At 39.7% G+C, this 72,089-nt stretch overlaps 1 protein-coding gene across 1 annotated transcript; it reads left to right on the top strand.

The window, feature by feature from the left end:
• The first annotated feature begins 69,985 nt into the window (after positions 1-69,985).
• LOC133071173 (ADP-ribosylation factor-like protein 2-binding protein) lies at positions 69,986-70,826 on the top strand. The gene has a single exon (XM_061163598.1). The coding sequence runs from the start codon at positions 70,232-70,234 to the stop codon at positions 70,721-70,723; it is 492 nt and encodes a 163-aa protein (XP_061019581.1). The 5' UTR covers positions 69,986-70,231; the 3' UTR covers positions 70,724-70,826.
• The last annotated feature ends 1,263 nt before the right edge of the window (positions 70,827-72,089 follow it).

Below are 72,089 nucleotides of genomic sequence, written 5' to 3'. Positions count from 1 at the left end.
TTGCCATGTAGTTGTTCATAATAGTCTCTTATAATCTTCTGTATTTCTGCATTGTCTGTTGTAACCTCTCCTTTTTCATTTCTAATTTTGTTGATTTGATTCTTCTCTGCTTTTTTCTTGATGAGTCTGGCTAAAGACTTGTCAATTTTGTTTATTTTCTCAAAGAACCAGCTTTTAGTTTTATTAATCTTTTCTATTGTTTTTTTCATTTCTTTTTCATTTATTTCCGCTCAGATCTCTATGATTTCTTTCCTTCTACTAATTTTGGCTTTTTTTTTTTTTTTGTTGTTGTTCTTTTTCCAGTTGTTTTAGGTGTAAAGTTAGGTTGTCAATTCAATGTTTTTCTTGTTTCTTGAGGTAGGACTGTATTGCTATAAACTTCCTATGAGAACTGCTTTTGCTGCATCACATAGATTTTGAGTTGTCTTGTTTTCATTGTCATTTGTTTCTAGAAACGTTTGATTTCCCTTTTGATATCTTCAGTAACCTGTTGGTTATTTAGAAACGTGTTGTTTCATCTCCATGTGTTTGTGTTTGTTACAGTTTTTTTCTGTTAATTGATATCTAGTCTCATAGTGTTGTGGTTGGAGAAGATGCTTGATATGATTTCAATTTTCTTAAATTTACTGAGGTTTGATTTGTGACCAAAGATGTGGTCTATCCTGGAGAATGTTCCATGTGCACTTGAGAAGAAGGTGTATTTGTCTGCATTTGGATGGAATGTCCTGAAGATATCAATGCGATCCATCTCATCTAATGTATCATTTAAGACTTGTGTTTCCTTATTAATTTTCTGTTCTGATGATCTGTCCATTGGTGTGAGTGGGGTGTTAAAGTCTCCTACTATCATTGTGTTACTGTCAATTTCTCCCTTTATGTCTGTTAGTGTTTGTCTTATGTATTGAGGTGCTTCTATGTTGGGTGCATAGATATTTACAATTGTCATGGCTTCCTCCTGGATTGATCCCTTGATCATTATGTACTGTCCTTCCTTATCTCTTGTAATCTTTATTTTAAGGTCTATTTTGTCTGAATGAAGATTGCTACTCCAGCTTTCTTTTGCTTCCCATTTGCATGGAATATATTTTTCCATCCTCTCACTTTCAGTCTATACGTGTCTTGAGGTCTGAAGTGGGTTTCTTGTAGACAGCATATAAATGGGCCTTGTTTTTGAATCCATTCAGCCAGTCTGTGTCTTTTGGTTGGAGCATTTAATCCATTTACATTTAAAGTAATTATTGATATATATGTTCCTATTGCTATTTTCTTAATTGTTTGGGGTTGATTTTGTAGATCTTTTCCCCTCTCTTGTATTTCTTGACTATGGAAGCCCCTTTAACATTTGTTGTAAAGTTGGTTTGGTAGTACTGAATTCTCTTAACTTTTGCTTGTCTGAAAAGCTTTTTATTTCTCCATCAATTTTGAATGAGATCCTTGCTGGGTACAGTAATCTTGGTTGTAGATTTTCCCCTTTCAGTACTTTATATATATCCTGCCAATCCCTTCTGGCCTGCAGAGTTTCTGCTGAAAGATCAGCTGTTAAGCATATGGAGTTTCCCTTGTATGTTACTAGTTGCTTCTCCCTTGCTGCTTTTAATATTCTTTCTTTGTGTTCAGTCTTTGTCAGATTAATCAGTATGTGTCTTGGCGTATTTCTCCTTGGGTTTATCCTATGTAGGGCTCTTTGTGCCTCTTGGACTTGATTGACTATTTCCTTTTTCATGTTGGGGAAATTTTCAACTATAATTGCTTCAAACATTTTCTCATACCCTTCCTTTTCCTCTTTTCTTCTGGTACCCCTATTATTCAAATGTTGGTGCTTTTGATATTGTCCCAGAGGTCTCTGAGACTATCCTCAGTTCATTTCATTCTTTTTTACTTTATTCTGCTCTTCAGAAGTTATTTCCACCATTTTATCTTCCAGCTCACTGATTCGTTCTTCTGCTTCAGATATTCTGCTATTGATTCCTTCCAGAGTATTTTTAATTTCAGTAATTGTGTTGTTTGTCTTCGTATATTTATTCCTTAATTCTTCTAGTTTTTTGTTAATTGATTCTTGTATTTTCTTCATTTTGCTTTCAAGGTTTTTGATCACCTTTACTATCATTATTCTGAATTCTTTTTCAGGTGGTTTGCCTATTTCCTCTTCATTTATTTGGACTTATGTGTTTCTAGCTTGTTCCTTCATTTGTGTAGTATTTCTCTGCCTTTTCATTATTTATCTATTTATTTTTTACTTATTGTGCTTGAGGTCTCCTTTTCCCAGGCTTCAAGTTTGAATTCTTTCTTCCTTTTGACTTCTGCCCTCCTCAGGTTGGTGCAGTGGTTTGTGTAAGCGTCATTTAGGGTGAGATTTGTGCTGAGTTTTTGTTTGTTTTTTCTCTGATGAGCAAGGATGAGTGAGGTGTTAATCCTGCCTGCTGATGATTGGATTTGTATTTTTGTTCTGTTTGTTGTTTAGATGGGGTGTCCTACACATGGTGCTACTGGTGATCGGGTGATGCTGGGTCTTGTATTCAAGTGGTTTCCTTTGTGTGAGTTCTCACTGTTTGACACTCCCCCAGCAACTTAGCAGCAGCAGCAGCAGGGTTAGTTCTCTGGTAGTCTAGGGTCCTGGAATCAGTGCTCCCACTCCAAAAGCTCAGGGCTTGATCTCTGGTCAGGAATGAAGATTCCACAAGTGGTTTGTTATGGCATTAAGTGAGATTAAAACAAACACCCCAAAATAAGAAACCAAAGATGAACCCCAGACAAACGGCAGTTACAAAATCAGGCAAATAATAATTAAAATAATGGAATATACACATATACATATGAGTAAAGTCATGAGAGTCCAACAAAAATGAAGTACAGTAGATTGACTTGGTAAACAAAAGAAATAAAAAATTATATTTACCAGTTAAGAACAAAACTAACATAAATGAAAAAAAACAAAAAAGAACAAAACTAACTAAAGCACAAACTGGAAAACAAAACTAAAACAAGGTGTCAGTTGGGGAATAAAGCCATGAAAACAAAATTAACAAATATGTTGAGAGGAAAGAAAAGAAAAGGATAGATATGCAAAGTTAAATAGAGGTAGATGAAGAAGATTTATATACATTAAAGATTAACTGCAAGGGGAAAAGAACAGTAGAAAAGCAAACAAAGGAATAAATGTAGAAAAAATAATAATACATTAAAAAATTAAAAAAAGAGAAAATAAATTAAAAAAAAAAAAAGGAAAACTCCACAGAACTGCAAAAGCCCAACATAGAGGCAGAGGTTAATAACAACAGTAAAAAATGTGACTGAGGAAAAATAAAGCTCAAAAGCTTAATTATATTTCACAATGCCAATAAAATTGAAAACTGCAACAGCAGGGCAAAAAAGGAAAAAAAAGAGTAAAATCCAAAAGAATCTACAGAACAAGTCAAAATATAAGAATAATAAATGTTTTTCTTGAGTCACTGCTGTCTGAGTCCTTTCCCTCGCTGGGAGTCACAGTCCACCTCACCTCCCTAGGATGCCCTCCAACACTGTACTGGTCTCTGGACCTGCTGTGGGGGCAGCTCAGATTCTAATCTTGCCCTGCTCCTATGTGTTCTAGCCTCCAATGTCCACAGCTACCAGGACTAGTGCGTTTTCTTTTGTGGGAGCTCTCAATGACCTTTTCTATATTCCATAGACACAGAGTCTGCCTAGTTGATCATGTGGAATTAATCTGCAGCTTGTACAGGTGGTGGGAAAGTTTTGGGTCTTCTTCCATAGCCATAATGCCCCTGGGTTTCAACTGTGGTTTTATTTCCACCTCTCGATATGGGTCATTCACTGGGGTTTGCTCCTGAGGCTGCCCTGGAGGACTTGGGTCTGCCCCTGTGAGGGCCAGGTGTGGAGGTGGTGCAGCTGCTTGGGTCTCAGGGATTCTGGCAGCTCCAGGTACTCAGGTGAGTTGGCTGCTAGGGTGGCAGGAAATACAGTGCTCTAGAAGGGGATGGCAACCAGCATTGGCCAATATGCTCCAGTATTCTTGCCTAGAGAACCCCCCTCCCTGATAGAGAAGCCTGGCAGGCCACAGTCTACGTGGTCGCTAAGAGTCAGACACAACTGAAGGGATCCGGCATGCATAGAGCAAGACTTATTTTGCCTGAGGCAGCTCTGCCCCAGTGAGAGCTGAGCATGAAGGTGGTGCAGCTGCTTGGCTTGCAGGGACCCTGGTGGCGCCAAGTGTGCAGGGACATAGACTGTCTCCGCCGCTGGAGTTATGGCCCTATCAGAGGCTTTTTACTTGTCGCTGGCGATCAGAAGGCCTCTTTGGCCAGTCCTTCTCTGTAGCTCCACCCATTTAGGCACTTAGAGGGCTCCCTTGCCTGGGGTCCTTCTCTGCTGTTCTGTGCGTCAGGCACAGAGAGGGGCCCCTCTGGCTGGGGTCCTACTCTGTAAGTTCAGGGCACTCTGGCTGGGGTCCTACTCTGTAGTTCAGGGTGTCAGGCGTTTGCTGGGCCAACCTCTGTCTTGTTCAGCTGCTGATGCTGGCATGTGGGGAGAGAGAGGCTATGGTGATGGCTCCACCTGCTATGTGTGACTCAGCAGTATCACCTTGTTTCTATGGCTGCCTGGCTTTCCTCCACAGGCATTTCCCACCATTATCTTCTCCCTCACATTCCCTCAATCTGTCTCTCCATAGTCAACAGCAGCCCTTGCCCTGGGATTGCTCCACAATCCCTGAACTCCAGCTCCCAGCCACTGTGCCTTCTAGAGGACCCATGTCCCTGTCTGGGGTATGTATGGCTGCAGCAAAGACTGTCTAATTCTCATTCCATTTAGGCTGCCACAGATCACCTTTTTCACTCTCAGCCTGAAATGTTTCTCCTCTGACTCAGACAACTTCCCCGATGTGGGAATTGGACCCCTGCTTTAGTTCCCCTATCCGCCAAGGGCAGGTCCAGTCCTACTAACACCCCTAGTTCCTTTGTCCTACCAAATTTTGCATGGTTCTATATATTCTTTTCCTCTGTATGCAGGTCAGGAAGCAACAGTTAGAACTGGACATGGAACAACAGACTGGTTCCAAATAGGAAAAGGAGTACGTCAAGGCTATATATTGTCATCCTGCTTATTTAACTTATATGCAGAGTACATCATGAGAAATGCTGGGCTGGAGGAAGTACAGGCTGGAATCAAGATGGCTGGGAGAAATATCAATAACCTCAGATATGCAGATGATACCACCCTTATGGCAGAAAGTGAAGAAGAACTAAAGAGCCTCCTGATGAAAGTGAAAGAGGAGAGTGAAAACGTTGGCTTAAAACTTAACATTCAGAAAACTAAGATCATGTCATCTGGTCCCATCACTTCATGGCAAATAGATGGGGAAACAGTGGAAACAGTGGCTGACTTTATTTTTCTGGGCTTGAAAATCACTGCAGATGGTGATTGCAGCCATGAAATTAAAAGATGCTTGCTCCTTGGAAGGAAGGTTATGATCAACCTAGACAGCATATTTAAAAGCAGAGACATTACTTTGCTGACAAAGGTCCTTATATTCAAAGCTATGGTTTTTCCAGTAGTCATGTTATGGATATGAGAGTTGGACTATAAAGAAAGCTGAGCACTGAAGAATTGATGCTTTTGATCTGTGGTGTTGGAGAAGACTCTTGGGAGTCCCTTGGACAGCAAGGAGATCCAACCAGTCTATCCTAAGGAGATCAGTCCTGGGTGTTCATTGGAAGGACTGATGTTGAAGCTGAAACTCCAATACTTTGGCCACCTGATGCAAAGAGCTGACTCATTTGAAAAGACCCTGATGCTGGGAAAGATTGAGGGCAGGAGGAGAAGGGGATGACAGAAGATAAGATAGTTGGATGGCATCACCGACTCAATGGACATGGGTTTGGGTGGACTCTGGGAGTTGGTGATAAACAGGGAGGCCTGGCATGCTGCAGTTCATGGGGTTGCAGAGTCGGACACGACTGAATGACAACTGAACTGAACTGAACTGAACTTGTCAGGTGCTCCTGTCTGCTCTTTGCTGGTGTTCTGCATGCGCTTCTGTGTCTGAAGGTGTATTCCTGATGTATCCATGGAGAGAGATGTACTCCACGTCCACCTACTCCTCCATCATCTTGTTCTCTTGTTCCTTTCTAATTTGGATGACTTCTGTATTTTTCTTATCTAATTGCTGTGCTATGAATTACACTACTATGTTGAATAAAAGTGGCAATAGTATGTATCCTTGTCTTGTTCTTGAGCTTACAGCAAAGCACTCAGCTTTTCACCATTGAGTGTGATGTTCGTTGTGGGTTTGTCATACATGGCCTTTATTATGTTGAGGTATGTTCTTTCATGGGCAAGGTGGCAAGAAAACACAGAACTGTGCAAAAAAGATCTTAATGACTGACAACCACATGGTGTGGTCACTTATCTTGAGCCAGGCAACCTGGAGTGTGAAGTCAAGTGGGCCTTAGGAAACATTGCTGCCAATAAAGCTAGTGGAGATGCTATTTAAAATCCTAAAAACGATGCTATTAAAGTGCCGTACTCAATATGTCAGCAAATTTGGAAAACCAAGCAGTGGCCACAGGACTGGAAAATGTCAATCTTCATACCAATTCCCAAGAAGGACAGTATTAAAGAATGTTCAGACTACCAGACAGTCACACCCATTTCCCATGCTAGAAGGTTATGCTCAAAATCCTTCAAGCTAGGCTTCAGAGTACTTGAATCAAGAACTCCCAGATGTACAGGCTGGGTTCAGAAATGGCAGAGGAATCAGAGATTAAATTACCAGCAATTGCTGAACCATAGAGAAAGCAAGGGAATTCCAGAAAACATTTACTTCTGCTTCATTGACTATGCTAAAGCCTTTGACTGTGAATCACAACAAATTTTGGAAAAATTTTAAAGAGATGGGAATATCAGACCATCTTAACTGCCTCCTGAGAAACGTGTATGCAGGTCAAGAAGCAACAGTTAGAACCAGACATGGAACTATGGGCTGGTTCAAAATTGGGACAGGAATATGTCAAGGCTGTATACTGTCACCCTGCTTATTTAACTTATATGCAGAGTACATCATGCAAAATGCTGGGCTGCATGAAGCTAAGGTGGAATCTAAATTGCTGGGAGAAATATCAATAACCTCAGATATGCAGTTGACACCACCCTAATGGTAGAAAACAAAGAGGAACTAAAGAGCCTGTTGATGAATATGAAAGAGGAGAGTGAGAAAGCTGGCTCAAAACTCAACATTCAAAAAACTAAGATCATGGCATCCAGTCCCATCATTTCATGGTGAGTAAATGGGGAAACAATGGAAACAGTGACAGACTATTTTCTTGAGCTCCAAAATCATTGTGGATGGTGATTGCAGCCATGAAATTAAAAGACACTTGCTCCTTGGAAGAAAAGCTATGATGAACCTCGACAGTATATAAAAAGCAGAGACATCACTTTGTTGACAAAGGTCCATATAGTCAAAGCTATGGTTTTTCCAGTAGTCACATACAGATATGAGAGCTGGACCATAAAGAAGGCTTGGTGCTGAAGATTTGATGCGTTTGAACTGTAGTGTTGGGAAAGACTCTTGAGAGTCCGTTGGACTGCAAAATCAAACCAGTCAATCCTAAAGGAAATCAGTCCTGAATATTCATTGGAAGGACTGATGCTGAAGCTGAAGCTCCAATAATTTGGCCACCTGATGCGAAGAGCCAGCCCATTGGAAAAGACCCTGATGGTGGGAAATATTGAGGGCAGGGGGAGAAGAGCAGGACAGAGGATGAGATGGTTGGATGGTATCATCTATTCAATGGACATCAGTTTGAGCAAACTCAGGGAAATACTGAAGGACAGGGAAGTCTGGCATGCTGCAGTCAGTTCAGGGGGTTGCAAAGAGTTGGACACAACTGAGCTACTGAACAACATCAATCACATTGATTAATTTGTAGATATTGAAAAATCCTCGCATCCCTAGGATAAACCTCACTTGATCATGGTGTATGATCCTTCTAATGTATTGCTGGATTCAGTTTACTAACATTTTGTTGAGGATTTTTGCATATGTATTTATCAGTGATATTGGCCTATAATATTTTTTTGAGTGATATCTTTCTGGTGTTGGTATCAGGGGATGATGGCCTCATAGAAAGAATTTGGAAATGTCCCTTCCTCTGCAGTTTCTTGGAATAGTTTCAGAAGGATAGCTTTTAACTCTTCTCTAAATGTTTGTTAGAAATCACCTGTGAAGCCATCTGGTCCTGCAATTTCGTTTGTTGTGAGTTTTTAAATTACTGACTCAACATCATTACTGATAATTGGTCCATTCATATTTTCTATTTCTTCCTGCTTTAGTCTTGGAAGATTGTACATTTCTAAGAATTTATGTTTCTTCTAGATTTTTCAGGCTTCCCTCATAGCTCAGTTGGTAAAAAGTCTGCCTGAAATGTAGGAGACCCCAGTTCAATTCCTGGGTCAGGAAGATCTGCTGGAGAAGGGATAGGCTACCCACTCCAGTATTTTTGGGCTTCCCTTCTGGCTCAGCTGGTAAAAAATCTGCCTGCCATGTGGGAGACCTGGGTTTGATCCCTTGGTTGGGAAGTTCCCCTGGAGAACAGAAAGGCTACCCACTCCAGTATTCTGGCCTGAAGAATTCCATGGACTGTATAGCCTGTGGGGTCACAAAGAGTCAGACACAACTTTCACTTTCACTTTCTAGACTGCTCATTTTGCTTGCACATAGTTGTTTATAGTAGTCTCCCAAGATTCTTTGTATTTGTGTTGTCCGTCATAACTTCTTCATTTCTGATTTTATTGACTTGGGTCCTCTCCCTTTTTTCTTGAGGCTGACTAAAGTTTACCAATTTTGTTCATCATTTCAAAAAATAGACTTTTAGTTTCATTGACCTTTTCTATCTTTTCAGGTCTTCCTGATCTGGGGCCCAAACCCCTAAGGAGCATCACTCCCTTGTCTATTCTACTCTACAGTGGGCCAGCAGTGCCACCTGGGCCATGGCACCTCATGATGCTGTGCCTTCTGCAGCCGTGCATTCAGCGTCTTCCCACGTGGAGTGGCGCTTCTTCCAGTGCTGTTCCTCTGCCCATCATTGCCTCACCTGTGGAGCTGCTCCTGGTCCTCAGTGTGAGGGAGATTCACAATTGGGCTTGATGCTGTTATGATAGTCTATGTGTGTGTACTTGTGTGCTCACGAATGTGCATTGTTCTAGCACGCGGTCCCAGATCTTCAAAATATTCTCTAAGAGACCTGTGAGTCCCAGGCATTTAGCTCACATTCCCATCAGGATTCAGGTTCATAGCACCCTTGACCCACTCCTTCTCCAGGGTTCACACCATAAACAGCTTTGACCCTGTAGCCATCACACCATCTGTTTGTGGAGTCTATTTTCTGGGCTGTTAGAGATTTGTGAACAAGTTCCCATGATTGTCTCCTTAGTGACCACAATGATGATCACCCTGATTGAGCAGATTCTAATGTTTTCCTTGGGATCAGCTTCCTAACAGGCTTTTTTGTTTGTTTGTTTGTTTGTTTTACTGAGTTTTAACTATTAACATTTTTTCTTGTAAACATTTTTAAACTATATTTATAATATATGTGCTTGTGTGCATGCTAAGTCAATCAGTCATGTCTGACTCTTTGCAACATTATGGACTATAGCCAGCCAGACTCCTCATCCGTGGATTCTACAGGCAAGAATACTGGAGTGGGTTGCTGTGCCCTCCTCCAGGGGATCTCTCTGACCCAGGAATTGAATCCACATCTCTTATGTCTCCTACATTGGCAGGCAGGTTCTTTACCACTAGTGCCACCTGGAAAGACCTATGTGTGTGTTTGTTTTAGTTGCTCAGCTGTGTCAATCTCTGCGACCCCAAGGACTGTAACCCACCAGGCTCCTTTATCCATGGAATTCTTCAGGCAAGAATACTGGAGTGGTTTGCCATTTCCTTCACCAGGGGATCTTCCCAACCCAGGGACTGAACTCAGATCTCCTGCATTGCAGGCAGATTCTTCACCGTCTGAGACATATCTGCTTCATTATAGGGGAACCCTGGAATATATATATATATATATACACACACACACATGTATACACATATACCTGTATCTATTCATTTTCAAATTCTTTCCCCATTTAGATTATTACAAAATACTGAGCAGAGTTCCTTGTGCTATAGAGTAAGTCCTTGTTGGTTATCTATTTTAAATACAGTAGTGTATGTATCAGTCTCAAATTCCCAATTTATCCCTCCCCACCACTTTTCCCCTTTGGTAACCAGAGTTTGTTTTTTAAATCTATGTGCCTGTTTCTGTTCTGTAAATAAATTCATTTGTATCATTTTTATATTCCACATATAAGCAATATTATATATTTGTCTTACTTTGTCTGACTTACTTCACTTACTATGGTAGTTTCCAGGTCTATCCATATTGCTGCAAATGGCATTGTTTCATTCTTTTTTAATGGCTGAGTAATAGTCCATGGTATATACATACCACATTTTTTTAATCCAAACTTTAAACTTTTTATTTTGTATTGAGGTATAGCTGATTAAAAATGTAGTGGTAGTCTCAGGAGAAGAGTGAAGGGCTCAGCCATACATATACAAGTATCCATTCTCCCGTAAGCCCCCCTCTCCTTCCCATCCAGGCTGGCACATAACATTGAGCAGAGTTCCATATGCTATACAATAGGTCCTTGTTGGTTATCCGTTTTAAATACAGCAGTGTGTACATGACCTTCCCAAGGTCCCTAACCTTTCCCCCTGGCAATCATAAGTTAGTTTTCTAAGTCTGTGAGTCTCTTTCTGTTTTGTAGGCAAGTTCATTTGTATCATTTTCTTTCTAGATTCCACTCATAAGGGATACCATGCCATATTTCTCCTTCTCTGACTTACTTACTATGACACTCTCTAGGTCCATCCATATAGCTGCAAATGGAATTATTTAATTCTTTTTAATGGCTGAGTAGTGGTTAGATAGCATCACCGACTCAATGGACTTGAATCTGAGCAAACGCTGGGAAACAGCGACAGGGAAGCTTGGTGTTCTGCAGCCCAGGAGAGGACAAAGAGTTGGGCACAACTTAGCAACTGAGCAGCAACAACAACAACATTCTATTGTATATACGTGACAAATTTTTATCCATTCCTCTGTTGATGGACATTTAGGTTGTTTCCAAGTCTTGGCTGTTGTAAGCAGTGCTGCAGTAATCATTGTGGTGTATGTAAACTTTTGGATTATGCTTTTCTCCAGATATATGCCTAAGAGGCAGATTGCAGAGTCATATGGTAGTTTTATTTTTAGTTTTTTAAGGAACCTCCATACCATTCCCTATGGGGTCATACCAGTTTATATTCCCACCAACACCGTAGGAGGGTTCCCTTCTCTCCACACCCTCTCCAGCATTTGTTGTTTGTGTACCACATCTTCTTTATCCCCTCATCTACCATAGACATTTAGGTTGCTTCCATGTCTGGGCTATTGTAAACAGGGTTGCAATAAACATTGCAATGCATATATCCTTTTGAACCATGGTTTTCTCTAGCTCCTGGGATTTCTCCAGGAGCTATCATATGGTAGCTCTATTTTTAGCATTTAAAGGAAACTCCATACTGTTCTCCATAGTTGCTGTGCCAATTTACATTCCCACCAACAGTGTAAGAGGGTTGGTTCCCTTCTTTCCACACAACCTATAGTATTTGTTATTTGTAGACTTTTAAACGATGGCCATTCTGACCAGTGTCAGGTGGTACCTTATTGTAATTTTGATCTGCATTTCTCTAATAATTAGTGACAATGAACGTCTTCTCACGTGCTTGTTGGCCATCTATATGTATTCTTTGGAGAAATAGTTTTTTAGGTCCTTGGCCCATTGCTTGATCAGGTTGTTTGCTTTTTCAATATTGAGCTGCATGAGCTTATTTTGGAGATTAATCCCTTGTTGTTCACATCATTTCCAAGTATTTTCGCTCATTCTGTGGGTTGTTTTTTCATTTTGTGTATGGTTTCCTTTGCTGTGCAAATGCTTTTGAGTTTAACTAGGTCCCATTTGTTTATTTTTGTTTTTATTTACATTACTCTAGGAGATAGATCAAAAAAGATATTGCTGTGATTTATGTCAAAGTGTATTTTGCCTACGTTTTCCTCTAAGAGTTTTATACTATTGAGTCTTCCTCTGAGGTCTTTAATCCCTTTTGAGTTTATTTTTGTGTATGATGTTAAAGAATGTTCTAATTTGATTCTTTTGAATAGAGCTGTCTAGTGTTCCCAACAATGTTTATGGAAGAGACTGTCTTTTCTCCATTGGATAGTTTTTTTTCTTCTTTGTTGTAGATTAATTGACCTTAGGTGCATGGGTTTAGCTCTGGGTTTTCCATTCTGCTCCATTGATCCATATTTCTGTCTTTGTGCCAGTACCATACTGTTTTGATGACTGTAGCTTCAGAGTATAACCTGAACTCAGGGAGCCTGACTCCCCAGTTCCATTTTAATTTCTTAAGATTGCTTTGGGTATTCAGGGTCTTTTGTGTTTCCATACAAATTAAATTTTTTTGTTCTAGTTCTGTGAAAAATGCCATTGGTAATTTGATAGGGATTGCATTGAATCTGTAGGTTGCCTTGAGTAGTATAGTAATTTTGACAATATTAATTCTTCCAGTCCAAAGATATGGTATATCTTTCCACCTATTAGTGTCATCTTTGATATCTTTCATCAGTGACTTATATTTTTCAGAATATAGGTCTTTTGCCTCAGGTCATTTTCTTTAATATGATAAAATATATTTTATTTTATTTTTTAAAATTTTCATTTTATATTGGAGTTTAGTTGATTAACAAGGCTGTGTTGGTTTCAGGTGTATAGCAAAGTGATTCATTATGCATATACAGGTATCTATTCTTTTTCAAATTCTTTTCCCATTTACGTTGTTACATAATATTGAGCAGGCTTCCTTGATAGCTTAGTTGGTAAAGAATCCACCTGCAATGCAGGAGACCCCAGTTCGATCCCTGGGTCAGGAAGATCCACTGGAGAAGGGGTAGGCTACCCACTCCAGTATTCTTGGGCTTCCCTTGTGGCTCAGCTGGTAAAGAATCTGCCTGCAATGTGGGAGACCTGGGTTCAATCCCCCTGAGTTGGGAAGATCCCCTGGAGAAGGAAAGGCTACCCTCTCCTATATTCTGACCTGGAGAATTCCATGGACTGTATGGTCCATGGGGTTGCAAAGAGTCAGACAAGACTGAGCAACTTTCACTTTCACTTTCATAATACTGAGCAGAGTTCCCTGTGCTATACAATTGTATTATATACAGCATTGTCTATGTTCACTACACTGTGCATTAGATTTCCAGGGCTTATTTATAGTACTAATTCATTACAAATTTGTACCCTTAAACAGCAGCTATCTTATCCCCCACTCACTGTCCCCTGGTAGCTATCATTTTACTCTCTGTTTTTATGAGTTTGATTTTTCTTAGATTATACATGTAAGTGATATCATACAGTATTTATTTTTCTTTGTCTGATTTATCTCACTTAGCATCACACCCTCAATTTTCATCTGTATTGTCACAAATAGCAGGATTTCCTTCTCTCTCATGGCTGAATAATATTCCATTATATATATATATATATTCTGCCTCTTTTTTTACCCATTTGTCCATTGATGGGCACTATATTTCCAATACTACAAATTTTGCTGTAACCACTATTTTAGCTGCATCCCACAAATTTGAATATGATGTGCTTTTATTTTACTTAGTTATATGTATTTTTGAATTTCCTTTGAGACTTTCTCCTTGTCCCATGGATTATTTGGAAATGTATTGTTTCACTTTTAAGCCTTTAGAGATTTTTCTCTTGTCTTTCTCTTATTGATTTCTCGTTTGATTCCATTCTGTTTAAAGAACACATATGTATAATATTAGTCTTAAAAAATTTTGTTGAGGATTGTTTTATGGTGCAGTATATGGTCTATTTTTGTGACTGTCTTATAGGTGCTTGAAAAGATGTCTGTTTTGCTTTTGTTGAGTGGAGTGGTTTATAAGTGTCATTTAGATTATTTTGGTTGGTTTTACTGTCAAGTTCTTCTGTATTTATGCTGTTTTTCTGTCTAGCAGCATATCAGTTACTGAGTAAAGCTTGTTAAAGTTCTCAGAAGTCCAGCTTTTCCCATTTTTCTTTTAACATCTAGTAGTTTTTTGCTTCCAGCTCAAGATGGTAGAGTAGAAGGATGTGCACTCATCTCCTATGGTACACAAAAATTGCAACTAGCTGTTGAAAAACCATCGACAGGAGGATGCTGAAACCCACCAAAAAGGGATACACCATGTCCAAATACAAAGAAGTAGCTGCAACGAGATGGTAGGGGCACAATCATGATAAAGTCAAGTCCCATACCCAACAGGTGGGTGACCCACAAACTGGAGAAATATAATACCAAAGAGATTTTCCACTGTTGTGACAGTTCTGAACCCCATGTCAGGCTTCCTACCCTGGGGATCCAACAAAGGGACCGGGAATCCCCAGAGAATTTGACCTTGAAGGCCAGCGGGATTTGATTATAGGTCTTCCACAGGACTGGGGGAAACAGGGACTCCAGTCTTGGAGGGCACAAAATCTTGCTTGCACCAAGACCCAGAGGAAAGGAGCAGTGACCTCACAGGAGACTGAACCAGAACTACCTGTTAGTGTTGGAGGGTCTCCTGTGGAGATGTGGGCTAGCAGTGGCTCGCCACAGGGACTGGAGCAGTGGCAGCAGTGGTCCTGGAAGGTCCCCATCAGTGTAAGGCCTCTGGGAGGTCACCATTAACCCTACCATAGAGCCCGGTAGACCCCAAAGCTGGGTTGCCTCAGGCCAAACCACTAACAGGGAGAGAGCACAACCCCACTCATCAGCAAATAATTGGATTAAAGCTTTACTGAGCAAGGCCCTGCCCACCAGAGCAAGATCCAGTTTTTCCCACCACCAGTCCCTCCCATCAGGAAGTTTACACCAGCCTCTTAGCCTCCTCTATCAGAGGGCAGACAGAAGAAGCAGAAGAACCACAATCCCACAGTGGCTAGAACAAAAACCACGTTACAGAAAGTTAAGCAGGATGAAAAAGCAGAAACTTATGTCCTAGATGAAGGGACAAGACAACTCCCCAGAAAAACAACTAAATGAAGTGGAGATAGACAACTTTCCCCCAAAATAATTCAGAATAATGATAGTGAAGATGATCCAGGATCTCAGGAAAACAATGGAGAAGATGCAAGAAATGTTTACCAAAGAACTAAAGAACAAACAAACAGAGGTGAATAATATACTATAAGGAATCAATAGCAGAATTACTGAGGCAGAAGATCAGATAAATGGCCAGGAGGGCAGAATGGTGGAAATCACTGCCACAGAACAGAATATAGAAAAAAGAATGAAAAAAATGATGACAGCTTAAGAGACAACATTAAATGCACCAACATTCACATTATAGGGGTCCCAGAAGGAGAAGAGAGAGAGAGAAAGGACCTGAGAAGATATTTGAAGAGATAATAGCTGAAAGCTTCCTGAACACGGGAAAAGAAATAGTCAACCAAGTCCAGGAAGCACAGAGAGTCCCAGTCAGGAAAAAACCAAGGATGAACAAACCAAGACACATGGTAATCAAACTGAGAAAAATTAAAGACAAAGATAAAATATTAAAAGCAACAAGGGAAAAATGACAAATAACACACAAGGGAACTCCCATCAGATTATTAGCTGATTTCTCAACGTAAACTCTACAAGCCAGAAGAGAATGAATGGCACTATATGTTTAAAGTGACGAAAGGGAAGAACCTATCATCAAGAATACCCTACCCAGCAAGACTCTCCTTTAGACTTAATGGAGAAACCAAAAGCTTTCCATACAATCAAAAGTTGAAGAGAATACATCACTACCAAACCAGCTTTATAACAAATGCTGAAGGAACTTCTCTAGGCAAGAAATACAAGTGAAGAAAAGGACCTACAGAAAAAGTTCTTCTCAGGAGGTCTTCCAGGATGTCCAACTAAAACTTGAACCCATCTCCTTGATTCTCATTTGTTATTTCTCATCCCTGACTTTTGTTTTTTTTTCTTCTCCTTTGCATTATTATCTATCATACTGCTGCTGCTGCTGCAAAGTCGCTTCAGTGGTGTCCGACTCTGTGCGACCCCATAGATGGCAGCCCACCAGGATTCCCCGTCCCTGGGATTCTCCAGGCAAGAACACTGAAGTGGGTTGCCATTTCCTTCTCCAATGCATGAAAATGAAAAGTGAAAGTGAAGTCGCAGAGTCGAGCGACCCCATGGACTGTAGCCCACCAGGCTCCTCCGTCCATGGGATTTTCCAGGCAAGAGTACTGGAGTGGGGTGCCATTGCCTTCTCCGATCTACCATACTAACCTTGCTCTTATTTCACCTGGTTAATTTGGCTTATTATCCCTTCCTACTGGAACGCAACTCTCCTAGTGTTTTCATCTGTTTTGTTCATCAAACAAAACAAACTCCTATCATCAACAATGCCTGGATACCTAGATAAACATCAATTGAAAAACAAAATCACTGTTAACATTTAAAAGTTACAGAGTTTTATTTTAATTTAAAATTTAACAGAAAAAAAAGATATTATAGTAGAACGAAGGAATTGCTGAACATCAGATTATGGGTTCCTAAAAGATCCTTCTGAAGTTAAAAAATATATATATGAAATCATTGAGGTTGGAGGCAGTATATTTTTGTCTTTTTTTTTAATTGTTCATTTCTTAATGGGCATAAGTTTAAATTTGCAGACAGCAAAACCTAGTTACTTCTTTCTAAACATCAGAATAAATGTTGCCAATATTTAAAGAAAGAAAGTAAAGATCTAGTCTTTTTTTGCTTCATATAATTTGGTTGTTGTCTCGTGCATGCACAGTTAGGGTCATTATGACTTCATGGCAGATCAATTTTTTAGTTGCTATGTAATGTCTCTCTCTTTAGTATTTTTATTTTCTTTGCTAATGTTCAAATAGCCAGTCCTATTTTTCAGAAAAATATTTTCATGGTCCATCTGGTTCTACCCTTTAAGTTACAATTTACCTAAGTTATTGTATTTGAATTGAGTTTCTTCTGGTCAGAATTTTGTTGGAATCACAATTTTATCCAGTCTACCAATTTCTGTCTTTTAATCAGTGTATTCAGACTATTTTCATTTAAGGTAGTTACTGATAACCTTATGACTAAAGTCTGACACTTTATTATGCTTTATTTGTTGGTTTCTTTTATTTTTCAGTCCTCTGTTTCTCTCAATATCTTTTTATGGAGTTCTTGACAATTTTTAGTGTTCTCTTTTGATTCATATATATAGTGTTTTTTCAGTATATTGGGAAGCGTGGGAGACTTAATTTACTTTATGTTCTATACCTTCCCCATTTACAAATATATCTTTTGTGTTTTTTCTTTCTATATTGAGCACATCAGATTACATTATAATTTTGATTCCATCATCAAATATGATTTAAAAACTCATGAGAAGTAAGATAGTCTCTTACATTCATTCCTATTTTTACCCATGTTAATGTTGTTCTTTCCTTTCTGACATTCCAAACATTTTTCTTTCACCATTTCCTTTCTGTTTACAGAACTTTCTTTAGCCATCATTTAAGAGAATGTCTTATAACAATAAATTTTCTTAAATTTGTTTTATCCTTCATTACTTGAAGGATAGTTTCATTGGATTTGGTATTCATGGTTGACAGTTCTTTCAGCACTTGAAAAATGTTGTGCCTACATAGTTCCTGATGAGAAATCTGCTATAATTCAAATTTATGTTTCTTATAAGTAATGTGTCTTTTCTCCTGGTCATTTTCAAGATTTTTTTTTTCTATACCTATAGTTTCCAGAATTTTAGGTATGTTGTGTCTTAGAGTGGATTTCCTTAGGGTTACCTTATTTAATATTTTCTCACCTTGAATATACAGGCTGTTATTTTTGACTAGAAGTTCCATATATGATGAACACAAAGAGGAAAAGAGCAAGACAAATTATTATTATAATGACAACAATTAAAGATAAAGAAAAATATTAAAAACAGCAGAGGAAAAGCAAAAAATAACATGGAAAAACCTACAACCAAGAATATTCTACTTAGAAGGGCTCTCATTCAGATTTGAAAGAGAGATCAAAAGCTTTACGGACAGGTAAAAACTAATAGAATTCAGTGTCCCAAAACCAGCTTTACACCAAATGTCAAAGGAACTTCTCTAGGTAAAAAAGAAAAGGTCACAACTATAAATAATAAAATTACAAAATAAAAAGCTCACCTATAAAGGTGAACATATAATAAAGTTAAGAAATCATCCACACACAAAGCTATTAGGGTGGTTAAAAGACACAAGTAATAAAAATCATCTGTAACAACAATAAGCAGTCATGGGATACAGAAAGCAATTAGACACAAAATATGATATTAAAGATAACAATTATATATATACACATATATGGATTCTTTACCACTAGTGCCACCTGGGAAGCCATATATATATATATGTATATATGTATGTGTATATATATATATATATACACACTCATATGTGTGTGTGTGTGTGTGTGTGTGTGTGTGTGTGTGTGTGTGTGTATACACATATATGCATACACAGCTGCATAAAAATTGCATGGTAACCAAAGATGAAAAATCTATAATTAATATACACCAAAAAAAGAGATCCAAATATAACCAAATATAACCCTAAAGATAGTCATCAAATAGTCATCAAGTTACAAGAAAACAGAAGGAGAAAAAAACCCCTACAAAAACAAACCAAAAACAGTGAACAAAATGATGATAAGAACATGCATATTGATGTTTACCTTAAGTGTAAATGGAATACTACAACCAAAAGTTACAGAGTGATTGAATGTATACAAACCTAAGACTTGCATTGAGGCTACCTAAAGGAACTCACTTCAGATCAGAAACACACACAGACTGAAAGGGAGGGCATGGGAAAAGATATTCCATGCAAAGGAAAAATCAAAAGAAAGCCAGAGTAGCTATACTTACAACAGAATAAATAGACTTTAAAGTAAAGACTCTTACAAGAGACAAATGCATGTGGAATGTTCTCCAGAATAGATCACATATTAGGCCTCAAAACAAGTCTTGGTAAATTTAAGAAAACTGAAATAATATCAAGCATTTTTCCAACCACAACACTATGAGACTAGAAATCAACTATAAGAAAAAACTGCAAAAACACAAATACATGGAGGTTTAAATAATATGTTACTAAAAAATTGGTGGATTGACTGAAGAAATCAAAGAAGAAATAAAAAAATACCTAGAGACAAATGAAAACATGGTGATTAAAAAACCATCAGAGGCAGCAAAAGCAGTTCTAAGAGGGAAGTTTATGGCAATATAAGCTTACCTCAGGAAGCAAGAAAAATCTCAAATAAATGATCTAAACTTACATCTAAAGGAACTAGAGAAAGAAGAACCAAAAAAAAAAAAAAAAAATCAAAATTAGTATAAGGAAAGAAATCATGAAGATGAGAGAATAAATAAATGAAGTAGAGACTTAAAAAACAGACTGAAAGCCTATTCTTTGAAAAGATAAACAATACTGATAAACCCTAGTCAGCCTCATCAAGAAAAAAAGGGACAGGGCCCAAATCAATAAAATCAGAAATGAAATTATGACAGACACCGCAGAAATACAACTGATCTTAAGAGATTACTTAAGAGATTACTATGAACAACTATATGTCAATAAAATGGACAATCTAGAAGAAACACACAAGTTCTTAGAAATGTACACTCTCCCAAGACTAAACCAGGAAGAAATAGAAAATATGAATGGACCAATAACCAGTAATGATGTGGAATCAGTAATTTGAAAGCTCCCAACAAACAAAATTTAAGGACTAGATGGCTTCACAAGTGCATTCTAGCAAACATTTAGAGAAGAGTTAACACCGATCCTTCTGAAACTATTTCAAAATATTGAAGAGGAAGGAACATTTCCAAATTCGTTCTATGAGGCCATCATCACCTTGATATCAATACCAGACAAAGATATCACACAAAACAGAAAATTACAGGTCAATATCACTGGTGAACCTACATGCAAAAATCCTCAACAAAATTCAGCACACTGAATCAAGCAATACATTAGAAGAATCATATACTATGATCAAGTGAGATTTATCCCAGGGATGCAAAGATTTTTCAATATCTGCAAATCAATGAATGTGATACATCACAATAACAAATTGAAGAATAAATATCATATGATCATCTCAGTAGTTGCAGAACAAGCTTTTGACAAAACTGAACATTCATTTACTATAAAAACTCTCTGGAACATGGGCATAGAGGGAATATACCTCAACACAATAAAGGCCATATATGACAAAACCACAGATAACATTATACTCAATGGTAAAAAGCGGAAAAATTTTCTCTAAAATCTGGAACAAGACAAGGATGCCCACTCTGATCACTTTTACTCAACATAGTTTTGGAAGTCCTAGTCACAGCAATGAGAAGAAAAAGAAATTTAAAAAACTAAATTGAAAAGGAAGAAGTAAAACCAGCATTGTTTGCAGATGACATGATAGTATAAATAGAAAATCTAAAGACACCACCAGAAAACTACTAGAGCTCATCAATAAATGGAATAATGTTTCAGGATGCAAAATTAATAAACACAAATTTGTTGTATTTCTATATACTAACAAAATACTGTGAGAAAGAGGAATTAAGGAAACAATCTCATTGACCATTGCACCAAAAAATAATAAAATATCTAGGAATATCCTACCTAGTGTTGAAAAATACTTATACTTGGAAATGTAGGAGCACTGATGAAAGAAATTGAAGATGACACAAATAGATGGAAAGATACATTGTGTTAATGAATTGGAAAAAGTATTAGTAAGATGACCATACTATCAAAGGCAATCTACAGATTCAATGCAATCCTTAACAAAAGGTCAGCAGTATTTTTCACAGAACTAGAACAAATAATTTTAAAATTCGTATGAAAACATTGAAGACCTTCAAAACCAAAACAATCTTGAGAAAGAAAAATAAAACTGGAAGTATCATGCCCCCTGACTTTGGACTATAAACTGCAGTAATCAAAACAGTGTGGTACTGGCCCAAAAGCAGAAATAGAGATCAATAGAACAGGATAGAAAGTTCAGAGATAAACCCATTCACCTATAGTCACCTAGTCTATGATAATGATGCAAGAGTATACAATAGAGAAAAGACAGTCTCTTCAAAAAATGGTGCTGAAAAAATTGAAAGCTACCTGTAAATGAATGAAATTAGAAGTTTTTTTAAACATTGTATACAAAAATAAACTCAGAATGGATTAAAGACATAAATGTAAAACCAGATACTGTTAAACTCTTACTGGAAAACTTAGGCAGAACACTCTTCTTTTTTTTTTTTTTTTTAGTATTTATTTATTTATTTATTTTTCTTTTCTATTTTTATTTATTTATTTTTCCATTTATTTTTATTAGTTGGAGGCTAATTACTTTACAATATTGTAGTGGTTTTTGTCATACATTGACATGAATCAGCCATGGATTTACATGTATTCCCCATCCCGATCCCCCCTCCCACCTCCCTCTCCACCCGATCCCTCTGGGTCTTCCCAGTGCACCAGCCCCAAGCACTTGTCTCATGCATCCCACCTGGGCTGGTGACCTGTTTCACCCTTGATAATATACATGTTTTGATGCTGTTCTCTCAAAACATCCCACCCTCACCTTCTCCCACAGAGTCCAAAAGTCTGTTCTGTACATCTGTGTCTCTTTTTCTGTTTTGCATATAGGGTTATCATTACCATCTTTCTAAATTCCATATATATGCATTAGTATACTGTATTGGTGTTTGTCTTTCTGGCTTACTTCACTCTGTATAATGGGCTCCAATGAGTTTCATCCATCTCATTGGAACTGATTCAAATGAATTCTTTTTAATGGCTGAGTAATATTCCATTGTGTATATGTACCACAGCTTCCTTATCCATTCGTCTGCTGATGGACATCTAGATTGCTTCCATGTCCTGGCTATTATAAATAGTGCTGTGATGAACATTGGGGTACACGTGTCTCTTTCAGATCTGGTTTCCTGGGTGTGTATGCCCAGAAGTGGGATTGCTGGGTCATATGGCAGTTCTATTTCCAGTTTTTTAAGAAAACTCCACACTGCAGAACACTCTTCTTAACATAAATTGTATTACTATTTTTACATCCATTTCCTTGAGCAAAGGAAATAAAGCAAAAATAAACAAATAGAACATAATTAAGCTTAAAAGCGTTCACATAACAATGGAAACCATCGACAAAATGAAAAGACAACTCACAGAAGGGGAGAAAGTATTTGCTAATGATATGACTAATAAAGGGTTAATATCCAAATATACAAAGAGCTCATAAAACTCAACATCAAAAGACAAACAATCTGATTTTAAAAATGGGCAGTAAAACCGATCAGACGTTTTTCCAAAGAGAAAATACAGATGGTCAACAGATTCATGAAAAGATGCTCAGCATTATCAGGGAAATGCAAATCAAAACCACACCTCTCAGAATTGCTATCACTAAAAGAACAAAAATAACAAATTTTGGTGAGGATAAAGGGAGAGTAAAGGGAACCCTTCTACAGTCTTGGTGGGAATATAAATTGGTACAGCCATTGTGGAAAATAATATGGTATGGCTGTTTCTCAAAAACTAAAAATTGAATTGTCATATGATCCAGCATATGATCCAGGTTCAAAATTGGGAAAAGAGTACATCACGGCTGTATATCATCACCCTATTTATTTAACTTATATGCAGGGTTCATCATGCAAAATGCCGGACTGAATGAAGCATAGTTCAGTTCAGTTCAGTTCAGTCGCCCAGTCGTGTCCTACTCTTTGCAACCCCATGGACTGCAGCACGCCAAGCTTCCTTGTCCATCACCAACTCCTTGAGCTTGCTCAAATTCATGTCTTTTGAGTTGGTGATGCCATCCAACCATCTCATCCTTTGTCATTCCATTTTCCTCCTACCTTCAATCTTTCCCAGCATCAGGATCTTTTCCAAGGAGTCAATTATTCGCATCAGATGGCCAAAATGTTGGAGTTTCAGCACCAATTCAGCATTGAGGTGAAGTGCAAGCATTGGGATGAAGCACAAGCTGGAATCAAAATTGCCGGGAGAAATATCAACAACCTCAGATATGCAGATGACACCACCGTTATGGCAGAAAGTGAAGAGGAACTGAAGAGCCTCTTGATGAAAGTGAAAGTGGAGAGTGAAAAAGCTGGCTTAAAACTTAACATTCAAAAGACTAAGATCATGGCATTCAGTCCCATCACTTCATGGCAAATAGATGGGGAAACAATGGCAATACCGAGAGACTTTATTCTCTTGGGCTCCAAAATCACTGTGGATAGTGACTGCAGCCATGAAATTAAAAGATGCTTGCTCCTTGGAAGAAAAGTTATGATGAACTCAGCATGTTAAAAAGCAAAGACATAAATACTTTCCTGACAAAGGTCTGTATAGTCAAAGCTATGGTTTCTGCAGTAGTCACATATGGATGTGAGAGTTGGACCATAGAGAAAGTTGAGCACTGAAGAATTGATGTGTTTGAACTGTGGTGTTGGAGGAGACTCTCGAGAGTCCCTTAGACTGCAATATCAAAGCAGTCAATTGTAAAGGAAATCAGTCCTGAATATTCATTGGAGGGACTGACGCTGAAGCTGAAGCTCTAATACTTTGGCTACCTGATGCAAAGAATTGACTCCTTGGAAAAGACTCTGATGCTGGGAAAGACTGAAGTCAGGAGGAGAATAAGATGACACAGGATGAGATGGTTGAATGGTATCACTGACTCGATAGACATAAGTTTGAGTAAGCTCTGGGAGTTGGTGATGGACAGGGAAGCCTGGGGTGCTGTAGTCCATGGGGTGGCAGAGAGTCAGACACAACTGAGCGACTGAACTGAATTGATGATGTAGCAATTCCATGCCTGGGTATATATCTGAAAAAAAAAACAAAAACACTAATTTGAAAACACCCATGTACCCAGTTTTCATAGCAGGATATTTACAATTGCTATGTTATGGAAGCAACCAAAATGTCCATCAACAGATGAATGGATAAAGAAGATGTGGTATATCTCTCTCTCTCTCTCTCACACACACACACACACATAGTGAATACTGCTACTGCTACTGCTAAGTCACTTCAGTCATGTCCGACTCTGTGCGACCCTCCTCAGTCATAAAAAATAATTAAAAATTGTCATTTGCAGCAACATGGGTGGACTTGGAGGGTATCATGCCCGGTAAAGCAAGTCAGATAAGTAATGACAAATACTGTATAATATCTCATATATATGGAATCTAAAAATACAACACACCAGTGACTATAATAAAAAGAATCAGACTCACAGATATAGAGGACAAACTAAGGGTTACCACTGTTGGGGGGTGGACAATATAGGGGTAAGAAAGTAAGAGATACAAACTCTTAGTAAGCTACAAGAGTATATTGTTACAAGCTTTTGCACAGAAAAGGAAACCAAAAAACAGAATGAAAGGCAACCTACAGAATGGGAGAAAATATTTGCAAAGGAGGGATTGACAAGGGTTTAATTTCCAAAATATACAAACAGCTCATAAACCTCAACAGCAAAAAAAAAGAACAACCCAATCAAAAGATGGTCATAAAACCGCAGTAGCCATTTCTCCAAAGAATAAATACAGATGGCCACTAGGCACACAAAAAGATGCTCAATATCACTAATTATTAGAGAAATGCAAATCAAAACTACAATGAGGTACCAATTTATGCTGGTCAGAAGGGCCCTCATTAACATCTACAAATAAAAAATGCTGGAGCAGGTGTGGAGAAAAGGGAATCTTCCCACACTGTTTTTGGGAATGTAAGTTGGTGTAGCCAATGTGGAAAACAGTATGGAGGTTCCTCAGAAAACTAAAAATAGAATTTACTATATGATCCAGCAATCCCATCCCTGGACATATATCCAGACAAAACCATAATTCAGAAATATGCATGCATCTCTGTGTTCATAGCAGCACTATACACAATAGCCAAGATATGGAAACAATTTAAACATCTGTTGAAGATGTAAAGAGCAGACTGTTGGACTCTGTGGGAGAAGGTGAGGGTGGGATGATTTGAAAGAATAGCATTGAAACGTGTATATTATCATATGTGAAATAGATCGCCAGTCCAGGTCCGATGCATGAAGCAGGGTGCTCAGGGCTGGTGCACTGGGATGACCCTGAGGGATGGGATGGGGAGGGAGGTGGGAGGGAGGGTCAGGATGGGGAACACATGTATACCCATGGCTAATTCATGTGAATGCATGGCAAAAACCACCACAATATTGTAAAGTAATTAGCCTCCAATTGAAATAAAAAAAAACAAATGTCTGTGGACAGATGAATGAATCAAGAAGCTGTGGTACATATATACAGTGAAATGCTATTTGCAGCAACATGAATCGATCCAGAGGTTATCATATAAATGAAATAAGTCATAAAGAGAAAAGGCAGATACTATATATGTCACTTATGTGTGGAATCTAAACTATGACACAAATGAACTATCTATGAGACAGAAACAGAATTAGGGACATAGAGAATAGACTGGTGGTTACCGAGGTGGGTGGATACGAGAGGGCTTGATTGGAAATTTGGGATTAGCAGATGCTAACTGGTATATATAGAATGGATAAACAACAAAATCCTACTGCACGAGGGAACTATATTCAATATCCTGTGATAAACTGTAATGGAAAAGAATACGAAAAAGAATGTATATATAGCTGAATCAATTTGCTGTATATAAGTAATTAATAAACACTGTAATTCAACTATATTTCAATAAAAATAAATTTAGAAAAGAGTATATTGTATGACATGGTGAATATAGCATGTATTTGATTACTGTAAATAGAATATAACCTCTAAAAATTGTGAAACACTATATTATACATGTTACTTCTATAATATTGTATATCAACTATCCTTGAATTCTTTATCAGCTATCCTTATCAACTATGACAAACCTAGCAGCATATTAAAAAGCAGAGACATTACTTTGCCAACAAAGATCCACACAGTCAAAGCTATGGTTTTTGTAGTAGTCATGTATGGATATGAGAGTTGGACCATAAAGAAGACTGAGTGCTGAAGAACTGATGCTTTTGAATGGTGATATTGGAGAAGACTCTTGAGAGTACCTTGGTCTGTGAGAAGATCAAACCAGTCAATCCTAAAGGAAATCAACCCTGAATATTCACTGGAAGGACTGATGCTGAAGCTGAAACTCCAATCCTTTGGCTGCCTGATGCGAAGAGCTGACTCATTGCAAAAGACCTTGATGCTTGAAAAGATTGAAGGCAGAAGGATAAAGGGGCAACAGAGGACCAGATAGTTGGATGGCATCCTTGACTCAATGGACATTAGTTTGAGCAAGCTCTGGGAGATGGTGAAGGACAGGGAAGCCACAGTCCATGGTGTTGCAAAGAGTCGGATATGACTGAGCTACTAAGCAAAAACAAATCCTTCAATTAAAAAAAGTTAAACAGGGTAGAGAAGGAGGTGGGAGGGGTGATTGGGATGGGGAACACATGTAAATCCATGGCTGATTCATGTCAATGTATGACAAAAACCACTACAATATTGTAAAGTAATTAGCCTCCAACTAATAAAAATAAATGGAAAAAAAAAGTTAAACAAAAAGCCAGAAAAATTTTAAAGTATCAAATAAGGTGGTTTTTTATTTTAAAAAATCTCTTTTTAATATAAATTTATTTATTTATTTATTTTTGGCTGTGTTGGGTCTTCTTTGTTGTGTGGGCTTTTCTCTAGTTGTGATGAGCAGGGGCTTACTCTCTAGTTGCGGTGCATGGGCTTCTCATTGCAATGGATTCTTCTGTGGAGCATAGGCTATAGGGCACACAGGCTTCAGTAGCTAGTTTCAGCACATGGGCTCAATACTTGAGGCTCCCAGGCCTTAGAGCACAGGCTCAATAGTTGTGGCACATAGGCTTGGTTGTTCTGTAGCATGTGGGTTCTTCCTGGATCAGGGATCGAACCCATGTCTCCTGCATTGGCAGGCAGATATTTTACCACTGAGTCACTAAGGAAACCCAACAATATCTCTTTTCTATGGTTCAAAATTCAGAAGGGACAGAAGGATACACAGGAAAATCCTGCCCCTTGCACTGCAGGTCAACCACCCTATCCTGCCCATTTCCTGCCTACCCCTTTAGAATGTCTTTATGCAGAAACAAGCATTTTGTCTATGTGTTATTTCATTTTTGTCTATCAGTGCAAACCTTTGTGCTTTTGTTTTTCCTTTACTGATACATCTTGGAAAATGTCTTCATGAGTGTGAAGAACGACTCTTATTACTTTCCCTCATCCTCTTCCCAATTCTTAGCACAGGATTTTTGGAAGGCAGGGTCAAGGACAGAGGCCCTAACAGCCCTATCACTCACCTGAGACCCTTGCAAGAACATGACTTTCTTGCTGACAGCCCCTTGGGACATTCTGGGGAAGACTCAAGTCTCTTAAGATGTTGCCCCCACTCTTCCTCATCAGATGAAGCTGAGTATAATAGAGGGAGATGAGGGAGGGAGAAAAGGTGGGGAGGTAAGAGCAGTCCAGTCCAACCCCTGACAGGTATTACAGCTTCTGTCCTGCTTGTAGCAGCCCCACTGCGGGGCTGAGAGTCTACCAAAGAGTGCCTAGGAAAGATCTCCTGTGACCTCCCACAGACACCAGACTGAAGAAAGGAGGGAATACTCCTGTGCCTGGTAGGTAAGGAGATAAGTGTTAGGCTGAACAAGACCTGGCCCATGTGCTAAAGCTGACAAGTGACTTGCTCCCCTGTAAGAATCGCTGAATACACTTTTCTGTTTTCATTTCTCTAAGGAGAACAATCCAGTTCCTCTGCTGAGCCTGGACTTTGGGATTAGATGGTCCTTAACTGGGTCCCAACCGCACTCCTAGCAGAGGTGCATCCCTGGGCACATTCCTTGACTTCACTGGATGCAGGTTCACATCTGGGATACAATTCTGCAGGTCAGGGCATTGATGGCTCCTGGACAGTGCCTGGTACTATGTTAGAAGGAGCCCCCTGCTCACCCTGACTGGGGCTGAGTGCACCTTACACCATTAACAGGATACAGTCCTCCAGCTCCTGCCTCTGTCCCATGATCCTTTCTAGAGGGCACAGAAGGCCCCAGCTTGCCCTTCTCAGAATTCTGGTCGCTCTTTCCGTGGCTGTCTGATAATTTGGCATAGGAGTGTGTTCTCAGGTGACTTCACATGGATTGGTCTCCTCTTCCTCTCTCTGGCTCTTGACTCTTAGTATAGAGCTGGGGTGCTGCCAGACGCAGTTGGAACCACCAGTTCCAGAGAAAAGGAGGCTGTGAGACAGTTCCTTTGAGAAATCTCTAGAATCCACCCCCACGTGCCAGCAGGGGCAGGAAGTGGGATATGATGACAGGACTGCCTGACACTTTGTCTAGACCTGGATGTGCCTGGTCACTGAGAGGGTCAGGGGAGTGGGTGGCTGTTTATGTTGCCCTTTCTCTGTTTTGCCATCTCCTCTTTTCCTTTGAAGGCCCACAGCTCTCTCTCCTGGTCCAGGTGGTTTAGGTGGGGCCAAACCTGGGGTCCAGTTCTGGCCAGTCAGACCATGGCATTCTCCTGTGTCATGATAAGCTCAGGGGTAGGCACATGAATGGATCAGGACGTGAATGGATACAAAAGCACCATACAACGTTGTGCTGTTTATAAGAACATTACTTTAAATTCAATAGTATAGGTAAGATGAAAATAAAAGATTGGAAAAGTCATATCAAGCAAATATTAATTTTTTAAAACATAGAAGTGGTTACACAAATATCAAATAAAGTAGGTCTCAAAGAAAAGAAAATTACTAGAGATAAGGGAGACATCACATAATGAGAAAAGATCAGTCTACCAGGAAGCTTAACAGTCCTAATCCTCCAAAACAGACCCTCAATATGCATGAGGCAAAAACTGGTAAAACTAAACGGAGAAGCAGACAAATCCACAATTATATTTAGAGACTTCAATACCCTTATCTCAGTAACTGATAGAGCCACGAAATAGAAAACTAGCAATGCTTAGAAGAATTGAACAAAACAGTCTACTAACAGAATCTAGTTAACACTTGTAAAACACTCCATCTAGCAACAGCAGAACACACATTCTTTTCAAGTGTCCATGTAGCATTCACCAAGATAGACCATATCCTGGGCCATAAAAAGACCCTCAACAAATTTTTAAAAATAGAAATCTTACAGAGTGTATTCTCTCACTATAATGGTATGAAGCTAGAAATCAATAAAAGAAAGATAAGAGGAAAACCTCTAGACACTTGGAAATTAAATAACACACTTCTAAGTAATCTGTGGGTCAAAGAGGAAGTCTCAAAGGAAAAAATCTAAATATGTGTGATTCAACTCAATGGTGCTGAGAAAATACTTTACAGCACTTAAATGCTTACATTAGAAGGGAAGAAAGGTCTCAAATATACAATCTTAAGTTTCTACCTCAAGATATTAAAAAAAGGGGAAAAATAAGCTAGAAAGAAATAATAAAATGCAGGAAGGAAATAAAAGCCTTCCCAGGTGGCACTAGTGGTAAAGAACCTGCCTGCCAATACAGGAGACATAGAGATGTGGGTTTGATCCCTTGGTCAGGAAGATTCCCTGGAGGAGGGCGTGGCAATCCACTCCAGTATTCTTGCTTGGAGATTCTCCATGGACAGAGGAGCCTGGTGGGCTACACTCCATAGGGTCACAAAGAGTCAGATAAAACTGAAGTGACTTAACACTCACCCACAGGAAGGAAATGATAAAAATAAGAGCAGAAGTTAATGAAATTGGAATTATTTTTAAAATTAGAAAATGTCAATAAAACAGGAAACTGGTTTAAAAATAAATTAAACTGAAAGCATGTAGCAAGAATGGCAAAAATAAAGAGAAGATTCAAACCATCAATATCAGGAATGAAGTAAGGGACATCACTACAGATCTTACAGCCACTAAAAGGCTAATGAAGGAATACTATGAAGAGCTTTGTGCTCATGAGCTCAGCAATTTAGAAGAAATGAATCAATTTCTCAAATACTACAAACTTTGAAAACTCAACCAGATTAAATAGATAATAATAGTCTTGTGTCTATCAAAGACTGGCTCAGTTGTGTCTGACTCTTTGTGACCCCATGGACTATATAGTTCATGGGATTCTCCAGGCCGGAATACTGGAGCGGGTAGCCTTTCCCTGCCAGGGGATCTTCCCAACCCAGGGACTTAACCCAGGTCTCCCACATCATAGGCGATTCTTTACCAGCTGAAAGTTTACCAGCTTTCTCTTTACCCACAGGGAAGCCCATCTAATAAAGATATTCAATTTGAATTAAAAAGCTCCCAGGCTAGAAATTTCCAGGCCCAAATGGCTTCACTGGAGAATTCTACCAAACATTTAAGTAACACCAATTTTACATAATTTTTTCTGGAAAATAGAGGAGGAGAGAACACTCCTTAACTCACTTTATGAGGCCTTCCAGAAGTGAATGTCTAAGCGTGCTCTAGTACACATACAAGGTATTTGCATGCATGCATGTTAAGTTGCTTCAGCTGTGTCTGACTCTTTGTGGCCCTATGGACTGTAGCCCACCAGGGTCCTCTTTCCATGGGATTCTCCAGGCAAGAATACTGGAGTGGATTGCCATGCCTTCCTCCAGGGGACCTTCCCAACACAGGGATTGAACCCGGGTCTTTTACCTCTTTTGCATTGGCAGGTGAGTTTTTTACCACTAGCACCACCTGCATACCATGGAATAATACTCAGCAATAAAAGTGAGTGAACTATCTTTTCGTTTCCAGTTTTATTGAGATATAATCGACAGGCAGCACTATGTAAGTTTAGTGTGTACAACATAATGCTTTGACTTGCATATGTTTGTCCCTTCACTCTTTGCTTGACTCTGGCATTTCCATTATGGCTCATTCTGACATTAAATCAAAATGTAGAACTTTATAACCACTCCATATGTGTAATACTGAGTCTTTCCCTCTGTTTGAATCCTGGCTGATACAGATGTCCACAGTGTAAGTGATTCCAGATCCTTATGGATGAGTTCTGTTTATTGGCTCTGGGTTTCTGGAGTGGGTTCTCTTATCTTCCTAGATTTAAAGGCACTAATAACCCTGCTTTTAGTGGTAAAGAAGAGAGTGGAAGTGTGTGTCAACAAGTGACAAAAAGTTACTCAGATGATTGCTGTTGGATATTTTTAATCAAACACAGATGGCAAGAGTCTGGGTTGTCACATGTTTGCTCTCTTAGAACATTTCAGTCAAAATAAGGAGTATAATGGTATTAAGTAATAGCTCTTAAGTGTGCTAAAGAAAGCGGGGAAGAAGATGAGCTCAAGCTTCAGATTCCCAGCTCAAACTCTACATTGATGACCCAAAGTCTTCTACATCTTTTCTGGAACCCTTAACTCATATGCCCACAGGGATGGGATTTCTGTAAGTGAAACACAGAATGTCATCTTGTTAATGACTGAATTATAAAGCAAATTGAAGCCCCAATTCTGCATGGTGCTTGCTTTTAAATTGAGAGCATTGATTGGGAAGAAATGGGATCCTGAAAGTTGGGAGGAGGATACATGGAAGGATACCAGTGAAAGTGGGGACATTGAACCTCTAAATTCTGCTGAATCATTTTGACCCAGAGAAGTTTATCCTGCCTGAGAAGTTTATCCAAAGAAACCTGTAATATCTTTTTCTCCTGCCATATAGCCTTGCAAGACGTTGCTGATTTTCTTTAGGTCCTACTCTTACTCCGTCCCATCACCCCTCTTGGCTTCTAGACATGATATGACTAGACAGAAGTCCTAACAGACCCCAAGAATGAGGTACAAATTATGAACCATGAGGAACTGCAACCTCCAAAAAACTGACTTTTTTTTACATTAGAAAAAAAAATGATTTTTCTAATGTATACAGACAGAAATTTAGGGAATGTGTGGGGATGAATATTAAGAGTAATGAGAGATAATAGCTGAAGAAACATAAAGTTGGATCCGAAGGAGTTTATTGATATGGGAGCACTAAGAGATTCTGGATTTAGTGTTGCAACTTGAGGGGAAAGAAAGGACTCTAACAGTTTTCTTTTATTTCTTGGCTATAATGTTGACCAAGTGGTGGCCCATCATAGACAAAGTTGAGATGCCAGAGCTGTCCTGTTTTACCGCAGAGAAAGGAAATCAAAGGCTTAGGGAAACTGGAATGTTAGAGTGAGTTTGTCATTTGAGATCTGCTCACCACCATGTCCAGTAGTCATATACAGATATGAGAGTTGGACCATAAAGAAGCCTGAGGGCCAAAGAATTGATGCTTTCAAATCGTGGTGCTGGAGAAGACTGTGGGGGTCCCTTTGACTGCAAGAAGATCAAACCAGTTAATCTTAAAGGAAATAGCCCTGAATATTCATTGGAAGGACAGATGCTAAAGGTGAAGCTCCTCTACTTTGGCCACCTGATGTGAAGAGCTGGCCCACTGGAAAAGACCCTGATGCTGGGAAAGGTTGAAGGTAAAAGGAGAAGGGGACAGCAGGTGATGAAAATTTTAAATAACATCACCAACTCAATGACATGCATTTGAGCCAACTCCAGGAAATAGTGGAAGACAGAGGACCCTGGTGTGCTGCAGTGCATGGGGTTGCAAAGAATTGGACATGACTTGGTGACTGAACAAAAACAACACCACCTTTTGCTCACCAAGAGGAAGGACACACCTTTATCGCAACTGTGAGAAGTCCATTTGTAGCAGACGTCCCCGCATCCTTGAAGAGCTCTGTGACTGCTCTTCTTTGTAGGTCAGAAATTACAGTGGAAACTGCTGTCACTAAATTGAGAAACCTAAAGGCAATGGGAATAATTGGATTCTGGGGTAACAGAGGCCAAGTGACAACCCCTAATCACTAAGCACAAAGTGGGCATGGACAGCAGTGTCAAAGGAGTAATCAGAATAGTCTGACTTGCAGAGACCTATGCGCTGACCAATAACCGTGGTGTTCCTAGAAGTGAAATAGATGGACAGTCTACTAAATATTTGAGCTGTATGAGCAAAAAAGTTCCAGGTCAAGTGAATAAAAGTCTAACCTGAATCATAAAAGCACAGTCACACCCCTCAATCAAATTCCAGACTTAGCCAATTTACAGACCCAGAGCCCCTTGAATGAAAGGGAAGACACATGCTCTTCAGGAAGGATTCCATTACACTGTGAAAACCTTTTACCAGGCTTCTCAAAGGTAACAAAATAAAATAAGCTATACACACAAAAAGCAGTTAAGGGATGTACAGAACAAAAAGATGTGAACTATGATGTCAAAAACAGTAACTATGAGGTTGTTGCTCGTCACTCAATTGTGTCTGACTCTTTGTGACCCCATGGACTGCAGCACGCCAGGCTTCCCTGTCCTTCACCCTCTCCTGGAACTTCCTCAAACTCATGTCCTTTGAGTCAGTGATGCCATAAAACCATCTCATCCTCTGAAGTCCCCTTCTCCTCCTGCCTTCAATCTTTCCTGGCATCGGGGTCTTTTCCAATGAGTCGGCTCTTTGCATCAGGTGTCCAAACTATTGGAACCTTTGGAACTTGGTATGCAGCAAATGCCAGATCCCTGTCCATAAGATTTACCAGAAGCCAATTGCTTTCAGATGGCAGGCCAGCAATATATCTTTACTGTCTTGCCTCAGAGTTGTATTTCCCTTCCACAAGACATCCACCTGTCCATTACATTTATAACACCATGTTGATTGAACTTGGTGAGCAAGAAAGAGCCATCACTCTAGACTTATTGGTAACATATTTGCAAATCAGAGGGTGAGAAATAAGTCAAACTAAAATTTAAGGGCCTGCTACATCAGTGAAATTTCTAGGGCTCAAGTGGTGTGAAGCATGTCAAGATATTCCTTCTAAGAAGGAGGATAAGTTGTCATATCTAGCCTCCTTACAACTAAAAGAGAGGCACAGTGCCTAGTGGGCCTTTTTGGATTTGGGGGACTTTGGATGTATTACTTTGGCCCTTTTATTGTGTGACCCTCCAAAGCTGCTAGCTTTGAATAGGATCCAAAACAAGAGAAGCATCTGCAACAGGTCCGGGCTGCAATGTAAGCTGCTCTGGGTCATATAACCCAGCAGATCCAATGGTGCTTGACATGTTCATGGCAGATAGAGATGCTGTTTGGAGATTTTGGCAGGCTGCTATAGGTAAATCACAGTGCAGGCCTTTAGGATTTTGAAGCATGACCCTATTATCATCCACAGATAGCTATTCTTCTTTTGAGAAACAGTTGTTCACCTGCTACTGATCCTTAGTAGAGACTAAGCACTTAATCATGGGTCAGCAAGTTACCATGTGACTTACACTGCTCATCATGAACTGGGCATTACCTGACCCACCATGCCATAAAGTTGGTTGTGCGCATGATGCCATAAAGATGGTATGTGCATGATCAGACCCAAGCAATCCTGAAGGCACAAGTAAATTACAAGAAAAAATGGCTCAAATATCCATGGTCCCCACTCCTGCTACATTGCCTTCTGTTTCCCAGCCTTGACCTATGGCCTCATGGGGAGTTCCCTATGATTAGCTGATAGAGGAAGGGGTGACTTGGGTCTGATGTACAGATGCTTTTGGTTGGTATTTGGCACCATCTGAAAATTGACAGTTGCAGCTCCATAGCTTCTTTCCGGGACATCACTGAAGGATAATAGAAAAGGAAAGTCCTCCTAGCAGGCAGAACTCAAAGTTCACTTTACTTGGAAGGAGAAATAGCCAAATAAGCGATTAGATACTGATTCATAGGCTTTGACCATTGGTTGAATAGATGATCAGAGACGCGGAAGGAACATGATTGGAAAATTAGTGATAAAGAAGTCTGGGGAAGACATAGGTGTGTAGATCTCTCTGAATGGGCAAAAAATGTGAAGATATTTGTGTCCCATGTGAATCTAATCAAAGGGTGACCTCAGCAGAGAAGGATTTTAATAATCAAGTTGATGGAATTACATCCTCTTTCCTCAGCTACCCTGTCATGACCTAATGGGGTCATGAACACTGGGGCCATAGTGACAGTGACAGAGATGATACCTGGGCTCAGCAACATAGACCTCCAATCACCTTGGCTAACCTGAGTTCCCAAAATAGCACTATTCCATGGAGTGATCAGGATATGAATTTGCCTTCCCTGCAGGCAATGCTTCTGCTGGAACCACCATCCATCCATGGATTTACAGAGCGCTTTATTCACCATCATGGTAGTTCACACAGTATTGCTTCTTATCTAGAAACTCACTTCACAGCAGAATAAGTGCTACAGCAGGCCCATGATCATGGATTTCACCGAATTCACCATGCTTCCCACCATCCTGTAATAACTGGTTTGACAGGTTCTGTGGAATAGTCTTTTGAAGACTTAGTTACAGTGCTAGCTAGGTGGTAATACCTTGCTGGACTGGGGCAAGGTTCTCTAGCAGGCTGTGTATGCTCTGAATCAGTGTCCAATATATGGTACTATTTCTTCCAGGTCAGGATTCACAGGTGCAGGAATAAAGGGATGGAAGTGAGAGCGGCAACGCTCACCATTACCACTAGCAAAATTTTTGCTTCCTGTTCCCGTAACTTTACACTCTGCTGACCTAGAGGCCTTTAGTTAGAGAAGGAGGAATGCTTCCACTAGGAGGCACAACAATGATTCCCCTGAAATAGTGGTTAAGACTTTCACCTGACCACTTTGGGTTCCCTGTGCCTCTGAATAAACAAGCTAAAGAAGGGGGTCACTGTACTGGCTAAGGTGATTGATCCTGACTGATCAAGAGAAACTGGGCTACTATTACACAACTGAGGAAAGGAAGAGGATGTTTGGAATAGAGGAGATTCCCTAGGGCATCTCCCATGCCCTGTGATTAAGGTCAATGCAAAGCTACAAAAACCAATGGCCCAGACCCTTCATGAATAAAGTTTTGGGTCATCCCGTCAAGTTAAGAACCATGGCCTGTTGAGATGCTTGTTGAAATAAATGTGGAATAGGCACTGGAAGAAAGAAAGTGAAAAATACCAGCTATGCTATATGACTAGTTACAGAAATGAAGAATACAGAAATGAGAAATGGTGATTTCTTCCTTTTATTGACTATATGAATATATTTGTTATATAAAATAACCAAATATTTAAAAAATTTTCCCTCTCTTAAGCATTTATCATCTAGTATAAGATGTATTAATAGTGTTAACACTACATCTAGTACTTAAATTTCAGAATATAAAGGACAAGAGTGAACATCATCCAAGGATCTTGCATTTTCTTTTTGGGGAAATGATTAGTGCATTTTTGGTTGTTGTCCAGTTGCTAAGCTGTGTTTGGCTCTTTGGAACCCCATGGATGTAGCATGCCAGGCTTTCTTGTCCTTCACTATCTCCGGGAGTTTGCTCAAACTTATGTTCACTGAGTCAGTGATGCATCCAACCATCTTATCCTTTGTCAAGTACATCTCCTCTTGCCCTCAATCTTTCCCAGCATCAGGATAATTCTACTATATTAGGTGGAAGTGTGACTTTGTTACTTTTTTATTTGTAGATTAATCTAGTTTAAGGAGATGTGTATGGGTGTCACGTTGATGGGGGATGGATCATGGTGATTTCTTTAATGTATCAACTTGGCTAGACTATGTGCGTGTGTGCTCCATAGTAAGTCACTTCAGTCATGTCTGACTCCATGTGACACTATGGACTGTAGCCTGACAGGCTCCTCTGCCCATAGGATTCTCTAGGCAAGAGTGCTGAAGTGGATTGCCATGCCCTTCTCCATGGGATCTTCCAGACCCAGGGATCAAACCTGCACCTCTTGCATCTCCTGCATTGGCAAGTGATTTCTCTACCACTAGTGCCACCTGAGAAGTCTTTGCTAAAATATGGTTCCAAGTTATTCAATCAAACACTAACCCAGATGTGGTGGCGAAGGTATTTTTCAGATATAATTAAAGCTCTTAATCAGTTGACTTTAAGTAATGGCGAATATCCTGTATATTCAATCAAACACTAACTCAGATGTTGGTGAAGGTATTTTTCAGATATAACTAAAGCTCTTAATCAATTGACTTTAAGTAATGGCGAATATCCTGGATAATCTGGGTGGGCCTGACCTAATCACTTTGTGAGGGGGAGGTCTTAAAAGCAGAGCTGAGTCTTCCCTAAAAGAGAGAATATACAACACTTGAGGACCACAGCTTCAGCACATGCCTGGGGATTACAGCCTACTCAGAGCCTTCCTTCTTGGTGGCCTATCCTATGATTTTTGGACTTGCTTAGCTAGCGCCCATCATCACATGAGCCACCTCCCTGTAATAAGTCATTTGTTTTATTGTTTTCAGTTGCTAAGTCATGTCTGACTCTTTGCGACTCCATGGACTGCAACATGCTAGGCTCCCCTGTGCTCTACTACCTCTCAGAGTTTGCTCAAACTCGCGTCCATTGAGTTGGTGAAGCTATCTAACCATCTCATCCTCTGTTGCCCTCTTCTCCTTTTGCTTTCAATCGTTCCCAGCATCAGGGTCTTTTCTAATGGCTTGGCTCTCTGCATCAGGTGGCCAAAATATTGGAGCTTCAGCTTCAGCATCAGTCCATCCAATGAATATTCAGGACTTATTTCCTTTAGGATTGACTGGTTTGATCTCCTTGCAGACTGAGGGACTCTCAAGAGTCTTCTCCAGCACCACATTTGGAAGGCATCAGTTCTTCAGCGCTCAACCTTCTTTATGGTCCAACTCTCACAACCCTACATGGCTACTGGAAAAACCATAGCTTTGACAATACAAAGCTTTGTTGACAAAGTGATGTCTCTACTTTTTAATATGCTGTCTAGGTTTGTCATAATTTTCCCTCCAAGGAGCAAGTGTATTTTAATTTCATGGCTGCAGTCACTGTCCACAGTGATTCTGGAGCCCACTTTCTCCCTTTCTATGTGTCATGAAGTGATGGGGATGGATCTTGATTTTTTAAATGTTGAGTTTCAAGTCAACTTTTTCACTCTCCTCTTTCACCTTCATCAAGAGGCCCTTTAGTTCTTCTTCACTTTCTGTCATTAGAGTGGTATCATCTGCATATCTTTATGAAGGTTCTTTACAGCATTGGACTTTACTTTTAGCACTGGACACATCCAAAACTGAGTGTCATTTCTGCTTTGGCCCAGCTGCTTCGTTCGTTCTGGAGCTCTTAATAATTGCTCTTGCTTTTCCCAATTAGCATACTGGACACCTTCTGACATGGGGGGCCCATCTTCTGGTGTCATATCTTTTTGCCTTTTCATCCTGTTCATGGAGTTCTCGAGGCAAGAATACTGGAGCGGGCTGCCCTTTACTCCTCTGGTGGATCACGGTTTGTCAGAATTCTTCACTATGACCCGTCTGTCTTAGGTGGCTCTGCACAGCATGGCTTATAGCTTCATTGAGTTATGCAAGCCCCTTTGCCATGAAAAGTCTGTGACCCATGAAGGGGTAGCAAGTCATATATATGTATATATCTCATCTACTGGCTCTGTTCCTGAGGTTGATCCCTGATACACCTTACCTGCCCAGGATGCTTAAGGGTCCTTTCTCTGCAGTAGTCTTGGTCTCAGGCTTCTCTATTAAAATCCCCTTTTACCTCTCATTGCTCCCTGGAGTTTCTCCTAGCTCTGCTGGTTACATTAATTAAATTGATTTTAATTAGTTCATTCAACAGATATTTACTGAGCATCTCTGTATGTCAGACACTCTTTTATGCTCTGTGAACACAGCAAAGCAGAAGACCAAGTCTTGCCTATTCAGGAGATAGACAATGAACAGATAAAACTACTGTGGAAAGCAGCAGGTTGTATGATAGAGGATGAATACCATTGGGTGGCCATTGTGCAAGAATTAGCTTGGCCTGTTTGATGAGCAGAAAGAGTATCTGGAGTGTAGTAAGCAGGACAAGTATAGTGAAGGTAGGCATGGAGACAGACAGGAGGCTTCTCTAGGTAGGTGAGGGGCTCTCTCCAGGTGGGTAAGGGGCCTGGGGCATAGCGTGGCCAGGAGGTAGAGAGGAGGGTAGTGCTAGACCCCATGAAGATTAGAGACTGCAGGGGGCTTCCTGAAAAGCTAGGTACATTCCACAGGGGTGTTACAGACAGGTTACCCTCATGCTTGGGAGCTGACAGATACCCCCTTGTGCTACAGAGGCATATGGTGAGTTTCTGACCCTCTATTTCCTCCTCTGTACACTCCCCCTGCCATATCAGGACATAATGGTAAGAACTATGTGAGATCATTGACATGAAGGACTTAGTAACTTGCCATGCACACATAGCTGGTGTTCAGTAAATGTGAGCTGTCTGTTCCCAGAATCAGGAGAGGAGACTGAGCTTTGGGGGCAAGGAGGTGGAAGGGGCAGCTAGAGCGTCAAGAGTCTCTGGAATGGCCAACCATCAGCCTCCATCCCCCATGAATGAGAGGTTGTCAGAACCACAGATCCATGGCTTCCGTTTGGTGGCCCCCTCACAGCTCAGCAGGTGCTCAAAGAGTGTGAGGACATTCTGATAGCAAAACCTTGGCTATAGCATAAAAGACACAGTCTCCTCCATGAATTGGGATTAAGTTTGGATACCATCAACAGAAAAATCCAAATTATAGTAGTAGTTTAAGGGAGATGGAAGCTTATTCTTCTCTCATTTGAAAAGCACAGAGGTAGGCATAAGGAATTCCAACACTTCTACTTTCCTGCACAGCTATCCTCAATACACAGCTTCCATCTCAAGGTCAAAGTTAGCTGCTTGAGCCTCAGTCATCACTGCTGCCACTCCAAGAAGCTGCAAGTAAGACAAAGAGCACAGAAGGATTCGTCCTCCTCACCATACATCACTTCCAGGGAGGTCCCATGTGACACTCTTGCTATCCCACTGACTAGAATTCAGATGTACTTGGGGCCATGTGTAGCCACACAGGAGTTTGAGAAATACCGTCTGTGCATGCCCCCAGCTAGTGATTCACCACCAGTAGCCTGAGAAGGGGAATGGGTCGCTGCTTGCAGCATGGGTGTGCTCTGAGTTCTTTTAGCTTCTGTGTCTGTTTCCCTGTCATCATTTTTGAGCCATCAGTGAATCTGTTCTTGTTATTCTGGCCTGGTCTCCACTGTGCTTTGTGGAGTAAAGGTGGGGTCCTGAGATCCTATGGGCCAGCCAGGTGAGGAGAAACAGGCTTCTGCCGTCAGTGGGTACTAGCAGTGATGATCAGCAAGCAATTCCCAGGTAAAAGGCCCATGGCCATCTGCTCCTGCCCTCCCCCCCCCACCCACCACGGGAGGCAAGTGCCTCTCCATTGCCTCACCTGAGGCAGGTAACTTTCTCCAGAACCCTTTCCCTCCCACCCCACCACTGGCACCTGTTTTAAGGCAATGTTGATGTAGTCAGATGTACTGGCTGACCTGATGAGTTCTATCACCCTTGAGCCTCAGAGGAGGATTGCTAACAATGGAGGGGTGGTAGAAGTAGCAGAGGTACAGCACATCCCACGGTCATTCGTGTACTTATTGAGCGCCCACTGTTTGCTGGGCATGTGCTTGTCACCAGGGTTAGGAGCAGGCAGGAGTGATCAAGATTGAATGCTCTCATCTTGGACCTTACAGTGTGGTAGGGTGGAAAGACAGTGGAAACGACCCCAAGTGGGTGGGTGTTACAGAGGGCTCTGGATGCTCCAGGGCACATGGCCCAGCCTCCTGGAGAAAGCCACAGAAGCTGAGATCTGAAGGATGAGTGGAGTAACTCAGGCAACAGGGTAGGCAGTCCATGTCCCCACCTTCTGTTACAGCCTCGTGCTCCCTCCCATATGGACCATAGGACTGCATGTGACCAGTCTGTATTAGTTTCCTGGGGCTGTTGTAACAAAGTGCCCACATCTAGGGAGCTTAAAACAATAGGAATTTGTTCTTTCCTAGTCTGTAGGCCAGAAGTCCAACATCAAGTTATTGGCGCAATTGGTTCCTTCTTGAGATTCTGCAGTAGAATCCATTCCATGACTTTCTCCTGGCTTCTAACGGCTGCCAGCAATCCTTGGCTTGTAGAGCATCACTCTAATCTCTGTCTGCATTGCCCCATGCCCCTCTTCCCTATGTTTGCTATGTTTCCCTATGTCTCTGGGTCTATACATGGACTTCTTTTATTTTTTAACTTTATTTTTAATTGGGAGAAATTGCTATATAATGTTGTATTGACTTTTGCCATACAGCAATGCAAATCAGCCATAATTATACATATATCACCTCTCTCTTGAGCCCCCCTCTCCTTCCCTATCTTACCCCTCTAGGTAATCACAGAAAGCCATACTGGGCTCCCACCACATGGCCTTTTATGAGGACACCAGTCACTGGATTTAGGGCCCACCCCAATTCAGAACGGCCTCATCTTAACTAATTACATCTGCGAAGAACCCATTTCCAAGTAGGTTCACATTCTGAAGTTCTGGGTACATGTGGATTTTGAGGATCCCTGTAAATAACAGAATGCTGCACAAATGATAGTATATCACTTTCAAAATCAGGTCATAAAAGACTGGGCCTTCCCAGTCTTCTACATTGACTCTCTCTGGATCATTTACCCTGGGGCAGCTAGTTGTCATGTTGTAGAGGACACTCAAGCATCCCTGTGGATGTGTCCATGTGATGAGAAACTGCAGATTCACCTATAGCCATATAAGTGAGTTTGGAAGCAGATCTTACAGCCCCAATCCAGCCTTCATAGGAGACTACAGTCCCTGCTGACAGCTTGAGAATAACCTCATGAGAGACCTGAACCAGATCCACCCAGCTAAGCGGCTTTTGGCTTCCTGGCTCAGAGACCAGGATGATAAACGTTTATTGTTCTAAGTTCCTAAGCTTTGGGGTAGTTTGTTATGTGGCCACAGCTAACTAATGCAGATGAGGAGAGGGAGGGGGACGTGCTACAGACACAGGGAAGAGCATAAGCAAAGGCCCTGTAATGGCACGGAGTCTGAGAAAGGCCAGTGGGAACATGTCATGAGATGAGGCTAGAGCAGTTGGCTGAAGCTTCCTGACTGAGCCTGGCACCCAGTAAGTCCTCCGTAAACAAAGCTGTTGGGATGACATTTCTCAGAGGAACAGCAGATGGTGTCTCTCCCTAGCTTCCTTCACACTGCGGGGAAATGTCTGCCCTGACCACAGATTGGGGGCCATCTTATTGGCCCTCCCCAAACTGTCTTTTGTTTATGTCATGTTTTGTTTTTTTCCTGGGTTCCTCGTTTACAGTCACCAGATGTTCATTGCTTTTAAATGCACTGGCCAGCGTTCATGGAGTTCTGGGGGAGACACACTGCCCAGCAATGCAGAGTTATTATAAATGAGTCCATTAAGGGAGGTGGATTTGCTAAAAGGTTGTCTTCGTTCCACCTGGTCCAAAGCAGCGCTCACATGATCGATGATTGCAGAGACTTTGTACACGTCTTAAACCTCAGCGCATTCTTAATGCCTCAAAAGTTTCCAATTAAAGTCAAATGGCTCTTGGCAAGGTCCAAGGCATTTTTACTAACTAAAATAAATACCTGGGCAGGCTCCACGGTTTATGACTTCTTCACACGGTTGAGGATAAACAGCTAGGAGGCCGGGTTAGAGGCATGTTAGGGATGAGAGGCCCGGCCAGCCCACAGAAATCACCTAGAGCATGATGCCTGCCTGTGGGCAGGGCAGGGAGCTGTGTCTCCATAGGCATTGGGCTAGCTGGGTATGTGTTGCCCTGTCCCTGTGAGGAAATCACGGCTCAGAGGCAGGCAGTGGTGACGAAGGGCATGTTGAGCGAGGTGGTTGGGCTGAGGTAGGAGTTGCAGTCAGCCTTCACTCGGGCTTCCTCCTTGCTGCCTCATGAACTCTTCAAGCCTGTCTGCACCAGCCTCATAAGGTCATCATGCTGAACAGGTAGGCAAAGTCTCCACGAGGTGCCAGTGCAGTGAGTCTGAGGGCATGTCAGCAAAGGAGGGTGATGATGCTGAAGGACAAGAGTAGGGCTTGGGGAAGGAGGGCAGGGCTATCATCGTGTCTGTCTTGCTCTTTGGGAGGGCAAGGGGGAGGCAACAGGCTTACCTTGGGCCACACCTTTGAAAGGTAAGGTGAAGGAGCAGATGATGAACCTCAGAGCATCATGCCACTCTGCAAGGTACCAAAGGGTTCCCTGGGGGCAAAGAGGTCTCCATGCAGAACCCTGTGGGGGAAAAGAGACTGTTCCCATTGGGCAGGGGAAGTCCAGGAGGAATGAGGAGAAAGGAGGACCCCATGAGGTTAGCAACTGCTCACACCCTTCCAATTGCCCTTGTCAGGGCCTTGGGGTCAGCCACCAGCCCTAGGGTTGGACACCACACTCTTGGGCCACCATGCTTGAGGGCCAGCCATCACCCCTGGGGACCCTTAGGTGTCGAGCTACAGTGTGGTCTGGACCAATGAAGCTTCACTCTGAGCGTCAAGCACAGGCAGTGCCACAGAGAGAAGGGGCTTTTCCTGCCCTTAGCTCATCTGCCTTGGCGTGCCACAAATCCCTTCCCAGCCTGGGGGGCCCCTCCCTCCCCAGGACAGCCTTCCTGGTGCCCCTGGATGCTGGGTTAGCCCTTGCCTCAGAGACCTCAGCTTCTTGGTAAAGTGTGGTTCCTTGATGGATGGCCTTCCTTTTGTCGGTTGTATTTGTTCTGAAGGGTAGATCACTTTATTGCTCCTTTTCCTGGTTATTTTGTGACATTTGTAAGCAATATCCTGACAATTCTGCTGTGTGAGAAATAAAACTGAGGGTCTGAAAAGCGAGGGCGTGGAGCAATACAGATCCCTGGCCCCTCACTGGGCACGTGAACCTGCCTGGCTGCTTGGCAAACCAGTGTGGCATCAGCTGGCAAAGCTGACGTGCCCATCCTGTGCTGGGGCAATTCCCCTCCTGGGCAAGGGCCCACACACAAGTGCCAGAAGACAGGCACTGAAGTCTTCCCAGGAAACCTCTCACAGCGGCAAAGCTGTGGGGCGGCCATGTGTTCCCTGGAAGGACAGTGGACAAACTATGCAGTCACACAGTGAAAAACAAAGTCGCATTGAAACAAATTAATTACAGGTATGTACCTAGCTGTTAGCCAAGAGGCAAGTCACAAACGAACATGTGTCACAAGACTCTATTTAGGGAGGCACACATAGGTGTCACGATTACATCTAAATGACAAAAGGCAAGTTAATGCAGAATTTGGGGAGTGGTCACATCTGGGTAGGAGGACAGAGGTGGGATGAAAAAACCGTGATGGTTACCTAGGTGCTCGTTTCTTGATATTCTTTGTACCTCATACATATATTATAAGTAATCACTTCTAAAAAAATCCATTATGCCTAATGACTATGGGGTTTGAGAAAAAGAGAATAATCAAAGACTTCTGTATCTTACAATAGTAGTATTGCCCTGGCATGTGATGAAACTAGATGTTTAAATGCCTTGGTATTTACATTCTATGACTAATTTCTCACTCTCTCTCCTCTCTAATAGGTATGCTTATCAACCTAAAAAGATAAGAATAAAAACAATAAAATTTAAAAATAAATAATCACTTTTATGAATTCAGTTATTAAGTTATAAGTTAATAAATTCAGTTATTAAGAAGATTCTGAAGGTGTATCTGGAAAGTGCCCCTGTTCTCCACGCTTCAGGGATTCCACTCCCCCACTGCTCCGGCCTGGAGCCACCTATGCCCGTGCACCTTCCTGCTGACCTCCCAGTCTCTCTCCTTCTCACAGATCCCTGCGCTTTGCTCTTCCTCCACCAGGCCAAGTCCTCTTCATCGCTGCAATAGGGAAGACTCTATGAACTTGCCCTGTCCTCCAGGTCCAGCCTCAGACTAGACAAGGGGTTCATGATAAAATGTTCTGGTTCAGTATTCCTAGCATGTCAGCCCTGTCCAATTAGTTCATTGTAGGTGTCCCAGCCTCTGCTTCCACTAGATCATGTATCTAGCACCCTTCCAATGCACCAGGAAGCACTGTTATGATGACACCTTGCTCTAGCTTCAGACCCTCACCTGGCGTCCCCTGTCATTTTGTCAGAGACCTAGCCTTCATCTCAGGGCATAACCCATGACGCCTTCTTTCCTGTAAAGCATCTCTGCATTTGGGGACACTCTGCAGGCTTTCCACAGCACTGGGGGAAGATGTGACTTCCCAGAAACACAGACAGTCAGTCCCCCAGTGATGGGCCTTTATCTTCTGAACTGGGCCCTGCCTGGTCTTTTTTCATCACTATGACCCTCACCACAGGTTACCTTGAAGTCTTGATCCCTAGGCCCACAGAATGTGACCTTTTTGGAAATAGGGTTATTAAAAATGCAATTAATTAAGATGAGGGCATGCTGGACTAGGGTGGGCCCTCATCCAACATGATTGGCATCCTTATTAAAAGAGGAGACACAGCTATAGACATAGATGGTAGAGGCCACATGATGACAGAGGCAGAGATTGGAATGCTGCAGCTGCAAATCAAGGAGAACCAAGGATGGCCAGCCACTGCTCAAAACTAGGAGAGGCAAGGAAGGATCCTCCCTCTGGAACTCCCAAAGGGAGCATAGCCCCGTTGACATCTTGATCTTGGACTTCTGGCCTCTAGAACTGAGACAGAACAAATGCCTATTATCTAAGTCACTCCATCAGCTGTGGTTGGTCACTGTAGCCTTAGGGAGAAAACACATGAGGTAGCATCACAGAATAGAGGTAAAAACCACCTGGAACTCCACCACTCAGAGGAAACTGCTGCTAAGCTTCTGATGACCACCCCTTCTATCAGGTTTTGTGCACATAGTTGGACACTGACTTACAGCTTTTTAGGATACTCTGAGACCTGCTTTGTCACCTGAGGATATTACATGTAGATCTTCAGCATCAGTTTAACACAGATAGCACATACTTTATCCAAGTCTTGTTAGTACATACTAAGGTTGTTTTCTCTTCTTCCTATCTTCATCTGTTCTCCTCCCTTCTCCCCTCTCTCCCCTTTCTCTCCCTTATTTCTCTCCCTCTTCCTTTCCCTCTCTCCATTTCTTGCTCCTTTTCTTCCTCTCCCTCTCTCTCCTTTCCCCTCTCCCCTGTCTCTCACTCTCAAACCTCCCTGACTCTGTAAAGAAATGAGAAAACACAGACCTTTCTGATCACAAATGTTTTTAAATGCCTGCGTATTAATGACTGTTGAGTATGTGCGTTGGCGAGAGGAGGGCGATCTTTCTTGTCTTAAATGAGAAAAAGTCATAGGAAAAATGGGCTTTGTGTTGTCAAACATTAGCCTGAGCAGACACCCTCTGAGAGCCGGACCCCAGGGGCTTCCTGAGACCAATTGCATTTTTCCTGAAGGAGTGTGTTTAACGTCAGCACCCTGAGGAGTTTGGCCGAGAAGAGCCCCGAAGGCCAAATATTTACACAGCCAACCTCAAAGCCCCATGGAAATGACCTCATGAACATTGTTTTTAATTCATAAGACATGATGATGAATAAGAGCCACTGCCTGGTCTAACACTTATTTCTAGAATGTGGAAGCTGGGAGACTAGATCCCTGAGAAGCAGTGACACAGGGATGAGTTTCAGTCCTGGTTCCAACTCCCTTGCTGTGTGGCCTTACATAAGTGACTGCAACTCTCTGAGCATCAGTTTCTTCTATGAAATGAACATGGGAAAGATGCCAAATTCCAGCTGCATAGCTGAGGATGGAATGAAATGGTGAGTATAGATCTCTCTACATGCAGATCTTTTAGTTGGCAGTGGGAACGGGGTTTGGGAGCCTTGCTAAACTGGGCTCCCTTTGTCTACTACTGAGGTCTTGGCAGACTCATCATGCCATGGCAAGGGTTAAAATAGATGGCAGGTGAACTTCCAGGCAAATAGCCAAGCCAACGGGATTATCAGGGATGCTGTCATTCACTCATAACTTTGGAACTCCCTGGCTCATGAATAGCTAATAGGAATTTGTCCTCTGGTCTACCACTCGGACTCTGTCCATATCCCCTTGGACCACAGCAGCCAACATTCAATTGTCATTACCTGCATTCCTACCCAAGGCCATCTGGCTCCAGAGCTTTGCTCTCTGCCTCTGTGAGACAGGCCAGAATGTCTGAGCATCAGGGCCAGCCCTCAGATGCTGATGGGAGCTGGTAAGTCAATACTTCATCTCTGTTAGTCCTTGGGTTGTCTACTACTGATGAGTGTGTTCTACATTGGATCCCAGAGTTCTCCAAGTGGGAGTAAGCTCCATTTTCCAGCAGTGGTAATTTTGACAACACACCTGTTAATCTGCTTTCCCTTCCTGGCATCATGTCCCTCTTGCTTTTGGTGCTCTGGGGTCATTGCCCAATAAGTTACATACATCTGTAATATTTGCCCATTGCTCTGCTTCTGAGGTAGCCCAAGGGATATGTCCTCTTCATCAAAACAATCAACCAAACTATGATTCTCAATGGTCTTCATTAACTGTCTTCCCTTTCTCAGCAAATTTCACTCCATCCATCCAGTTGCTCAAACTCAAACTCTTGGCAATATCTTTGATGTCTTTCTTTCTTGACTCTCCACATCTGATCCATCATCTGCTAACTCTAACTACAAAACAATTTACAGACTTAATGCATCATAATCTTGTTTTTGAAAATAATTATAAAGTAAAAATCTTAAGAAAAAAGAAAAGAAACATTGCAACAGAAGAATATAAGAAAAACAGCAGACATCTTTTCAAAAAGTATGCAGTTCAGAAAGTAATGGAGTATTTTTTTAACTGTATGATTCCATTTATTAAAAAACTGTTTTCATTGAGGTACTCTTTACTTACAATATTATATTAGTCTCAACTATACAACATAATGATTCAATATTTTTATAGATTTTATTTCATTTAAAGTTGTCACAACATATTGACTATATTCTTTGTTGTGAAATATATCCTTGTAGTTTATTTATTTATAATTCAGACATAAATGTCTGACTCTTTGCAATCCCATGGAATAGCCCACCAGGCTCCTCTGTCCATAGAATTCTCCAGACAAGAATTCTGGAGTGGGTAGCCATTCCCTTCTCCAGGGATCTTCCTGACTCAGGGATCGAACCCAGGTCTCTGGCATTGTAGGTGGCTTCTTTACTGTTTGAGAAACCCGGGAAGCCCAATTCAGATATAGTTCATGCATTATATTATATAAATTACAAGTATAAAATATAATAATTCACAATTTTTAAAGGTTATATTCCATTTATAATTATAAAATATTTACTATATGTCCCATGTTGTACAATATACTCTAGCAACTTACTTTATCCCTGATAGTTCGTACCCCTTGATCCTCTACCCCTATACTGCCTCTCCCTCCTTCCCTTTTTTGCATTGGTAACTACTAGTTTGTTCTCCATATCTGTATGTCTGTTTCCTTTTTATTATATTCACTAGTTTGTTGTACTTTTTAAGATTCCACAAACAAGTTATATTATACAGTATTTGTCTTTCTCTGTCTGACTTATTTCACTTAGGATAATGCCCTCCAAGTCCATTCATGTTGCTGCAATTGGCAAAAGTTTCATTCTTCCCTATGATTGAGTATTTCTTTAGATGTATGTATGTTTCTTTATCCTTTCATCTATTGATGAACACTTATGTTCCTTCTATATCTTGGCAACTGTAATTAACACTGCTATGAATATTGGGTGTATGTATCTTTTTAAATTAGTGTGTTTTGTTTTTTTCAGATCTGTAACTTTGAATGGAATTTTGGGGTCATATGGTAGTTTAATTTTTAGTTTTTTGAGAGACTGTAATACTGTTTTCCATAGTGTCTGTACCAATTTATATTCCTACCAACAGTGTATGAGTGTTTCCTTTTCTCCAAATCCTTGCCAATGTGTGTTATTTGTGGTGATCATTTAATGATAACCATTCTGACAGGTGTAAGGGGATATCTCATTGTGGTTTTGATTTGCATTCTTTTGATGATTAATGATGCTGGGGATCTTTTAATGTGCCTATTGGCCATGTGTATATCTTCTTTGAAGAAATGTCTATTTAGATATTCTGCCCATTTTTTAGTTGGTTGTTTGTTTTTTGACCTTAAGTTGGATGAACTGTTTATATATTTTTGGACCTTTAGCTCCTTATTGGTCATATCATTTGCAAATATTTTCTCACAATCAGTAGGTTGTCTTTTTGCTTCATTGATGGTTTCTTTTCTTGTAAAAAAGATTTTAAGTTTAATTAGACCCCATTTGCTTATTTTTGCTTTTGTTTCCTTTGCTTTTGGAGACAGATGAAAAAATTGTTAAAATTTATGTCAGAGAGTGTTTTCTTCTAGGAGTTTTATGGTATCTGGTCAGACACTTAGGTCTAATCCATTCTGAGTTTATTTTTGTAGATGGAGTTAGAGAACATTCTAATTTTATTCTTTTTCATGTAACTGTCCAGTTTCCCAGCACTATAATAATAATAAAAAAACTGCTTTTCAACCATTGTGCTCTTGCCTCCTTTGTCGTAGATTGTGTGTGCATGCTAAGTTGCTCCAATCATGTCCAGCTCTTTGCAACCTTCATGGACTGTAGCCCACCAGGCTCCTCTGCCCATGAGATTCTCCAGGCAAGAATGTTGCAGTGTGTTGCCATTTCCTCCTCCAAGGAATCTTCCCAGTCCAGGATTGAAGCCATGTCTTCTATGGCTCCTGTTTTTTTTTTTTTTTTTTAATTTATTTTTATTATTATTATTTTTTTTTCCAGTGGGTTTTGTCATACATTGATATGAATCAGCCATGGATTTACATGTATTCCCAATCCCGATCCCCCCTCCCACCTCCCTCTCCACCCGATTCCTCTGGGTCTTCCCAGTGCACCAGGCCGGAGCACTTGTCTCGTGCATCCCACCTGGGCTGGTGATCTGTTTCACCATAGATAGTATACATGCTGTTCTTTTGAAATATCCCACCCTCACATTCTCCCACAAAGTTCAAAAGTCTGTTCTGTATTTCTGTGTCTATTTTTCTGTTCTGCATATAGGGTTATCGTTATCACCTTTCTAAATTCCATATACATGTGTCAGTATGCTGTAATGTTCTTTATCTTTCTGGCTTACTTCACTCTGTATAAGGGGCTCCAGCTTCATCCATCTCATTAGGACTGGTTCAAATGAATTCTTTTTAATGGCCGAGTAATATTCCATGGTGTATATGTACCACAGCTTCCTTATCCATTCATCTGCTGATGGGCATCTAGGTTGCTTCCATGTCCTGGCTATTATAAACAGTGCTGCGATGAACATTGGGGTGCACGTGTCTCTTTCAGATTTGGTTTCCTCAGTGTGTATGCCCAGAAGTGGGATTGCTGGGTCATATGTCAGTTCTATTTCCAGTTTTTTAAGAAATCTCCACACTGTTTTCCATAGCGGCTGTACTAGTTTGCATTCCCACCAACAGTGTAAGAGGGTTCCCTTTTCTCCACACCCTCTCCAGCATTTTTTGCTTGTAGACTTTTGGATAGCAGCCATCCTGACTGGCGTGTAATGGTACCTCATTGTGGTTTTGATTTGCATTTCTCTAATAATGAGTGATGTTGAGCATCTTTTCATGTGTTTGTTAGCCATCTGTATGTCTTCTTTGGAGAAATGTCTGTTTATTTCTTTGCCCCATTTTTTGATTGGGTCATTTATTTTTCTGGAATTGAGCTGCAGGAGTTGCTTGTATATTTTTGAGATTAATCCTTTGTCTGTTTCTTCATTTGCTATTATTTTCTCCCATTCTGAGGGCTGTCTTTTCACCTTACTTATAGTTTCCTTTGTAGTGCAAAAGCTTTTAAGTTTCATTAGGTCCCATTTGTTTAGTTTTGCTTTTATTTCCAATATTCTGGGAGGTGGGTCATAGAGGATCTTGCTTTGATTTATGTCAGAGAGTGTTTTGCCTATGTTCTCCTCTAGGAGTTTTATAGTTTCTGGTCTTACATTTAGATCTTTAATCCATTTTGAGTTTATTTTTGTGTATGGTGTTAGAAAGTGTTCTAGTTTCATTCTTTTACAAGTGGTTGACCAGTTTTCCCAGCACCACTTGTTAAAGAGGTTGTCTTTTTTCCATTGTATATCCTTGCCTCCTTTTTCAAAGATAAGGTGTCCATAGGTTCGTGGATTTATCTCTGGGCTTTCTATTCTGTTCCATTGATCTATATTTCTGTCTTTGTGCCAGTACCATACTGTCTTGATGACTGTGGCTTTGTAGTAGAGTCTGAAGTCAGGCAGGTTGATTCCTCCAGTTCCATTCTTCTTTCTCAAGATTACTTTGGCTATTCGAGGTTTTTTGTATTTCCATACAAATTGTGAAATTCTTTGGTCTAGTTCTGTGAAAAATACCGTTGGTAGCTTGATAGGGATTGCATTGAATCTATAGACTGCTTTGGGTAGAATAGCCATTTTGACAATATTAATTCTTCCAATCCATGACCACGGTATGTTTCTCCATCTGTTTGTGTCCTCTTTGATTTCTTTCATCAGTGTTTTATAGTTTTCTATGTATAGGTCCTTTGTTTCTTTAGGTAGATATACTCCTAAGTATTTTATTCTTTTTGTGGCAATGGTAAATGGTATTGTTTCCTTAATTTCTCTGTCTGTTTTTTCATTGTTAGTATATAGGAATGCAAGGGATTTCTGTGTGTTAATTTTATATCCTGCAACTTTACTATATTCATTGATTAGCTCTAGTAATTTTCTGGTAGAGTCTTTAGGGTTTTCTGTGTAGAGGATCATGTCATCTGCAAACAGTGAGAGTTTTACTTCTTCTTTTCCTATCTGGATTCCTTTTACTTCTTTTTCTGCTCTGATTGCTGTGGCCAGAACTTCCAACACTATGTTGAATAGTAGTGGTGAGAGTGGGCACCCTTGTCTTGTTCCTGATTTCAGGGGAAATGCCTTCAATTTTTCACCATAGAGGGTGATGCTTGCTGTGGGTTTGTCATATATAGCTTTTATTATGTTGAGGTATGTTCCTTCTATTCCTGCTTTTTGGAGAGTTTTAATCATAAATGAGTGTTGAATTTTGTCAAAGGCTTTCTCTGCATCTATTGAGATAATCATATGGTTTTTATCTTTCAATTTGTTAATGTGGTGTATTACATTGATTGATTTGCGGATATTAAAGAATCCTTGCATTCCTGGGATAAAGCCCACTTGGTCATGGTGTATGATTTTTTTTAATATGTTGTTGGATTCTGTTTGCTAGAATTTTGTTAAGGATTTTTGCATCTATGTTCATCAGTGATATTGGCCTGTAGTTTTCTTTTTTTGTGGCATCTTTGTCTGGTTTTGGAATTAGGGTGATGGTGGCCTCATAGAATGAGTTTGGAAGCTTACCTTCTTCTGCAATTTTCTGGAAGAGTTTGAGTAAGATAGGTGTTAGCTCTTCTCTAAATTTTTGGTAGAATTCAGCTGTGAAGCCATCTGGTCCTGGGCTTTTGTTTGCTGGAAGATTTTTGATGACAGTTTCGATTTCCTTGCTTGTGATGGGTCTGTTAAGATCTTCTATTTCTTCCTGATTCAGTTTTGGAAAGTTATACTTTTCTAAGAATTTGTCCATTTCATCCAAGTTGTCCATTTTATTGGCATAGAGCTGCTGGTAGTAGTCTCTTATGATCCTTTGTATTTCAGTGTTGTCTGTTGTGATCTCTCCATTTTCATTTCTAATTTTGTTAATTTGGTTTTTCTCTCTTTGTTTCTTAATGAGTCTTGCTAATGGTTTGTCAATTTTGTTTATTTTTCCAAAAAACCAGCTTTTAGCTTTGTTGATTTTTGCTATGGTCTCTTTAGTTTCTTTTGCATTTATTTCTGCCCTGATTTTTAAGATTTCTTTCCTTCTGCTAACTCTGGGGTTCTTCATTTCTTCCTTCTCTAATTGCTTTAGGTGTAGAGTTAGGTTATTTAATTGGTTTTTTTCCTGTTTCTTGATGTAAACCTGTAATGCTATGAACCTTCCCCTTAGCACTGCTTTTACAGTGTCCCATAGGTTTTGGGTTGTTGTGTTTTCATTTTCATTCATTTCTATACATATTTTGATTTCTTTTTTGATTTCTTCTATGATTTGTTGGTTATTCAGAAGCGTGTTATTTAGCCTCCATATGTTTGAAGTTTTAACAATTTTTTCCCTGTAATTGAGATCTAATCTTACTGCACTGTGGTCAGAAAAGATGACTGGAATGATTTCAATTTTTTTGAATTTTCCAAGACCAGATTTATGGCCCAGGATGTGATCTATTCTGGAGAATGTTCCGTGTGCACTTGAGAAAAAGGTGAAGTTGATTGTTTTGGGGTGAAATGTCCTATAGATATCAATTAGGTCTAGCTGGTCCATTGTGTCATTTAAGGTTTGTGTTTCCTTGTTAATTTTCTGTTTAGTTGATCTATCCATAGTTGTGAGTGGGGTATTAAAGTCTCCCACTATTATTGTGTTACTATTAATTTCCTCTTTCATACTCGTTAGCGTTTGCCGTACATAATGCGGTGCTCCTATGTTGGGTGCATATATATTTATAATTGTTATATCTTCTTTTTTGATTGATCCTTTGATCATTATGTAGTGTCCTTCTTTGTCTCTTTTCACTTCCTTTATTTGAAAGTCTATTTTATCTGATATGAGTATTGCCACTCCTGCTTTCTTTTGGTCTCCGTTTGCATGAAATATTTTTTTCCAGCCCTTCACTTTTAGTCTGTATGTGTCTCTTGTTTTGAGGTGGGTCTCTTGTAGACAGCATATATAGGGGTCTTGTGGCTCCTGTTTTGTAGGTGGATTCTTTACCACTGAGCCTGGTCATAGATTAATTGATCATATTTATGTGGGTTTATTTATGGGTTCTCTATTCTGTTCCATTGATCTGTATGTCTTTTTTTGCTCCAGCACCATACTGTTTTGATTATTGTAGCTTTGTAGTATGGTCTGAAGTCAGTGAGCATGATATCTCCAACTCTACTCTTCTTTCTCAAGATTTCTTTAGCTACTCAGGGTCTTTTGTGTTTCCATACAGATTTTAGAAGTATTTTTTCTAGTTCTGTGAAAAATGCCATTGGTATTTTGGTAAGGATTGTATTGAATCTGTACATTGCCTTGTGTAGTATAGTTATTTTTGACAATATTAATTCTTCCAATCCATGAACATGGAATTTCCTTCCATCTGTTTGTGTAATCTTCAATTTCTTTCATCAGTGTCTTAGTTTTCCAGGTAAAGATCTTTTACCTCCTTAGATAAATTTACTCCTTAATATTTTATTCTTTTTGGTGCAATTGCAAATGGGATCATTTCCTTAACCATTCTTTCTGATAGTTTGTTGATAATGTATAGAAATGCAACAGATTTATTTAATTTTGTATTATTCTACAAATTTTCCAAATTCATTAATGTGATTTAGTAGTTTTTTGGTGGCATCTTTAATATTTTCTGGGTATAGTATCATGTCACCTGGAAATAATGTCAGTTTTACTTCTTCCTTTCTAATTTGGATTCCTTCTCTTTTTCTTCTCTGATTTCTGTGGCCAAGGCTTCCCAAATTATGTTGAATAAAAGTGGTGCAAGTGGACATCCTTGCATCTGGTCTTAGAGAAAATGTTTTCAGATTTTCATCATTGAGTATATGTTAACTGTGGGTTATTATATATGTCACAAATGAGGATGAGGTATGTTCCCTCTATGACCACTTTCTGGAAAGATTTTTTTTTATCATAAATGAATGTTGATTTTCATCAAAAGCCTTTTCTACATCTACTGAGATGATTATATGATTTTTATTTTTTGACTTGTTAATGCAGTGTCTCACAACGATTGATTGTGAATTGTGAGCCATCCTTGCATCCATGGGAGAAATCACACTTGTTAATGGTATATGATCCTGCTAATGTATTGTTGAATTTGATTTGCTAATATTTTGTTCAGGATTTTTTCATCTATGTTTATTGACTTGTAATTTATTTTTTGTTATTATCTTTGTCTAATTTTGGTATGAGAGTGATGCTGGCTCATAGAATGGTTTCAGAAATATTCCTTTTTCTGAAATTTTTTGAAACAGTTGAAATAGTTTAAGAAAGGTAGTTGTTAACTCTCTTTTAAATATTTCATAGAACCCATCTGTGAAACCCCCTTCTGAATCTGGACTTTTGTCTGTTGGAAGTTTTAAAATTACTTATTCAATTTCAGAACTGGTAATTGATCTGGTCACATTTTTATTTCTTCCTCTTTCAGTCTTGAATTTCTAGGAATTTGTCAATTTCTGCAATGTTAGTCTATTTTATTGGCAAATAGTTCATAGTAATATCTAATAATAATTTGTATTTCTATTTCTGTGGCATTGGTTGTAACTTCTCCTTTTCACATCTGATCTTATTGATTTGGGTGCTCTCTCTTCTTGATGTGTCTAGGTAGAGATTTATGTATTTTGTTTATCTTTTCAAAGAACCAGCTCTTAAGTTTACTAAATTTTTCTGTTTTCCCCATCTCTATTTCATTTATTTCTGCTCTGATCTTTTTTATTTCTTTCCTTCTGATAATTTTGGGTTTATTTATTTGGGTTTTGCTTGTCTGTAAAATTTTTGATTACTCCATCAAATCTGAATGAATGCCTTGCTGGGTAGATTATTCTTGTTGTAGATTTTCCCCTTTCATTGCTTTGAATACATTATGTCACTCCTTTCTGGACTGCAGAGTATCTGTTGAAAAGTCAGCTGATAACCTTATGGGAAGTTCCCTTGTATGTAACTTGTTGCTTTTCCTTTGCTCCTTTAGTGGTTTTTTTTTTTTTTTTTTTTTTTTTTTGGTCTTTAATTTTTGTAATTACAACGTGCCTTGGTATTTTCCTCTTTGGATTGATCCTGTTTGGGACTCCATGCTTCCTCAATGTGAACGTCTTTTCCTTTCACAAGTCAGGGAAATTTTCAGCTATTATATCTTCAAATACATTCTCTGTCCCTTTCTCTTTCTCTTCTCTTTCTTGGTCTCTTATAATACGTATGTTAGTGCATTTGATGTTGTCCCAGAGTTTTCTTAAACTGTTCCCATTTCTTTTTATTTTCTTTGGTTATCGTTGTTCATCTTCAGAGATTTCCACTACTCTGTCTTCCAGCTCACTGATGCATTCCTCTGCACCATTTAATCTACTTCTGATTCCTTCTAGTGTATTTTTATTTCAGTTATTCTTCATCTCGCTTTGATTCTTCTTTAAGAATGAGAATTTAGAATTTTCAAACATTTTGCTTAAAACTTATAACTTCTCATCCTCTTCCTCTGTTTCCTCATGTTGCCTGATGCTGCTTTTTATTTCTATGTGTCTTGTAGATTGTTTACATTTACTGACCTTGAAGAAGTGACTTATGCATTCCCAAAGTGCACCCCTCTTTGGTCATCAGAGCTATATACTTTAGGAATGCTCCCTATGTGGGCCAAGTGTGTCCTTCTGCTATGGTGAGCTGAATATTGTAAGTGATTTGGTGAGTATGGCTTGTCCCTGGGTCCAGTTGCTTCCAGACCCTTCATTGTGCAGAGGCTACCAGCCACTGGTTGGTGGGTCTGAGTCATGAGGTGGCAGGGTGCAGTACCCTGGAGGAGGGGAGATCCTGGGGCTAGTGCTGGCTCAGTGGGCAGAGCTGTGTTTAGGAGTGAGTGGCTGCAGGGCCAGGGTTCCCAAATCTAGCATTAGCCTGATAGTGGGTATAACTAGTTCCTGACATGCCTGATTAAATGTTCTGTGGTGTCCCAAAACTGGTATTTGCCCAGTGGTGCATGGTGCTATATCCTGGGTTGGCTGGCTGAGATGGCCAAGGTGCCTTAGAGCTCTGTTGGCCTGCTAATGGATCAGATCATAGCCTGGGGCTGGTAACATCTTGTTGGTGGCCATGTTGGTGCTCAAAATTTCCCAAGGCTTGTGCCAGTGACTAATGGACGGAGCTGGGTCCTGGTATCTCTGGTTGTAGGGCCCTTGGTGTCCTCCAGCTGGTGTTGGCCTCTTGGTGAGTGGGGCTGGATCCCAGGGTGGCTGACTGAGGGGCCTGAGGTGTCTCAGTGTTGGCATTGGCCTACTGGTGGGGGCGGGGGGCAAGAAGCAGGTGGTCTGAGGGCTGGTGCTGTCCTGCTGGTGTGTGGCCTGGATCCTGCCATAGCAGGCTGCTGGGCTGCAGTGCCTGAAGCTTGTGTCTACCTACTGATGGGTGGGGTAAGGCTCAGGGGTTCCTGGAGGGGATGAGGACAGGTTCTGGTCCTAGTGTTGGATCACTAGGGGGTAGAGATGGGTCCCAGTATTTCTGGCTGCAGGGTCTTGGGGGTCCTGGAGCTGGTGTTGGCCTGCTGGTGGCAGAGCTAGTACTTAAGACAGCTGGCTGAGGAGGTGAGGATGTCTGAAAGTTTGTATCAGCCTGCTGGTGGGTGCAACTGGATCCTGAGGTAGCTGACTAAGGGTCCCAGATGTCTCAGATGTCTCTTGGTATTGGCCTACTTGTGGGTTGGGCAATGGCTCAAGAGGTATAAAGGTTGGTGCCAGCCTGCCTGCAGGAGTTCTGGATCCTGCCATGAAAAGTTGTATGTCTGTAGTGGTCCTGAGGTTGACATTGGCCCACTGGTAGGCAGAACTGGGTCCTAGAATCTCTGATTCCAGTTGCCTCTTCACCATCCAGGGTCAGCAAGTAGGTCTGACCCAGGCTTCCTACAGATTATTGCTTCTGCTCTCAGCCCTGAAGTGTGTGGAATTTTGTGTGCAACCCTTAAGAGTGGAGCCTCTTTTTCCCACAGCACTCTGGGCCATCTGAAAGTAAGCCCTACTGGCTTTCAAAGACAGATATTTTCAGGGTTTGTCTTTCTGGTGTAAGGCCTCAGGATAAGAAGCCCAATGTGGAGCTCAGACTTGTTTCTTGGGTAGAACCACTGCAGTTGTAATTGGTCTCCCATTTGTGGATCTCCCAGCTACAGGTATGGGTCTTGGCTACACCATGACTCTTCTCTTCTTACACATTTCATGGTTTCCTTTTTATACCTTTAGTTGTAAAATACCTTTTCTGCTAGTCTTCCGGTCTTTCTCATCAATAGTTGTTCTGTAAATAGGTGTAATTTTGGTGTGTCCTTGAGAAGATGTGACCTTAGGGTTTTTCTGCTATGCCTTTTGAAGTACTAAAAGAAAAATACCCAGGATATATATATTTGAAAATGAAGGGAAGTGCAACACCAAATGCTGGTTAGGATATGAGGCAACAGGAATTCTCATTCACTGTTTTCACTGCTAGTTGGAATGCAAATTGGTAAATGACTTTGGACGTCAATTTCACAAAATTGAATAGACTTTTACTAAATATCCAACAGTCATTCCCCTACATGCTTATTCAAATGAGTTGAAAACTTGTGTTTACAATAAATACTACACAGCAATAGTCATAGCAGCTTTACTCATAACTATTAAATGCTGGAAGAAACCTAGATGTCCTTCAATAGGTGAATGGATAAACAAATGGTAGCACATTCATACAGGGGAATATTATACAACACTAACCACTAGTTATGTCTGGATGTGAGAGTTGGACCATATAGAAGGCTGAGCACTGAGGAACTGATATCTTCAAATTGTGATGCTGGAGAAGACTCTTGAGAGTCCATTGGGCTGCAAGGAGATCAAACCAGTCAACCCTAAAGGAAATCAACCCTGAATATTCATTGGAAGGACTGATGCTGAAAGCTGAAGCTCCAATACTTCAGCCACCTGATGTGAAGAGCCAACTCATTGGAAAAGACCCTAACACTGGGAAAGATTAAAGGCAAAAGAAGCAAAGGATGAGATGGTTAGATAGTATCACTGTATCAGTAAATATGAATCTGAGCAAACTCTGGGAGATAGTGAAGGACAGGGAAGCCTGGTGTATTGCAGTGCATGGGGTTGCAAAGAGTAGGACAAGACTTAGTGAACGAACAACAACAAAACAAATAAAACATCATCTATCAAGCCACAAAAATTATGGAGGAGACAAGTAAATATTGCTAAGTAAAGAGGTCAATCTGAAAATATTTATACTATGTGGTTCAACTATATATTTTAGAAAAGGCAAATTATGGAGACAGTAAAAAGAAAAATGTCAAATGGCTACCTTGAAAACTGGAGAGTCAGGCAGATACACAGAATCACAGTGTACCATGACCTGTTATTCAGTTGGTCAGTCGTGTCTGACTTTAATGACCCCATGGACTATAGCACGCCAGGCTTCCCTGTCCTTCACCATCTCCCAGAGCTTGCTCAAATTCATGTCCATTGAGTTGGTGATGCCATCCAACCATCTCATCCTCTGTCGGCCCCTTCTCCTCCTTCCTTTAATCTTTCCCAGCATCAGTTTCTTTTCCAATGAGGTGGCTTTTCACATCAGATGGTCAAAGTATTGGAGTTTCAGCTTCAGCATCAGTCCCTTCCAATGAATTTTCAGGGTTGATTTCCTTTAGGATTGACTGTTTGATCTCCTTTCAGTCCAAGGGACTCTCTAGAGTCTTCTGAAACACCACCATTTGAAAGTATCAAATCTTCAGTGTTCAGCCTTTTTTAAGGTCCAACTCTCACATCCATACATGACTACTGGATAAACAATAGCTTTATGCCTTCTGGAGCTATTTCTCTGCTCTTCTCCATAGCATATTGGGCACCTACTGACCTGCGGAGTTCAGTTTCAGTGTCATATCATTGTGCCTTTTTGTTCTGTTCATGGGGTTCTCAAGGCAAGAATGCTGAAGTGGTTTGCAATTCCCTTCTCTAGTGGACCATGTTTTGTCAGAACTCTCCACCATGACCCATCCATCTTGGGTGGCCCTACATGGAATGGCTCATAATTTCACTGAGTTAGACAATGCCTGGCTTTCAGTAAAAAAAAAAAAAAAAAAAAAATACTAAGCATACTTAAAGACAAAAGACACATATGAAGAGAAAGCAAGCATCACAACCAGAGCTAGGTAGATATAGCAGAGATTTTGGATTGATCAGATCAAGAATTTGAAATAAATATGATTTCTTGGTCAAGGAATCTAAAGGAAAATGTTGGTAATTTGAAAGAACAGATTGGGAATCTAAGAAGAGAGATTCTTCTTAGAATTTGTAAGTAAATGCTAAGAATTAAAAGGAAATACTAGAAATAAAAAAAAAATCTAACAAAAAAATTGCTTTCGATGGACTCATCAGCAGATTAGACATGACTAAGGAAACAATTGTGGAGTGTGAAGATAATTAAAAATATTGTCTCAAACTAAATAGCAAAAAGAAAAAGGAGTGAAAAAAGAACCGTATTCAAGAACGATGGAACAATTACAAAAGTATAGCAAACACATAAGAGGAACATCAGACAAAGCAGAAAGAGAAAGAAACAGAAGAAATATTTGAAGTAATAATTAGCTGAGAGACAATATACCACAGATCCAGGAATCTCAGAAAATACCAAGCATTATAATACCATAGAATCTATAGTTAGACATCTCTGTGTGTGAGTGTGTGTATGTTAGTTGCTCAGGCACTTCTGACTCTTTGTGAACCCATGGACTGTAGCACCAGGTCCCTCTGTCCATGGGATTCTCCAGACAACAGTACTGGAGTTGGTTGCCAGCTCCTTTTCCAGGGGATCTTTCTGACCCTGGGATCAAACCTGGGTCTCCCACATTACAGGCAGATTCTTTACCGTCTGAGCCACCAGATAAGCCCCATAGTTAGGCATATGATATTCAAATTGTGGAAATCAAAGACAATGAATATAGAAGATCATGGAGGGAGGGAAGGACACAGATTATCTACAGTTAAACAAAGATAAGAATTACACTGGGTTTCTCTTTAGAAATCATGCAAGCAAGAAGAGAGTGGGTGAAATATACAAAGTATTGAAACTAAAAACCACAAAACTAAAATTCGGTATACAGTTAAAGTATTATTCAAAAGTGAAAAAAAAAATTTCTCAAACAGAAACCAATAGAATTTCTTGCCTGTAGATCTGATTTACAAGAAATGTTTAAAAAAGTTCTTCAGTGAAAAGAAAACTGATATAGATCAGAAATTTTAATCTACATAAAGAAAAAAAGTGCATAAGAAGGAATAAATGAAGGTAAAGTGAAATCTTTTATTTTTCTTATTCTTAATAGATTTTAAAAATACTTTGTTCAAAATAATAACAGCAACAGTTAGGTGATTATACCTTATGAATATGTGTAATGAATGACAGCAATGTTATAAGGAATAGGAGGCAGGAATTGGAAATATTCTGTTATGAGGTGCCAGCACAACCCATGAAGCAGTGTAGTGTTATTTGAAAGTGGATTTAATTTAGTTGTAAATGCCTACTGAAAGCCCTACGGCAACCACTAATTTTTTTCAAAAGAAGTGTAATTAATATTAAGATAGAAAAAATGGAATTATATAAAATGTTCAATTACAACCAAAGAAGATGAAAGAGTAGAATACCAAAAAAACCCACCCCAATGAAAAGCAAAGAACAATAACCATGAATAGAAAATACTTCCAAAGTATGGTAGATATTAATCTAACTATATAAATAATAATTTAAAATGTGATTGGTCTGATGCACCAGTTAAAATGTAGAAACTGTAAGAGTAAAAATAAAATAAGGCCCAACAGTATATGATCCATAGACCTACTTGAAGTATAAAGTTCCAGGTACAAAAAACAAAGGGAAGAGGAAAGATATGGTATGCTAGGCTAATTATATATTAATTTAAGATAAAGTAAATTTTAGAACAAAGAAAACTATGAGAGTTAAAGAGGATACTACATATGACGGAGTCAGTTCTACAAGAAAGCATAACAATTCTTAATGTGTTTGTACTTTACAACAGAGCATCAAAATTGGCCTGATGTGGGGCAAAAGCTATTAGAACTTCAAGGAGAAATAGACAAGTCCTCATATTTGGACAATTGGGCAAAAGCTAATAGAACTTCAAGGAGAAATAGACAGGTCCTCATATTTGGACAATTGGACACTTTTCTACCAATAACACATAGGCTCAGTAAGCAAAAGAAAGTAAGAATGTAGTTGAACTAAATATCCCCATCAGTCAACAGAATATGATTGAAATCTATCAACCACTTCATCCAACAACAGAATAAAACACATTCTTCACAAACTCACATGGAACATTAATAAAGAGAGAACATATTCTGTTCCTGAGCTTTGCTGTATTGGGAGGATTTTAGTTACTGTTTCAATCTCCTCAATCATTATAGGTTTGTTCAAGTTTTCTATTTTTTCATGATTCAGTCTTGATAGGTTCTATATTTCTAGGAATTTATCCATTATGCTAGGTTACCCAATTTGTTGATGTGTAATTGTTCATAGTAATCCCATATGGACCTTTGTATTTTTGTTGGATCAAATATACTGTCTCCTCTTTCTAATTTTGAGTCTTCTCTGTTTTTTTCTTGGTCTAGCTAAAGTTGCACCAATTTTCAGTTCAGTTCAGTCGCTCAATCATGTCCAACCCTTTGTGACCCCATGGACTGAAGCACACCAGGCCTCCCTGTCCATCACCAACTCCTGGAGTTTACTCAAACTCATGTCCACTGAGTCAGTGATGCCATCCAACCATCTCATCCTCTGTCATCCCCTTTTCCTCCTGCCTTCAATCTTTCCCAGCATCAGGGTCTTTTCCAGTGAGTCAGTTTTTCGCATTTGTTGGCCAAAGTATTGGAGTTTCAGCTTCAGCATCGGTCCTTCCACTGAATATTCAGTACTGATTTCCTTTAGGATGAACTAGTTAGATCTCCTTTCTGTGTAAGGGACTCTCAAGAGTCTTCTCCAACACCACAGCTCAAAAGCAGCAATTCTTCAGCACTCGACTTTCTTTATAATCCAACTCTCACATTTATACATGACTACTGGAAAAACCATAGCTTTGACTAGATGGACCTTTGTTGGCAAAGTAATGTCTCTGCTTTTTAATATGCTGTCTAGGTTGGTTATAACTTTTCTTCCAAGGAGCAGGCGTCTTTTAATCTCATGGCTGCAGTCACCATCTGCAGTGATTTTGGAGCCCAGAAAAATAAAGTTTGCCACTGTTTCCATTGTTTCCCATCTATTTGCCCGGAAGTGATGGGACCAGATGCCATGATCTTAGTTTTCTGAATGTTGAGTTTTAAGCCAATGTTTTCACTCTCCTCTTTCACTTTCATCAAGAGGCTCTTTAGTTCTTTTTCACTTTCTGCCATAAGGGTGGTGTCATCTGCATATCTGAGGTTACTGATATTTCTCCTGGCAATCTTGATTCCAGCTTCTGCTTCATCCAGCCCAGAGTTTCTCATGATGTACTCTGCATATAAGTTAAATAAGCAGGGTGACAATATACAGCCTTGATGTACTCATTTCCTGATATGGAACCAGTCTGTTGTTCCATGTCCAGTTTTAACTGTTGCTTCCTGACCTGCATTTCTCAGGAGGCAGGTCAGGTAGTCTGGTATTCTCATCTCTTGAAGAATTTTCCAACAGTTTATTGTGATCCACACAGTCAAAAGCTTTGGCATAGTCAATAAAGCAGAAATAAATGTTTTCCTGGAACTATCTTGCTTTTTCGATAATCCAGGAGATGTTGGCAATTTGATTTCTGGTTCCTCTGCCTTTTCTAAATCCAGCTTGAACATCTGGAAGTTCACAGTTCACGTACTGTTGAAGCCCGGCTTGGAGAATTTTGAGTATTACTTTGCTAGCATGTGAGATGAATGCAATTGTATGGTAGTTTGAGCATTCTTTGGCATTGCCTTTCTTTGGGATTGGAATGAAAACTGACCTTTTCCAGTCCTGTGGCCACTGCTGAGTTTTCCAAATTTGCTGGCATATTGAGTGCAGTACCAATTTTATATATCTTTTTTTTAAAAGTTCAGGTTTTTGATCATTTCTTTTGTTTTTCTGAATCTCTATTTTATCTATTTGTGTTCTAATCTTCATTATTACCTTCCTTCTGCTAACTTTGAGGCTAGTTTGTTCTTCTTTTCCTTGTTACTTGATACGTAGAGTTAGGTTATTTGTGTTCTTTCTTTCTTTTTAATGTTTTTCACTACAATTTTTTTCTTAAGCACGCTTTTCTGGTTGCATCCCATAAGTCTTGATATGCTGTGATTCTGTTTTTGTTTGTTTCAAAATATTTTTTTATTTCTTTTCTTTTCTTTTTTTTTTTTTGACCCAGTGGCTTTTTAAGAGTGTGTTGTTTAATTCCCACACATTTTTGAATTTCCAATTTTTCTCCTGTTATTGATGGTTTCCTATAGTTGTGGTCAGAAAAGATAATTGGTATGATGTCTCTCTTCTTACATTTGCTAAGTCTTTTTTTGTGACTTAACATATGATCTACCCTGGAGAATATTCTGTGTGCACTTGGGAAAACTATGTATTCTGCTACTGCTGGGTGGAATGTTCTATATATGTGTTGAGTTCACTCAGTGTAAGATAATAGTTCAAGTTCAATGTATCTGTATTGATTTTCTGTCTGGATGATCTATCTATTGTTAAAAGAGGGGTATTGAAGTCTCCTACTATTATTTTATTTTATTTGTTTCTTCTTTTAGATCTGTTAATATTTGCTTAATATATTTGTGTTCCAAAGTTGGGTGCATATATATTTATAATTATTTTATCTCCTTAAAGAATCAACTCCTTGAACATTATATAATGACCTTCTTTGTCTCTTATTACAGTTTTTGACTTAAAGTGTATTTTGGCTGATAAAAGTATAGCTACCTCTGTTTTCCTTTGTTTTCCATTTTCCTGGAATTTTTTCTCCATCTTTTCACTTTGACCCTGTGAGTATTCCTAAGGGTGAAATGAGCCTCTTGTATGCCCTATATAGTTGTGTCTTATTTTTCAATCCATTCCACCACTCTGCTTTTGATTAGCAAATTAATCAGTTTACATGTAAAGTGATAATCAGCAGGTGAAACTGAAAGTCACTCAGTCGTGTCTGACTCTTTGTGACTCCACAGACTGTAGCCTGCCAGGCTCCTCTGTCCATGGGATTCTCCAGGCGAGAATACTGGAGTGAGTTCCCTTCTCCAGGGGGTCTTCCTGACCCAGGAATCGAACTGGGGACTCCTACATTGCAGGCAGGTTCTTTACCAGCTGAGCCACCATGGAAGCACCAACAGGTGAGAGCTTATAAATTTTGTCTTATTGTTTTTGGATATTTTGTAGTTCATGTTCTTTCCTTCATCTTTTGCCTAGTTTCTTTGTGGGTTGATGATTTTCCCTAAGGGTATTTTTCTTTATCATTTGTATATCTACTGCAGATTTTTCTTTGTAACTGCCATTACACTTACATAAAATATCTTACAGATGTAATAATCTGCTTTATGCTGATAATAACTTCACTCACATACAAGAAGTTTCCTTTTTACCCACCCCATAATTTATTTTTGATGTCATAATCTGCCTTTTTTATTTGTATAGCCATTAACAAATTATTGTAGTTATGGTTATTTAATACTTATACACACCACCACATTACAATATTAGAACATTCTGAATTTGACTGTCTTCCTACTTTTACCAGAATGCTCCATATTTTCATGTTTCCTTGTCACTAATTAACATTATTTCATTTTAACTTAAGAACTAGAAGTTCTCATAAAATAGATCTAGGGGTGATGAGCTCCCTCAGCTTTTGTTGTTTGGGAAAGATTTATCTCTCATCATTTATTCATTCATTACTAAAAGGCAGCTTTGCTGAGTAAAGTATTCTTGGTTGGCACCAAACTCTTTTAGCACTTTGAACATGTCCCCCCCCCCACTCTCTGTTGATCTGCAAGATTTCTGTTCAGAAATCTGATGTTCATCTCATGGGGTTTTCTTATATGTGAGAAGTTTTTTTCTCTTGCTACTTTTGAAATTTTCTGTGTTTGATTTTAGGCAATTTTATTATAATGTGTCTTGGAGAAGGATCTTTTTGAAATGTTGGAATTTGGGTATTACCTATTACATTTATGAACTCAGATGTCTAAATATCTCTGCAGATTTAGGAAATTCTCAGTTACTACTTATTTCAATAAACTTTCTGCTTCTTTCTCCACTTCTACTCTGAGACTTCAATAATGTGTAGATTGTTCCTTTTAATTCTATCCTACATTTCATTTAATTTTTCTTCACTTTCTTTTTATTCTTTTTGTTCCTCTGATTAGATGACTTCAACTACCTGAATCTAGCTCACTAAATCTTTCTTCTACTTAGTTGATTCTGTTGCTGAAGCTGTCTTTTGAATTCTACAGTTCAGTCATTGTAGTCTTCAACTCTAGAATTTCTGTTTTAAAAAGATTTCTATTTCTTTGTTGATCTCTCATCTTGGTCATGCATTGTTTTCCTAATTTAATTTATTTATCTGAGTTTACTGTAGTTCACTGAATTACTTTAAGAGGATTATTCTGAATTCTTCCTTAGACAGTTTATAGATCTTTGTTTCTTTATGTTCAGCTATTGAAATTTTATTAGTTCCACTTGGTGGTATTATTTTTGTTGATTATTTATGATCCTATGGTCCTACATTGGTCTCTGTGAATTTTGAGAGTGTAGACATCTCTTCCAGTCTCTATAGACCAGCTTCACCAGTCAGCCTGTCAAAGATTCTGGGTGGGAAGTCAGGTGGCATTCACCAACAGACTTACTATTGGAGTGCTTGGTGACTTGGTGTTTGGGTGAGTCAAAAGCATTGGACCCCTGGGTTTATGAGTTTCTCCTAGAACTGGGTTTCTGGGCATTGATTTTTAGCCTAGAGCAACAGGAGGCCTTCAGAGCTGTAAAAGTCAGACTGTACTGGGATATTCTAGGAACTGTACTGGGATATTCTAAAACCCTGGGTTTTTAGGAATCTACCAGGAGCCTGGTGTCATGAGAGTTGGTTGGCACTGAGGCGAGATAAGAGTCTTGGGCCACTGGAGCAGTCTAGCAACATGGAAGTTGGCAGTCACTGGAGTGGATTTGGGACCTGGATTTGCAAGAGACTTCTAGGAGCCTTGAGTCAAGGAGGCTACCTAGAGCTACAAGAAGTGGTCCTTGGTATTTACCCTAATTATTTGGAAAAAAAATGTGTCCACACAAAATTCTGTACACAAATGTTTATAGCAGCTTTGTTCCTAATTGCCTAAATTTGGAGCAACCAAGATTCCCTTCAATAGACAAATTGACAAATAAGCCATAGTATAATAACATGGGGTGTTATTCAGTAATAAAAAGAAATAACCTATCAATACCTTAAAAGCCCTAGGGTAACCTAAGATGCATATTACTAAGTGAAATAAATCAATATTAAAAGACAGCATAATGTATGATTCCAATTCTATGATGTTTTAGAAAATGCAAAACAATGGATACAGTTAGAAGTTCAGTGATTTCCAGGGATAGGGGAAGGGGTGAGAGTGATGAATAGATAGAATACAAGAGAATTTTAAGGTAGAGAAATTATTCTATATGTTATTGTTTTGGTAGATACATGATATTACATATTTATCAAAGCCAATAGAACTCTACAACACAAAAGGTTTATGAAAACTATGGATGTCTATTAATAATAATATATTAACATTTCGTCACTTGTAACAAATGTACATATTAATGTAAAATGTTAATAATAGGGAAACTGTTGGGGTGGGGAGGGAAAGGAGTATAAAGAAACTCTTTGTGTTCTTTGCTCATTTTTTTGGTAAATCTAAAACGGCTTTGAAAAATAATGCCTATAACTTTTTTTAAATGAAAGCAAATAAGTCAAAACAGTCTTGAAAAAGAGCCAAGTTGAAGGTTTCACTGTTCCTGATTTCAAAAATTATTACAAAGCTACGGTAATTAAAATAGTGTGGTATTAGCATAAAGATATGTATATATACCAATGGAATAGAATAGAGAACCCAGACATAAACGCACCCATTTTAGGGCATTTAATTTTGACAGAAATGCTAATATGGGAAAATCACACTCTTCTCAGCAAATGGTTCTAAGAAAACTGCATATCCACATACAAGTAAATGAAGTTTGGCCTTATCATATCCCTTATACAAAAATTAACTCAAAATGCATCAACATCTTAATATTAGAGCTAAAAGTATAAAGACACTTAAAATACAAAGAAGAAGCTTTGTGACATTGGGTTTGTCAATGATTTTTTTGGTTATAACACCAAAAGCACTGGTAACAGAATTAAAAAATAGATTAATTCGACTATATAAAAATGTAAACTTCTGTATTTCAAAGGATAATCAACAGTATTACAAGGCAGCCTATGAAATGTGAAGAAATATTTGCAAGACATCTATCTGACAAAGTATTAATATCCAGAATATATAAAGAACCTCTACAATGTGACAACAAAAAACCAAACCACTCGATTTAAAAAAAGAGCAAGGTGATTAGACAGTTCTCTAAAGAAAATAAGCAAATAGCCAATAAGCACATAAAAAGATGTTCAACATTATTAATCATTAGGGAAATGTAAATCAAAACCACAATTAGATGCCATCTCATATCTATTAGGATAGTTACTGTCAAAAAGAAAAAGAGAAAATAAAAAGTTTGGTTAGGTTGTGAAGAAATTGAAACCCTTGTACACCGTTGGTAGGAATGCAAGTTGGTGGGGCTGCTACAGAAAGTAGTACGGTGGTTCTTGTAAAAATTAAAAATAAAATTACCATATTATCCAGAAGTTTTACTTCTGGATGAAACCCTAAAGAATTGGAAGTATGATCTTAAAGAGATTTTTATACACCTATGTTCATAGCATTCACAGTAGTAAAAAAATGGAAATACATCAACGGATAAATGAATAAGCAATACATGGTGTGTTCATACAATGTAATATTATTCAATCTGAAAAAAGTAAGAGAATTCTAACATATGCTACAACATGGATAAACCTTGAGGACATTATGCTCAGTGAACTAAGTCAGATACAAAAAGACAAATACTTCATCATTCCATTCATATGAGGTATCTAGAGTAGTCAGATTCATAGAGAGAAAACAGAATGGTGGTTGCCAGGAGTTAGGGTTTAGGAGGAGAAATGGGGGAGTTGATGTTTAGTGAATACAGAGTTTCAGTGTTATAAAATGAAAAGCATTCTGGAGATGGATGGGAGTGATATGTGCACAACAATGTGAATGTACTTAAAAATCACGGAACTGTGTTTGCCTGGAGAATCCCATGGACAGAGGAGTCTGGCAGGCTACAGTCCATGGGATCACAAAAGAGACAGACATGACAGTATGCTAGCACCCATGCAATGAAAATACTATAGCTAATAGTCTCCTTAATGGTAAGAGTCTGAGTGCTTCCCCTTTAAGATTAGAAACAAGGCAAAGATATGTGTTATTACCACTTTTATTAAATTGTTTTAGCCATAACTACAGTGGAAAGCAAAAGGGGAAAGGCATACATTTTAGAAGTGAAGAAGTAAAATTGGCTTTATTCATAAACAACATGTTTGTCAATGTAGAAAATTCTAAGCAAACTTAAAAGCCTCTTTACTATAACATGGGTTTAAAAATGTTGAGACACAAAGTTAACATACAAAAATTAATTGTATTTTGACATATAGACAATGAACAGTTTTGAAAATTAGAAACTGTTCTTTTCAATACCACCAAAAATGTCAAATAAATATTTAACAATATTTATGCAAAATCTATATATTATAAACTACAAAATATTAGTGAGAGAAATCAAATGAAGAGATAAAGCATGTCCATTAATCAGAAAGCTCAATATTGTTTAAATATCAATAGTCTCAGGAATGCAAGGCTGGTTCAATGTAAGAAAATCAGTCAGTATAATATGCCACATAGGTAACTGACGCCGGACCCAGCGGCGGTAGTGGTGAGTTTAGCTAGGCCTGGCAGGGCTGGGAGGCTCGGACGGCGTGTGGCCGCAGCCGGGGAGCCTGAGGCCGGGGCGTCGCACGCAGGCGCTACCCGCCTGGGCCGTGAGCCGGCCGCGGCCTCGGCGGCGAGGCCTCCCGGATGCCGGTTGGAGCTCTGCGGTGCAGAGCAGAGGCTGCGCCCGGGCCGCAGGCAAGGGTAGAAGGCCAACGGGTCCGCTCTCTGACGCGCGGTGGATGCGGCGGCGGCGGCGGCGATGGACGCCCTAGAGGAAGAGAGCTTCGCGCTGTCCTTCTCTTCTGCCTCTGATGCAGAATTTGATGCTGTGGTTGGATATTTAGAGGACATTATCATGGATGATGAGTTCCAGTTATTACAGAGGAATTTCATGGACAAGTACTACCAGGAGTTTGAAGACACGGAAGAGAATAAGCTTACCTACACACCTATTTTTAATGAATATATTTCTTTGGTAGAAAAGTATATAGAAGAACAGCTGTTGGAGCGAATTCCTGGATTTAACATGGCGGCTTTCACTACAACTTTACAGCACCATAAAGATGAAGTGGCCGGTGACATTTTTGACATGCTACTCACATTTACGGATTTTCTGGCTTTTAAAGAAATGTTTCTGGACTACCGAGCAGAAAAAGAAGGCCGGGGACTGGACTTGAGCAGTGGTTTAGTGGTGACATCACTGTGCAAATCATCTTCTGTGCCAGCCTCCCAGAACAATCTGCGGCCCTAGATCTCACCTTCAGGCTCCGGGCTCTTCCTGGACGTCACCAGCTCAATAGACTGGGAGAGGCTTTGGCTAATGATGTCAGAAGAATACATCTTGGAAAGACTGACTCTTCTGCAACTCTTCATTAATGTTAAGTATTGATGGGTCAGAAGACAATTACCTGACCTTTCTGGGACGAGACATTCTTGGTTTTAGTAACCCTAGTACTCCTCCCCTAGTAGACCCCTTTCTCAGGCTTCGGAGTCTGGCTCCTGCAGCAAACCCGAGTCCAGCATTCTACCTGGGATGCCTGTCCCCAGCATTCATGTCAGGGTGTCCGTGTTGGGAAAATTTACCATCATCAACTCTCTTGGCCCAGGAGGCTTTTCATGCACCCACAGCTGATCACAGTTTGAGTCCTACAGCCTCAGTGGGGGTTTTGACTGGGAGTATTTATCTAGGAGTTAATTGCAGCTAGCTGCCCATCTCAAGATTTCTGAAAATCCTACCATCACAGCTAGTAGGAATCAACTTAGAGATTTCCTTTACCTAAAAGCTACATGTGAAAATCAATTCCTAGTCTTACATGTGCAGTCTTTTTATCACTGTCTTCTACAGGTCCAGATGTAGTCCCATTGTTTTCATAACCCTCGTTTATGCGTTTTTGAAAAAATATTTTTATAGATGAATACTCAGGCTAACCTAGTGGATACAATCTTGGAACTTCCATGATTACCCACTTCAAGATCAAAGTATTATATGCTGTGTGTATTATTTAGCTGTTAGTGCTATGGGAGCTAAAATGCTTTCTACCTTGGTCCATTTTACTGGGTGCCAGTGAATGTATGCTGGAAGTAGCCTAAAATATATCCTTTTCTTAGAGCATGTTCGCATTTGTGCAGGTTTGCTTAAAACCCTTTCTGTGTAAATCAGCTCCTTAGGTTTGGGGTAGGGGCTCTGCACTTCCTTCTTGGCTGTCAAAATAATCCTACCAAGATAGTGTTCCATGGTCTAGCTTAGCACGAGTAGGAGATAGCAAACAGCTTTACTGGTCATCTGCTTAGATTCAGTACATTGTCTTATTATAGTGTTGGATAGGACATTACTGGCCGGAAAACATGGGTGAAAGAAAAAAATGTAGTAGTTCAATTCCCAATGTGTACTTAGTTTTTTGTTTTTATTTTTAAAGTAAAAATAGGAATTGCTACTAACTTTTCAGTTGACTCTTTTGGTTTTAAAGGATGAGCTATAGGCTGTGTGTTTTTCTGTACCGACATGGCACTTATTAAATACTTTTGTACCATGAGTAGAATTTGAGGTGTGTTGCATAAACCATCTTTCTAAATGAGCCAAAAAAAAAAAAATATGCCACATAATAGATTTAAGGGAA

The sequence above is a fragment of the Dama dama genome, chromosome 16 (genome assembly GCF_033118175.1).
Source record: "Dama dama isolate Ldn47 chromosome 16, ASM3311817v1, whole genome shotgun sequence".
In the NCBI taxonomy this organism is placed as follows: domain Eukaryota; kingdom Metazoa; phylum Chordata; class Mammalia; order Artiodactyla; family Cervidae; genus Dama; species Dama dama.
This window is presented reverse-complemented; position numbering and strand designations above follow the sequence as displayed.

What these genes read in the sequence shown, in the direction of transcription:
- LOC133071173 (XM_061163598.1), top strand. Translation starts at nt 70,232, where the DNA reads ATGGACGCCCTAGAGGAAGAGAGCTTCGCGCTGTCCTTCTCTTCTGCC.